At 36.7% G+C, this 68,270-nt stretch overlaps 1 protein-coding gene across 1 annotated transcript; it reads left to right on the forward strand.

Moving 5' to 3' along the window:
- Nucleotides 1-43,783: 43,783 nt before the first annotated feature.
- On the forward strand, nt 43,784-56,387 carry LOC148954689 (actin 403). The gene is made up of 7 exons (XM_089086697.1): nt 43,784-43,826; nt 45,458-45,613; nt 48,437-48,676; nt 50,554-50,692; nt 52,040-52,275; nt 54,485-54,647; nt 56,074-56,387. Exons 2-7 carry the CDS (start codon nt 45,488-45,490, stop codon nt 56,298-56,300), a joined length of 1,131 nt encoding a protein of 376 aa, XP_088942823.1. The 5' UTR covers nt 43,784-43,826; nt 45,458-45,487; the 3' UTR covers nt 56,301-56,387.
- The last annotated feature ends 11,883 nt before the right edge of the window (nt 56,388-68,270 follow it).

Here is a 68,270-nt window from a genome sequence, read left to right on the forward strand (position 1 = left end):
ATTTTGAATTTCTGTCCTTGAAATGCATGAGTTGGAATATTTAAGAAGTGTTTTGTTGTGGTTTACATTGTTACACTTACATATTCTTAATTGTTCAAATTTAATTTTGAATTTATTTCGTTGAAATGCAAGAGTTGGAATATTTCAGTAGTGTTTGGTTGTGGTTTACCTTGTCACAGTTACATTTTCTTGATTTTTCAAAGTTCATTTTGAATTTCTTTCGTTGAAATGCAAGAGTTGGAATATTTCAGTAGTGTTTGGTTGTGGTTTACCGTGTCACAGTTACATTTTCATGATTTTTCAAAATTTCATTTAGAATTTCTTTCTCTGAAATGCAAGAGTTGGAATATTTCAGTAGTGTTTGGTTGTGGTTTACCTTGTCACAGTTACATTTTCCTGATTTTTCAAAGTTCATTTTTAATTTCTTTCATTGAAATGCAAGAGTTGGAATATTTAAGTAGTGTTTGGTTGTTGTTTACCTTGTCACAGTTAAATTTTCTTGATTTTTCAAAGTTTATTTTGAATTTCTTTCGTTTAAATGCAAGAGTTGGATTATTTCAGTAGTGTTTGGTTGTGGTTTACCTTGTCAGAGTTACATTCTCTTGATTTTTCAAAGTTCATTTTGAATTTCTTTCGTTAAAATGCAAGAGTTGGAATATTTCAGTAGTGTTTGTTTGTGGTTCACATTGTCACAGTTACATTTTATTGATTTTTAAAACTTCATTTTGAACTTCTTTAGTTGAAATGCAAGAGTTGGACTATTTCAGTTGTTTTTGGTTGTGGTTTACCTTGTCATGCTTACATTTTCTCAATTTTTCAAAGTTCATTTTGAGTTTATCTCGTTTAAATGCAAGAATTTGAATATTTCAGTTGTGTTTCGTTGTGTTTTAAATTGTCAAAGTTAAATTTTATTGATTTTTCAAAGTTCATTTTGAATTTATTTCGTTGAAATTCAAGAGTTGGAATATTTAAGTAGTGTTTGGTAGTGGTTTACAATTTCACAGTTAAATTATCTTGATTTTTCAAAGTTCATATTGAATTTTTTTCGTTGAAATGCAAGAGTTGGAATATTTCAGTAGTGTTTGGTTGTGGTTTACCTTGTCACACTTACTTTTTCTTGATTTTTCAAAGTTCATTTTGAATTTCTTTCGTTGAAAAGCAAGAGTTGGAATATTTCAGTAGTGTTTGGTTGTCGTTTACCATGTCACAGTTACATTTTCCTGATTTTTCAAAGTTCATTTTGAATTTCTTTCCTTGAAATGCAAGAGTGGAAATATTTGAGTAATGGTCGTGTTTGGTTTACCTGGGCACGTTTAAATTTTTTAAATTTTTACAATCACATTTGAAGTTCAGTCGTTGAAAATCATTATTTTGAATACTTAAGGAGTGTTTGGTTATGGTTGACACGGTCTATTTTACATTTTCTTTATTTTTCAAAATTAAGTATGAATTTATTTCGTTTTAAAGACTGACTTGATCTAGTTCATTTTTGTGTTGTTCTGGTTTAACGTGTCACTGTTATATTTTATTAATTTTTCAAAGTTCATTTCGAATTTCTTTCGTTGAAATGCAAGAGTTGGAATATTTCAGTAGTGTTTGGTTGTGGTTAACCTTGTCACAGTTACATTTTCTTAATTTTTCAAAGTTCATTTTGTATATATCTAGTTGAAATGCAAGAGATGGATTATTTCAGTAGTGTTTCGTTGTGGTTTACCTTGTCACAGTTACATTTTCATGATTTTTCAAAGTTCATTTTGAATTTCTTTCATTGAAATGCAAGAGTTGGAATATTTCAGTAGTGATTGGTTATGGTTTACCTTGTCACATTTACATTCTCTTGATTTTTCAATGTTCATTTTGAATTTCCTTCGTTGAAATGCACGATATTGATTATTTCAGATATTTTTCGTTGTTGTTTACCTTGTAACATTTACTTTTTCTTGATTTTTGAATGGTAATTTTTAATTTAATTAGTTGAAAAGAAATAGTTGTAATTTTTTAGTAGTTTTTGGTAGGGGTTTACCTTGTCACAGTTACATTTTCTTGATTTTTCAAAGTTCATTTTGAATTTCTTACGTTGAAATGCAAGTGTTGGAATATTTCTGTTGTGTTTGGTTGTGGTTTACCGTGTAACAGTTACATTTTCTTGATTTTTCAAAGTTCAATTTTGAATTTCTTTCGTTGAAATGCAAGAGTTGGAATATTTCAGTAGTGTTTGGTTGTAGTTTACCTTGTCACAGTTACATTTTCATGATTTTTCAAAGTTCATTTTGAATTTCTTTCATTGAAATGCAAGAGTTGGAATATGTCAGTAGTGTTTGGTTGTGGTTTACCTTGTCACAGTTACATTTTCTTGTTTTTTCAAAGTTCATTTGAATTTCTTTCGTTGAAATGCAAGAGTTGGAATATTTTAGTAGGGTTTTGTTGTGGTTTACCCTGTCAGAGTTACATTTTCTTTATTTTTCAAAGTTCTTTTTGAATTTCTTTCGTTGAAATGCATGAGTTGGAATATTTCAGTAGTGTTTGGTTCTGGTTCACCTTGTCACAGTTACATTTTATTAATTTTTAAAAGTTCATTTTTAACTTATTTCATTGAAATGCAAGAGTTGGAGTATTTCAGTAGTGTTTGGTTGTTGTTTCCCTTGTCATGATTGTATTTTCTAAATTTTTCAAAGTTCATTTTGAATTTCTATCCTTGAAATGCAAGAGTTGGAATATATAAGTTGTGTTTCCGTGTGGTTTAACTTGTCACAGTTATATTTTCTTGATTTTTCAAAGTTAATTTTGAATTTCTTTCGTTGAAATTCATGAGTTGGAATATTTCAGTAGTGTTTGGTTGTGGTTTACCTTGTCACAGTTACATTTTCTTGATTTTTCAAAGTTCATTTTGAATTTCTTTCGTTGAAATGCAAGAGTTGGATTATTTCAGTAGTTTTTGGTTGTGGTTTACCGTGTCACAGTTACATTTTCTTGATTTTTCAAAGTTCATTTAGAATTTATTTCGTTGAAATGCAAGAGTTGGAATATTTCAGTAGTGTTTGGTTGTGGTTTACCTTGTCACAGTTACATTTTCTTGATTTTTCAAAGTTCATTTTGAATTTCTTTCATTGAAATGCAAGAGTTGGAATATTTCAGTAGTTTTTGGTTGTGGTTTACCTTGTCACAGTTACATTTTCTTGATTTTTCAAAGTTTATTTTGAATTTCTTTCGTTTAAATGCAAGAGTTGGAATATTTCAGTAGTGTTTGGTTGTGGTTTACCTTGTCAGAGTTACATTCTCTTGATTTTTCAAAGTTCATTTTGAATTTCTTTCGTTGAAATGCAAGAGTTGGAATATTTCAGTAGTGTTTGGTTGTGGTTCACATTGTCACAGTTACATTTTCTTGATTTTTCAAAGTTCACTTTGAATTTCTATCGTTGAAATGCAAGAGTTGGAATATTTCAGTAGTGTTTGGTTGTGGTTTACCTTGTCACGGTTACATTTTCTTAATTTTTCAAAGTTCATTTTGAATTTCTCTCGTTGAAATGCAAGAGTTGGAATATTTCAGTAGTGTTTGGTTGTGGTTTACATTGTCACAGTTACATTCTCTAGATTTTTCAAAGTTCATTTCGAATTTCTTTCGTTGAAATGCAAGAGTTGGAATATTTCAGAAGTGTTTGGTTGTGGTTTACCTTGTCACAGTTACATTTTCTTGATTTTTCAAAGTTCATCTTGAATTTTTTTCGTTGAAATGCAAGAGTTGGAATATTTCAGTAGTGTTTGGTTGTGGTTTACCTTGTCACACTTACTTTTTCTTGATTTTTCAAAGTTCATTTTGAATTTCTTTCGTTGAAAAGAAAGAGTTGGAATATTTCAGTAGTGTTTGGTTGTCGTTTACCATGTCACAGTTACATTTTCCTGGTTTTTCAAAGTTCATTTTGAATTTCTTTCCTTGAAATGCAAGAGTTGGAATATTTCAGTAGTGTTTGGTTGGGGTTTACCTTGTCACAGTTACATTTTCTTGATTTTTCAAAGTTCATTTTGAATTTCTTTCGTTGAAATGCAAGAGTTGGAATATTTCACTAGGGTTTGGTTGTGGTTAACCTTGTCACATTTACACACATGTATACACATGTACACACATGTGCTTATCATGAGTGCTCATGATAAGTTAACCTGACCTTTTCCGGTGAGTATGCTTAGGTTAGACTAGATTAAGTTAGGTTAGATTAGGTTAGGTTAGCATACGTACGCTTCACTTAGGTTAGCTTAGGTTAGGTGAGAGACATGCGAAAAGTTAGGTGTATGATTAGGTTAGGTTAGGTTAGATTAAGTTAGGTTAGGTTAAGTTAGGTTAGGCTAGGTTAGCCTACGTACGCGCGCGCACGTAATGTAACTGTGACAAGGTAAACTACAACAACACACTACTGAAATATTCCAACCAATTTCTTTCAACAAAAGAAATTCAAAATGAACTTTGAAAAATCAAGAAAATGTAACTGTGACAAGGTAAACCACAACGAAACACAACTGAAATATTCCAACTCTTGCATTTCAACGAAAGAAATTCAAAATGAACTTTGAAAAATTAAGAAAATGTAACCATGACAAGTTAAACCATAACCAAACACTACTGAAATATTCCAACTCTTGCATTTCAACGAAAGAAGTTCAAAATGAACTTTGAAAAATCAAAAAAATGTAACTGTGACAAGGTGAACCACAACCAAACACTACTGAAATATTCCAACTCTTGCATTTCAACGAAAGAAATTCAAAATGAACTTTGAAAAATCAAGAGAATGTAACTCTGACAAGGTAAACCACAACCAAACACTACTGAAATATTCCAACTCTTGCATTTCATCTAAATAAATTAAAAATTAAATTTTAAATATAAAGAAAATGTAAATGTGACAATTTAAACAACAACCAAACACTACTGAAATATTCCAACTCTTGCATTTCAATGAAAGAAATTCAAAATGAACTTTGAAAAATCAGGAAAATGTAAGTGTGACAAGGTAAACCACAACCAAACACTACTGATATATTCCTACTCTTGCATTTCAACGAAAGAAATTCGAAATGAACTTTGAAAAATCAAGAAAATGTAACTGTGACACGGTAAACCACAACCAAACACTACTGAAATATTCCAACTCTTGCATTTCAACGAAAGAGATTCAAAATGAACTTTGAAAAATCAAGAAAATGTAACTGTGACAAGGTAAACCACTGCCAAACACTAGTGAAATATTCCAACTCTTGCATTTCAACGAAAGAAATTCAAAATGAACTTTGAAAAATCAAGAAAATGTAACTGTGACAAAGGTAAACCACAACCAAACACAACTGAAATATTCCAACTCTTGCATTTCAACGAAAGAAATTCAAAAATGAACTTTGAAAAATCAAGATAATGTAAGTGTGACAAGGTAAAACACAACCAAACACTACTGAAATATTCCAAATCTTGAATTTCAATTAAAGAAATTCAAAATTATGTATGAAACATAAATACAAATTATATGTGACAATTTAAACCACATAGAAACACAAGTTATAAATTCAAGCTCTTGAATTGCAATAAAAGAAATTCAAAATGAACTTTGAAAAATCGTGAAAATGTAACTGTGACAAGGTAAACCACAACGAAACACTACTGAAATATTCCAACTCATGCATTTCAACGAAAGAAATTCGAAATGAACTTTGAAAAATCAAGAAAATGTAACTGTGACACGGTAAACCACAACCAAACACTACTAAAATATTCCAACTCTTGCATTTCAACGAAGGAAATTCAAAATGAACTTTGAAAAATCCAGAAAATGTAACTGTGACAAGGTAAACCACAACCAAACACTACTGAAATATTCCAACTCTTGCATTTCAACGAAAGAAATTCTAAATGAACTTTGAAAAATCAAGAAAATGTAACTGTGACAAGGTAAACCACAACCAAACACTACTGAAATATTCCAACTCTTGCATTTCAACGAATGAAATTCAAAATGAACTTTGAAAAATCAAGAAAATGTAACTGTGACTAGGTAAACCACAACCAAACACAACTGAAATATTCCAACTCTTGCATTTCAACGAAAAAAATTCAAAATGAACTTTGAAAAACCAAGAAAATGTAACTGTGACAAGGTAAACCATAACCAAACACTAGTGAAATATTCCAACTCTTGCATTTCAACGAAAAAATTCAAAATGAACTTTGAAAAATCAAGAAAATGTAACTGTGACAAGGTAAACCACAACCAGACACTACTAAAATATTCCAACTCTTGCATTTCAACGAAAGAAATTCAAAATGAACTTTGAAAAATCAAGAGAATGTAACTCTGACAAGGTAAACCACAACCAAACACTACTGAAATATTCCAACTCTCGCATTTCAACGAAAGAAATTCAAATGAACTTTGAAAAATCAATAAAATGTAAATGTGACAAGGTAAACCACAACCAAACACTACTGAAATATTCCAACTCTTACATTTCAATGAAAGAAATTCAAAATGAACTTTGAAAAATCAAGAAAATATAACTGTGACAAGGTAAACCATAACAAAACACTACTGACATATTCCAACTCTTGCATTTCAAAGAAATAAATTCAAAATGAACTTTGAAAAATTAAGAAAATGTAACTATGACAAGGTAAACCACAACCAAACACTACTGAAATATTCCAACTCTTGCATTTCCACAAAAGAAATTCAAAATGAACTTTCAAAAATCAAGAAAATGTAACTGTGACAAGGTAAACTACAACAACACACTACTTAAATATTCCAACTCTTGCATTTCAACTAATGAAATTCAAAATTAACTTTGAAAAATCAATTAAATGTAACAGTGACAAGGTAAACCACAACCAAACACTACTGAAATATTTCAACTCTTGCATTTCAATGAAAGAAATTCAAAATTAACTTTGAAAAATCAAGAAAATGTAAGTGTGACAAGGTAAACCAAACACTACTTAAAGATTCCAACTCTTGCATTTCAACGAAAGAAATTCAAAATGAACTTTGAAAAATCATGAAAATGTAACTGTGACAATGTAAACCAAACACTACTGAAATATTCCAACTCTTGCATTTCAACGAAAGAAATTCAAAATGAACTTTGAAAAATCAAGAAAATGTAATTGTGACAAGGTAAACCACAACCAAACACTACTGAAACATTCCAACTCTTGCATTTCAACGAAGGAAATTCAAAATGAACTTTGAAAAATCAGACCTTTGGAGGGGGAGGGGCCGGGGGGAGGGGGTTGTTCTGTGTCTCAATGCACAAAAAAAGTATAAAAAATGGGGGAGGGAAGGGGAGGGGAGGAGGAGGAGGAGGAGGAGGAGGAGGGAGGAGGAGGAGGGGAGGGGGAGGAGGGGAGGAGGGAGGGGGAGGAGGAGGGAGGAGATGGAGGGAGAGGGGCCCCTTTGGGGGGCTTGCGAGAATTTAGGATTGTAAGACAATGGCGGAGGGAGGGGGATATTGTTAGACCCTAATTCGAAAATAACTTGTTTCTCTACTTCCATACAGGTTGTGTAGGCATAGCTTAATTATTGCATCATTGTGTTTTAATTTTGACGGAAGAATAGTTCCGTTGAACGCGTTTGTAAACCGGAAAGGGTGATAGCTAATTATAGGCCTCACATTGGAGTCTTGTGTCAAAACAGAGCGGCATTTTCATTAAAAATTGACAGAAGTCAGTGATCGCTTTAGCTGGAAATATAGAAGGAAGGAATTTAACGAAAGGATAATTATTTCTGTTTGCGAGAATTTGGGGTTGTAAAACAGTGTGGGAGGGGGTTAGGGTAAAAAGAATATATTTTCGTTTTCATTGCAAAGTGATGTTGGTATTAGAGTGGGGGGGGGGGTTGGGGGTAAAGGAATATATTCACGTTTTAGCTGAATATACTGGAGGATGTCCAAGGAAAATTCGTTTGAAAATAAAAATGCACTTACATTGCTAATTGCGGCTGCCAAGGCCTCAAGCTCATCAATTATGTTAATTGTTTTATCCATTGTCTCACAATACTTTCTGATAATTGAATCACATTGCATGCCCGTTATATACGAAATCTCAAGGTCAAATTGTTATGTAAGCAAGCCCTCTGATTGGCTGAAAAGGAAACACGTGATCTAACTGTTTCCAGGAAACTCATAACATTTGGCTCGAGCAACAACAACAAAAAATGCTGTTTCCTATTTCTGGACACCATGACATTCGCTGAGAGCGTGCACTTGGCCAAAACAACAACAAATGCTGTTTCCTATTTCTGGACACCTTGACATTCGCTGAGAGCGTGCACTTGGCCAAAACAACAACAAATGCTGTTTCCTATTTCTGGACACCTTGACATTCGCCTCGAGCGTGCACTTACAACAACAACAACAAATAAATCGATCTTGGAAAAAGAGGTCATTGACCCCATTAACCACGTGTTCTCCCTAGGGACTCTATGCCCATATATGGAGTCCCGTCAGTATTCTATGCCCATATAAGGAGTCCCGTCACGAGTAGCACCCCCCCTTCTACTGACCGAAGGCCGCCGCCTCTGCCGGCAGCGGCGCGCCTCTGGCGTGCCGGCGGCATCACGACATTTCGGCGGCGTTCGACCGGGCCTCTCGTCGGCGGCATTCGGTCGATCCGCCGGCGCGGCGCCGGGGTCTAATTAAGATCCCTGTTTAACTGATTCATCTCGATTCAACTATCGCTCAAACAAAGTGCAACATGTCTGTACGCATAAATTTGGTAGGAGGGCCACACTTTGGGTTCTCCAGTTTTGCATAGTATAAATTATTGCATCATTGTATCTTGACAAATCTTAGCACAAGCAATTTTCTATTAAATTGAAGCCATGAATATTCTGATTTGAATAATTAATTAGTAGTCGTGGTAGGAGTAATCACGGGAGTCATTGCAAGCCACGGTATGATTTTGAGTTCAGTAAGATGTTAAATGTTCACCCTTGTGCTAAAATGCATATATGAACCAAACCCTCTGTGTTGAAATGAGCTAATTGAACAATTTGGCTCCCTTGCCCCGTGGGCTGTGACACCATATTGCCCAAGAAGACATTTTTTAAAGCTCTTCATCCAACTTTTTTTTCCCCCAATATCATTTGGTACTGCGGGCATGGCTGACGCCATCAAGGACACTGATGGATCAGTTGGGTACCCTTTGACCCGTATTATCACTTATAAAAGAGCAGTAGATTTTATACTTTTCTTTAGAAGGAGCCCTCTTCCCTCTTCCCACTTTTTAATGATCATCCATTGTATACAATGGAGAATAGCTCGAAAAGAATAGCTTTGCTCTTTTCTCTTTACTAAGTCTACACTTGTGCATAAACTTTGATAAATTTGTCATAATGTTCAGGGATAGCAACGTGGTAAATCCTCCTTTTTCCGTTATAAAAAAAATCTCTAGCTATACAGTTTTGACCATAATTCAACTGCCTCGCTATCTGCACCGACCAAATTCGAGATAAATAGTCAAAACCTCAGAAACCAAATGTAAACCACACGTTTGCCTTTTCTATGCAATAGTTTTTATCTGAAAAAAAACACGTTTTATCTTGAAACTGTATCCACATTTTGGTTGGCAACTTCGTGGGCGGGTGTAAAAAGGGAGGCTTTGAATAGATTGGGATGGAGGAGGAGCGTGCGTAGCAGTGTTGGCCTCAGGCGGCTTGTTGTTGGTTTTATCTTGAATCTGTATCCACATTTTGATCGTAAACTAGCTAAAAAATGGACAACCTTCCATCGGGATTTTTTTTTGGGGGGGAGGGGGAAGAAAATAAAAAAAAGTAGGTAAGATTAGTGAAAAACAACAAACTAAGGGAAAGTCATAAAAATTTTAACATTTTGTTAGTGGCGTGGGCCGGGCTGAAGGGCCTCTGTGTTCTGCTGCGTGTTTAAGCTTGATATTATCAACAAAACAGGACTCAAAATAATAGTACTGTTGCACCTGATCCGAGGGGGGCTACCCCTAAAATCCCCTCTCCTAAACTTCGAACAATCACAGAAATCACTCCTTCAGGCAATTAGTGTTTTGACCATTTATTGGCTAAAGAAAAAGTGGCAAAAAAAACCTTTCCATAGTTACAATCCCCCCCCCCCGAATTCATGTTATTAATCTGGTGAAAATAGAAACATTAGAATAGTCACACTTGAAACACATATGTCATCACCAAGTTGTACTTTATCCTATGAAATTTAAGCAAACTGCTTTTAATTACTTTAACATTGCGCGAGTGATGGGTTTGGAAGCCACGCCATTCTTGCACAAGGAAACGTTTGTTTTGTTTTATCATTTTTTTTATTATTGTGACAAAAACTGATTTTTTACTTATATTTCCTTCTTAACTTTTCCCGTCACTAGGATTTATTTCACTGGAACTTCTTCCTGGAAGCAGGAATAATTGTGACAAATATTTTATTTAGTTAGTTAAATTTTCATCATGAAATATAATAGGGAATATTTATTGTACAATAAAGAGACATATGAAATAGTCTTCCCTTATAAAATACTAATTTATTCAAATATGATTGACAAATAAAAAAGATAACATGCATCTGACACATTGATCCATCTTCACGTTAGAAAAACCTACTTAATAAGACCAGTAAAATAAGCGTGTAGCCGGCCACTTAGCTCCAGCACTAAAGATGGCACCTCATCCTAAAACCGCACTGATCTTCTCTTAAAACTTTGTCTACAGCAACTCTAAGTCTAAACAGTATCATTGTACTAAGTAATTTGCTATCTACAAATCTAGGATAATGCCTCTATAATTACCACACTCACTCACTCTTACCACCTTTTTTATAAAGGGGTTTAATTAGGAATCACTAGCCACTTCCCCTTTTTCAAAAATCCTACTCATAATCTTCAGTACTACTACTACAACTAACAAATCACCGCAGCACAAGTTACCTGAGGCCAACACAGCTACACATGCTCCTCCTCCATCCCAATCTATATAAAGCTTCCCTTTTTACACCCTCCCAGGAAGTTCCCATTTCTTTTATTTTCCCATTTCATTTATTTCCCATTTCTTTATGAGGAGTTCCCACCCCAAACGAGGATGACCGGCTTTCCGTTTAGCCCAAGACGGTTAGCCAACAGTGACCATCTTAGGTATTTTGTCATCCGTCATCTGCACAATGTGTGCTAGCCACCTCAATCATTCTTTCATTATAGCCCTAGAAAGTGGGATTGAACAACATTTTTCGCAGAGCCTACTGCTTGGAATGCGGTCAGTCAGCCGGGTACCCAGAACAATCCGTAGGCAATTTCTCTGGAAAACATCTAGCAAATCTTCATCCGCTTTTCGGAGGGCCCATGCTTCAGAGCCATATTTGACCACTGTCATCACTGTAGCTTCTAATTAAATTCTAATCATGGTTTGCAGACTTATCTTCTTATTCTTCCAAACTTTTTTCAACTGTGAAAAAGCACCCTGAGCCTTGGCTATTCTACTTTTAACATCTTCACTGCTCCCACCGTCTTTACTAATAATAAAATGAAAAAAACAAGCTTTTTCAACTGAAAGTAAGGAGCAACATCAAAATTTAAAACAAATAGAAATTATTAGGTATATGAGGGGGTTTGCCCCCTTATCAATACCGCGCTCTTTATGCTAAAGTTCGAATTTTGTTCCGATTCTTTAAGAATGACCCTTGAATAACAAAGGCTGTTTGATTAGAATAGGTAGCTCTTCTGAAAGTACTAAAAACAATTTAGCATAAAGACCGAGGTATTGACGAGGAGACGGACCCCTTCTTATACGTATTATTTTTTGTTCGTTTTAAGTCTTAATGCTGCTCCCTAGTGTCAGTTGAAAAAACTTGTTTTTTATTTAATTTCCGATCGTTTTTTAAATAATGCTGGGAAATCCGGCGCCCCCTTCATAGAAATTTCCCTTTCCCCATAAAAGTCTCCATTGAAAGATCCTCCCACATAATCCCCTCCTCCCGACCCCAACCCACTAGAAAAAATCCCTCCTGGAAACGTCTGTATACTTCTCAATAACCAATACTATATGTAAACAATGGGCAAAGCTCATAACTTGTAGCCCTTCCCCGGGAACTGTGGGGGATTAAGTCATCTTCAAAGACATAGTTATTAAATTTTCGACTATGCTGAACAAAATGGCTATCTCAAAATCTTTATCGGGTGACTTGAGAAAAAAATGAGCGTGGGAGGGGTCTTGTTGCCCTCCCATTTTGTTGGTCACTTAAAAAGAGCACTAGAACTTTTAATTTCCGTTCGAATGAGCCCTCATGCGATATTCTAGGACCATTGGATCGATTTTTTTTCACCCTTAGGAAAAAAACAAATCACCACGCATCCGTGATCTTTCTTCTGGCAAAAAATACAAAATTCCACATTTTTGCAGATAGGAGCTTGAAATCTCTATAGCAAGGTTTTCTGATACGCTGAATCTGATGGTGTGATTTTAATTAAGATTCTATCACTTTTAGGTGGTATTTCCCCCTTTTTTTCGAAAATAGGGGAAATGTTTCCAGGCACGTAACTTTTGATGGACAAGACTAAACTTGATGAAACTTATATATTTGAAATCAGCATAAAAATCCAATTCTTTTGATATATCTATTGGTATCAAAATTCCGTTTTTTAGAGTTTCGGCTACTTTGAGCCGGGTCGCTCCTTACTTACAGTTCGTTACCACGAAATGTTTGATACTACCAAGGTAAGTGAAGCTGCCCACCTGATCAATATTTTCGTTACCCAACGTGACCTTTTCATCTTCACTTATTCATAGCTCCTTCCATTATAATAACGATAATAATATATAATAAAATAACAAATAATATGATAAATATATATATAACATATTATAGAAAATTCCGTTTAAAATTAATTAAAATTAACGTAAAATTTAGTATAAATAAAAAACAAATGTATAAAAAATAGGTAAAAACTAATGTTCAGCAAAATTGCAAAGTAACACTCCCTTACTTAAAGGGGTTTGGGCCACTTTTATTTTTGGCTTGAATGGAATTCCTATTTCGGATGTAGGCAAAAATCAGTGGAAAACCAGTTTGAAAATCTCGCCCGAAAAAGGCAAAACCTTCAAACACCGTGTGCGTGATATAACTCTCAATGGGCGAAAATATAATTATGCCCAAACTAGGTAAAACGGACTATGCTTCTATATACAAGATTAAATTAAAAACTTTTTCATAAAATACGTTTTTCAAAAAAATATTATTTGCACTTATCTGAAAACAATCCTTATTACGAGCTGAATTCTATTTCTATAAGAAAAAAAAAAAAAAAAAAAAAAAAAAAAAAAACGTTTTTTTTAAAATACTTTTTCATAAAATACGTTTTTCAAAAAAATATTATTTGCACTTATCTGAAGACAATCCTTATTACGAGCTGAATTCTATTTCTATAAAAAAAAAAAAAAAAAAAAAAAAAAAAAAAAAAAAAAAAAAAAAAACCTGTATAACCAACTTTATGGAAAAAACAACAAATGAATGTGTATTGACAGTTTTAATACATATAGACTGATACTTATTCCCTAAAGTTTTAGTAATGTTGGATTTACCAAAGATTAATTTTTAAAAAAAAGTTTTTCACAAGATAAGCTTTTCATAGAAATGTAAAGAAGTCCATAAAACCAAAAATGAGGAAAAATCAAATAATCTGCCATGCGTAAAACTACCATAAATCAGGATCCATAAATAAATAGAACCCAAAACGAAAAGAAATCAAACAGTTCGTGCTAACGAACTGGAAGTAAGGACTGACCCGGCTCAATAGTAACTGAAACTCTAAGAAACGGCATTTTGATACCAATAGATTATAGGCAGCGCGCTAACGCTGCCTAAGTAAAGAACGATGTGGGCACAATGTTTTTTTTTGTTTTTTTCTCCATACCCGGGCACTTCGTATCGAAGGAGTTGTCGTAGAAACTTCGAATAGGGCTCATTCGATTGGAAATTGGAGTGGCTAGTGCCATTTTTAATAATCAAAAGTGATGAGAGGGCAACTAGCCCCCCCCCACGTCCCGGCGTCCTCCCAATCTATCCCATCAAAATGGTGGATTAACCATGTTGTTTAGCGTAGCTGATTTTCAGATAGAAAATATGCTTTTGAGGAGGACACTCCCCCACAACCCTCGGGGCAAGAGTATTAAGTTATGCCCTGAGGGCATATAAGAACGATGTTGGCACAATGTACTATTTGTTATTTTTTCGTTTAGAGCAGGGCACTTCATATAGAAGGGGTCGTCGTAGAAACTTCAAAACGAGCTCATTCGATTGGAAATTGAAAGTTCTAGTGCCCTTTTTAATAGTCGAAAGTGATTGAGGGGCAACTAGCCCCACCCCACGCCCATCATTCCCCACAACACATCCAATCAAAATTTTGAGATAGCCGTTTTGTTCAGCGTAGTAGATTTCAAGATAGAAAATATGTTTTTGAGGAGGACATTACCCCACAACCCTCGGGGCAAGGGCTTTACGTTATGCCCTAAGGGCATATAAGAACGATGTTGGCACAATGTACTATTTATTATTTTTTCGTTTAGAGCAGGGCACTTCACGTGGAAGGGGTCGTCGCAGAAACTTCAAAACGGGCTCATTCAATTGGAAATTGAGAGTTCTAGTGCCTTTTTTAATAGTCGAAAGTGATTGAAGGGCAACTAGCCTCCCCCAAGCCTATCATTCCCCCAAACACATCCAATCAAAATTTTGAGATAGCCATTTTGTTCAGCCTAGGCTAGTTGATTTTCAGATAGAAAATATGTTTTTGAGGAGGACACTCCCCCACAACCCTCAGGGCAAGGGTTTTTAGTTATACCCTGGGGGCATATAAGGTTTTTACGGAAGGCGTTGTCGTAGAAACTTCAAAACAGGCTCATTCGATTGGAAATTCGAAGGGTTAGTACCCTTTCTAATAGTCAAAAGTTATTGGAGGGCAACTAGCCCCCCTCCCCACGCCCATAATTTCCCCAAACACATCCAATCAAAATTTTGAGATAGCCATTTTGTTCAGCGTAGTTGATTTCCAGATTGAAAATATGTTTTTGAGGAGGACACTCCCCCACAACCCTCAGGGCAGGGGTTTTAAGTTAATGCCTGGGGGACTATAAGGTTTTTATAGAAGGCGTCGTCGTAGGAACTTCAAACAAGGCTCATTCGATTGGAAATTCAGAGGGCTAGTGCGCTTTTTAATAGTCGAAAGTAATTGGAGGGCAACTAGCCCCCCCCCCCACGCCCATCATTCCCCCAAACACATTCAATAAAAATTTTGAGATAGCCATTTTGTTCAGCGTAGTTGATTTCCATATAGGAAATATGTTTTTGAGGAGGACACTCCCCCACAACCCTCAGGGCAAGGGTTATAAGCTATGCCCTGGGGGCATATAAGGTTTTTATTGAAATCTTTGTCGTAGAAACTTCAAAAAGGGCTCATTCGATTGGAAATTCAATTTGAAAGTGATTTGAGGGCAACTAACCCCCCTCTCACGCCCACCTTTTCCCCAAATACATCCAATCAATATTTTTTTATAGGCATTTTATTCAGTAGTTGAAAGATTTGGAAATTAGGTCTTTTAGGATGGAAACCCCCTCAGAGCCCTCAGTGCAAGGGTTGTAAGTTATGCCCTGGGGGCATATAAAGCTTTTATTGAAAGCGTTGTCGTAGAAACTTCAAAAGGACTCATTCAATGGGGAATTGAAAGGGCTAGTACCTTTTTTAATAGTTGAAAGTGATTGGATAGTCCGATCAAAATTTTGAGATAACCATTTTGTTCAGCATAGTTGAAAGGCCCAATAAATATGCCTTTGGGTATAACATGACTCCCCTACCTCATACAGCCCCAGGGGAAAGGTCTTTAAGTTATAAAATCTGCCCGTTGTTTGCACATAGTATTCGTTGTTGGGATGTAGGTATACATTTTCGGCAAATTTTCGGCTGGGGGCTTTTCCACGGGGAATTTTCTATGGGGAGGGAGGTTTCTAGGGATTGAACTTGACAGGGGAATTTATACACTGGGGCAATTTTCCAGAATTCTTATATAAAATTCTTTTTGTAAGCTTGCTTTCTCTTTTCCGTCTCAATTTTACGCGCAGAGTGGTTAAGAGCAATTGTCCGTGGTAAATTTTCCCGGGATTGAATTGTCTAGAGGATATTTCCGTGGGGAGGGGTTTTTTCGTGGAGGTGAGGCCAGATTTCCAGGCATTATTTAAAAAACGATCAGAAATTACATACAAAAATAAGTTTTTTCAACTGAAAGGAAGGAGCAACATTAAAACTTAAAACGAAAAAAAATTATTATGTATATAAAGGAGGTTGCCCCCTCTTCAACCCCTCGCTCTTTACACCAAAGTTTAGAATTTTGTCTAAATTCCTTACTCCTGAAACACAAGTGCCCTTTAATTAGAACGATAAGACGCTTTTTTAAAAGTACTAAAAAACTTTAGCGTAAAAATCGAGGTGTTGAGGAAGGGGCAGCCCCCTTTATATGCGTAATAAATTCTGTTTTTGTTTTGAAGTTTTAATGTTGATCCTTACTTTCAGTTGAAAAAACTTTTTTTTTATTTAATTACAATAAATAACCAAATCTAACTCAAAACGAGCAGAAATTAACAAGAGTAGGGCTCACAACACTGCCTTCTCAAGGCCAGAACTTAATTTGCACTCTGCTGAAAAAAACACATTTTGGATGTTTTCAGTTTTTTCACTATAATAAATCAAAATTATTAATACTTTAAGGAATAAATATCGGCATATACATATTAAACTGACAATGCACATTCATTTGTATTTGTTTCAGTAAAGTGCAAATTACGTTCTGGCCTTGAGAAGCCGTAGAGGTTTTGAGCCCTACTCATGTTTTTTTCTGTAAGAATGTATAGCTTTGCCTGCTATTTGTATGCTGGAGAAACTTTTTCAACAATTTTTATTGGCATACACCCTTTTGAAAATCTTGACACAAATGACTTGACTTACTTGACTTATGTCCCATCCGTCCTTGAAGGTTGTTTTGGGCCTCTTCTTTGACCAGTTCATTGATATGCCTCCTGTAGGTGCTTCTGTTGTCGGCCAGGCGGCAGAGTTGTGGCAGGTTGTAGGGTGAGAAGTTTTCTTTCCATCTCTTCGGAGGGCGACTTCTGGGGGCGAGAACCGTGTACTCGTCCATCGAAGGTCATCTTCGGGAGACGAGTGCTAGCCATGCATTGGGTATATCCAAGCCATTTGAGTTGTTGTAGTTTTATTTTGTCCAGTATTGTAAATATGAGTTTCAGATTATGGAGAAGCTTGGAGTTGGAGATTCTGTCGTGGTAGGTGATACCAGCGATGCGTCGTAGGGATTTGGTTTCAAAGGCAGCTAGGCGGCATTGATCGTCTGTTTTAAGCGTCCAAGATTCACAGGCATAGATGGCGATCGAAATAATGAGGGAGTAGAAGAGTCTCGTTTTGAGAGTTGTTGTTAAGTTCATATTCCTCCAGATGGACATCAGAGCTTTAAAACTGGAGTTCGCAAGTGTCAGACGTCTCTTGATGTCTTTGAGTTGGTTGTTATCAGAAGTTAGTAAGCTCCCAAGGTAGGTGAAGCCTTCCACCCACTCAATGGTATCTCCACCAAGCTGAAGGCTGATTACTTGTGAATCGACACAAATAGTATTGTTTAATTAAGTTTTGTACCTTCTCTAGTTGACCTGAAAAATAAAACTTAATTCCATTCCTAAAAAAAACGTTTTCGCTCTTTGATAGCCTGGATACACTTACACTATTTACATGTAGTTAAATTTTAAGAGCAGAAGTAGTAATAGAAGTAGCCCCGAAAGTATGAATTTGATACCCTCAGTGATTCTTGGATTATTGCTGAGATGTCTTATTGGCAACCAGCGTACACACAATGCGTTTTGATTTAATTTTAAAGCAACATTTAGGTTTTAAGAATAATGGGCAATTTGCATACCTGTGGGTGGTTGACTTGCCCAACAGCTCGAGAGACATAGTTACTGAACCATTTAGCCATGCTGAACAAAATGGCTGTCTCAAAATTTTGATTGGAAATGGTTTGAAAATTGTGGGCTAAATAGGAGGGCGATTACACTCCAATCAGTTTTGAATCTTAAAAAGGGCACTAAAACTGCTAATTTCCAGTCGAATCAGCTCCTTTAAAAATTCCATGATATTACTAGCTATGATAAAGCAGCGCTGCTTATGATATTGCTTATATGCCCTTTTACTACCTGCGCGCACATAGATTCTTCGTTTAATTGAAACTCTCCCTCAACGTTCCCTAAAATTTTCAACTTAATGCCATTAGTGTCGTTAGATACAGTAACCATAGAAGTAGTATTAAAAGTATATACTAGTTCAAAATCCGCCGCAGCTTACCCTAAAAGGTCTAACTTAATAATGTAAGTCGTTTTTGTGATATTGCTCTGTCACCCTTTTGACAATCTACATGATCATAGTTCGTTTTGATTTAGTTCGACATCCGCCTAAATATTCCTTGAATGCTTCACCTTAATACCCTTAGCTTTTGTAGTAGCAATAGTTGTAATAGCAGTAGTAGCATTAGTAGCAGTATACATATAGCACCTTTGGTTTTCTTCAACACCCCTTCAGCACACGATGAAAGTTTCAAATTAATACCATCAACCGTTCTTGAAGCATTGCTGATACATCCTCTTGACAACCTATATAGACATAGTATGTTTCAATATAGTTCAATACAGTTTCGATAATGCCCAAAATTTTCGCATTAATATCCTTAGTTTTAGTAGCAGCAATAGTAGCACAAGTAGTTATAGTAGTAGCACTAGTAGTAGTAGCAGTAGAATTGATAGTAGTGGTTTTAACTTTTGTAGCAGTGGTTTTAGTAGCAGTAATAATGATAGTAGTAGTAGTAGTTGTTGTTGTAGGAGTGGAAGCAGTAGTATTATGATGCAAATATTGTCTTTTGCTTAGTTCAATATCCCCCACAACAAACCTTGTAAGTTTTAACTTCAGGCACATAACTGTTCCTAAGATATTGCTGATATGCCCTTTCGACAACTTACATACAGATAACGTGCTGTGATTCAGTTTACCTTCCCCCCTAAAAATTCTCTGAAAGTTTTAATTTCGTACCCTTAGGCATAGTTGTAATAGTAGTCACAGTAGTAGTATTAGTACTCAACTTAATACAATTAGACATTGCTATGACCTTGTAGATATATTCTTTTGATAACCTGTATATCCATATACTTCTAGAAATTTTCATCTTAATGCTCTTAGCCTTACAAGTAGTTGTATAGAAGTAGCAGTTGGACTAATAGTAGTAGTAGAACTAGTGAATTTAGCTGTGGTAGTAGTATTAGTAGTGACAATCACATATTGCATATTGGTCAGTTGATCTTCCCCTGTAAGCATTCTCTAGGACTTCCAACTCTCAGAATCAAGTCTCAAGATACGCTCTTTTAACAATCTAAATGCACATAGTGTCTTTTCTTAGTTCGAATTTGCCATCAATATTGTCTCAAATTTTACACTTAGACACTAAGCCTTAATAGAACTAGAATGACAGTAGTTGTGGTCGTAGTAGGAGAATTAGTTGCAGCGTTTGTGTTGTACATCTTGCCATGCCACAGAAGTTTCACCTTAACGAGGTAAGCCGTTCCGAATATATTGCTGATGTGCCCTTCTGACCCCTTATTGACGCTCTTTATATCTTAACATTCTAAGCATTACAAGTTGTTGCGATTGAAGAAGTAGTTGAAGTAGTTTACTAGCAGCAGTAGTATTAGCAAAAGTAGCCGACCAGGTTTGACCAGGTTTCATAAGGTTTGACCAATAACAAATTGATAAAGTAATACTTTCTTCAGTATCCAGACAAAAAAAATCGCTGAACAACATATGCAAAATCGCCATCTCTAACTCGTCATCTCGAACTTGTTTTTTTTGCCGTTTTTGTTAATTAATTTTTTATTTTTTTGGAAAGAAATGAAATATCACGAAACTGGTGTTTGATATGTCTTTCTGTATCAGATTCAAAAGCTGAAACGATAACTGATGTTAGTTTCTCCAAAATGTCAAAAAAAAAAATCAGAAATACTCTGTTTTTGAACAAAAATGAACAAATTTTAGCGTTTTAGGTAAAAAAAGCTTCTAGATCAGTTTTGAGTTGACAAACTAGGTTTTCTGAGATACTTCAAGATCTTTTTAATACTCATCCTCCCCACCCTTCCCCAAAAACCTTGCTCTTCGCAGGCATTTGAGATCAAAATCCATTCACCTTCATCCCTATAAAAAACGATGTGGTAAAAATTATTTGTAATAAAACATAAAAAAATTGCACATCTGATTGATCAAAGGAACAAAAATCACAGGGAAAATTAAATCCAAGGCTTAAAGCTAATCCTCAGAAAATTCCTCTTCTTGACACTTCGCGTTGTTGCACGAAACTCCTCTACATACTCGACAAGCTATGGTGCATTCCAGGCCATTTTTCTTGCTGAAGCGTCTCTCACTGTCGCAACCATCAGCTCGGCAAGAACACTTCACTGTCTTTAGAAGATGAGGAGGAGCAGCGGGGGGATCCGTCATTTTTGGCTCTAAAACTTCGTTGCCTTGAAGATTCCATCCCCGGCTTAGGGGATCAACCGTGTTTCCTAGCCAAATCTGAACCTGGCTGTAGACTCGGAACGAATGATACTTCGCTGCCATCATAGTCGGAGGCAGCTCTTGTGGGTGTCCGAATGAGCTGCCAATATTGATTTTCCTCTGTGAGACTTGGGTCCTGGCAGCGTCAAGACTCGGAAGGTCCTGGTAGTTATAGATCATCAACAAAACTTTCTCCCCATCTACAGTTATCTCGTCATGAGATATAGATTGTTTTGTCAACAGGGTACCGGCGTCTGTAAAAATCGAGCTGGATAACAATAACTTCTAAGCTTTTTCTTTTCTGATGCGACAAATTTGTAATGATGTGTTGCAATTCAGTAATCCGTCATAGAACAGAATTACCTGGCAAACTTCTGATCCTAGCTTGTCTTTTATATGACAAATATCCCAAGCTGAGCATTCAATTCCGAATTTCGCTCCCGGCGAGATGTAAACTCGGTTTGAACTCGTGTCTACATGACAGATGAGGAGGACGAGAACATCCGTGTCATCAGCAACCACAATGGTGTCGCTATGGAGTGCAGTTTCTGTACCCTTCTTCACTATGTCTAGATCAGCATCTCCTTCAGAGTGGTATACATCGTAACCGCTGGCTACCAGAGCGTTTCCAAGAGTCTTCAGAATACGCGATTTGTTCTCCTTGCGCGAAAGAAACTCCTCTTTCTTCATGCAAAGATTCATGTCTTCGGTAAAAAACACTTCACGGCCGACATATTCAGGTCGACGCAAATGGGTGGCATCGTTCATTGACGGACCGCCGTCGTATCCTTCGAAGACGACAACTGCACGGGGATACTTTTTTTCGACGTAATGAATGTACAAAGACATGATAGCTTTGTATGTTGAAGCGACTTTCAACGGGATCTGATGGAGAAGGGCAGCCCCGTCTAAGACGAAGCTGGTAATTCTCACCGGTCTTGGGGACTGAGCATCAAACCCACCTGACTGATAGACTGCTTCTACTAGCTCGGGCTCGTTGTCCATTCGCATGAATCCGTTTCTTTCGAAAAGAGCAGGAGGAATGGTACAGAGCTCAAACTTGAAATAATCTTCCTTGAAACTAGACCTCTGGGCAACGATAATGAACCTCTGAAAAAGTAGACGTGTTTTAACGATGTGTTCCTTCAAGATCTTTTCTGACATCTTGTCTAAGATTTTCTTCCCAGCTGATTCAGCTTCGCCAACATTCACGCCTGGAGATGAAGTTACTCCATTTGCAATGTTTCTCAGTTGTACATTGCCTTTGAATGGGGATGACACTTCGAAGAAATCTACCAACTTCGCGATATCTTCACAGTCACGGTTTTGTCTGTTCAGACTCAAGTCACGATGCTGCTCGCTTGTAGAGTAGCCTATATTCGTCAGGTTCTGCATCAACAGGTTGACCTCAAGACACGCCGGCCTCGATAGGACCCACATCGCTCTCTGTTCTTCAGTCATGCCACCACCACCAGTGAGTCCTCCCGATGTCTTTAGGCTTCGCACGCACTCTTGTTCAATAACTGAGTCTGCTGAAAGGCCGGCCCAGCGCCGATCTGATCTTCTAATCGTGTGTCCTTGCTCACTGAACATCTGAAACATTTTTGGGTGACGACTGGGAAGTTTAATCATCTCTTGGATGTACAACCAGACAGATTTCACGTAAAGGTTATGCCCAGATGCGGATAATTAGGGAAGCATTTCTGCTGCAACCTGCAAATGTAGGTCCCATAGGCCCAGTCTTTCGGTAGGTATAAACTTGAGAAGCTTTTCAACCATGTCAAGGTACTGCTGCCAGAGCTTTGCTGTTTAGTGATCTCGTAGGTCTTCAATCTTCTGTTTGATAATACTTTCCAGTATTCCCAGCTCTGGTGCTTCGTCAAGGTCCCTGGGAGACTTTTTCCCTCAAGGGTGTCGTTGAAGAGTTTCTCAAGGCCGAAAGTATCCAAAGCTCCCACATCTTGTCCTAAAAGATGAGCGTAGAGAGCCGAGCTCACGATGATGTGAGCTCTAATAGCTCTAGAAATCACTTTACCAGAGAGTATATGAGGTACCGTTGCCGGTGTGTATACTATTTCCAAGATTTCTTTGAGCCCACTGTCGTGCATCAGGTGTCCTATGCATCCAACAAAGCTCATCATCAAGTGAAAGCCTCCAAGTTTGATGATAACGTTGTCCAGCTCATTTGACACGTCGGACTTGATAATCTTCATTGCCTTCCACCAAAGTGGCTGATAGAATGTGACGACTGGCGTAAATCCGTATTTCCTCTCCTGACAAGGAATGAAGCACAGGGTTGAGTATAAGCATGACTCATTGCTAGAAGGCAGATCGATCATGAGCAAAAAAATAATACTTGCCTTGTCGCAAGGGGTTTGTGCATCTTCGTCCAGCGGGTGTGGGAAAACCGATTGCATAAAACCATTCCAATGAGGTCTTGGGCTCTACAAAAACCACGATGACAACCAGAGCTGGTCAAGGAATGTGAATGGATCATTCACAATGGTCTGTGATATTTTCTCGTACCAAATCTGAGAAAGCACCGCTTCACTTATCCGAAAAGGGTAAATAGGGACTCGACCTTTGAGTGCCACGGCGTCTAGAGAAACACTACCTCTTGGGATTGGTGCCACTCTTTTTTTCAGAGGGGGAGTGATAGATGCTAGAATGGCACTTTCCATACCGTGGAAAGTGCCCTTTCCGTCAATCGTGCACATATCGTGATCTGCATTAATGGAAAAAAAAAACACAAAAATAATAAATTGAGGTTGTCACTTAGTTTTTTTGCCAAAATTGCGAAATTTTGCTATTTTTCTTATTACAAACGGATTTTTTCCTCTTAAATGACTTATATAAGAAAAACTAACTTCAGTAACGGCTTGTTCTCTCAATTTTGATACAGATAGACGTATCAACCACTCATTTCGTGACACTTCATTTTTTCATGAAAAATAAAAATTAATGTAACAAAAATAGCAAAAAAAAAAACAAATTTTGCAACGGGTTAGAGATGGAGATTTTGAATATGTTGTTCAGCGCTTTTTTCTGGTCCGGATGGCGAAGAAAGCATTACTTTATCAATTTGTTCCTGGTTCGGGCATATTTTTTTTTCCGTATTATTACTGAACTAATATTACCTTTTTGTCAATTGATCTTCCCCTTTTAGTGTTCTCTGAAAGTTTCAACTTAATACCCAAATCCATTCTTGATATACGCCCTTTTGACAATCTGCGTGCACATATTGTGTTTTATTTAGTTCAAATTTCCCCTCAATATTTTCTCAAATTTTCACCTTCATACACGTAGTTTTATAATTTTACTAGTATCACAGTAGTAGTGGTAGTACTAGGAACAGTAGTAGCAGTAACAGTTTATTATCTGTAGTAGTGGTAACAGTAGTAGCAGCAGTATTAATAGCAGTAGTAGCAGATACATTTTGTCTTTTGGTCAGTTTATTCATTGGCGTATCCAGGGGGTGGCCCCCCAACATTTTTCTGGTGCCATCTTATCCGTTTTTTCTTCTTTTTTTACTCTATTTTTTAGAACAAATTTGTCAATTCATGGTCAATTATTTGCACCTTTGTTACATTGGGCCTCCCCAATATTTTGCTCATTGGTGCTCTTGTCACATTGGCCCTCCCCCAAGATTTTGCTCTACATCCGCCCATGAGTTGAATGGTTGAATCAATTGATCAAACCCTTTTTGATCAATTGATCATCTCCCTTATCATTTTCTGATGGTACCAAATTAATATACTCAGTCATTCCTGAGCTACACCCTTTTCACAGTCCATATACATATAAAGTGTTTTGATTTAGTTCAACTTTCCCTGAAAGGCTCACCTGAATGCCCTTCGTATTTTGGGAAAGTAGAAATCAAACATGCATACCTTTCTCAATAACATATACTATACGTAAACAATGAACGAATTGCCTAACTTACAGCCCCGAGCCCTGTGGACTCTGGGAGGAGGGGGGGATATCCCCAAACGTATAATTACTGAATCTTTCAATAATGCAGAAAAAAAGATGTCTCAAAATTTTGCTTCGATGTTTGTTTTGGGAAATAATGAGTGGGGGGGGGGAGGGGGCTGGTTACCCTCAAATCACTTTTGATAGTCAAAAAGGGCACTATAACTTCCGATTTCAAATCAAACGAGCCCTATCTGAAGTTTATACAACCGCCCATTCCATAAAAACCTTACATGTCCCCAGGGCATAACTCACAACGCTTGCCCCAGGGACCTGGGGGGTGGTGTCAACCCTGGAGGCATTTTTATGTGTTCTTAGGACTATTTTGAATCTCTATCTCACAATTTCAATCAAATGCGTTTAGTGAAAAGATGGGTAGTTTGGGGGGGGCTATTTGCCCTCTATCACTTTTGACTCTTAAAAGGGAACTAGAACTTTTAATTTTCAACCAAATGAGCCTACTCTAAAAAATTATAGAGCCATCCCTTCCATAAAAAAAAATCTTAAATGCCCCCAGGGCATGGCTTACAACTCTTGCCCCCAGGTTCTGGGTGTTTGTTTCGACCCCAACAGCCTTGTTATATGGTCCTTGGAGTATTTTGAATAATGTGGCTATTTCAAAATTTCCATTAGTTGCATTTTGGGAAAATACAACGTGTGGGGGAAAGGGGTAGCTGCCCTCCAATCACTTTGACTCTTAAAAAGGCTACTAAAATTTTTGAATATATATATATATATATATATATATATATATATATATATATATATATATATATATATATATATATATATATATATATATATATATATATATATATATATATATATATATATATATATATATATATATATATATATATATATATATATATATATATATATATATATATATATATATATTATATATATATATATATATATATATATATATATATATATATTTTTATATATATATATATATATATATATATATATATATATATATATATATATATATATATATATATATATATATATATATATATATATATAGGTTTATTTCATCAAATAAACAAAAATCAAGCCATATAATTAGAAAACAGTACGCTTGGGAAAAACAATAATTTTTGCTAACGCGTAGCGATTACATACATAACTCATGCTAAATCAACCTAAATTAATAAATCAATTCCACAAACAAAAATGAGGAAAAAAACTAAGCCAATCCCCTTCACTCACACACTCTCAGAGCAATAGTCACCATCAAATACAACTCCCAGCCTCCCACCAGCCCATTCACCCACTCCTCTCCCCCCTGCCCAAAAAAAACTTCAACAACAAGTAAAAACAATAAATAACTAATTACCCAAAAAATACTCATTTAATCTATTTTTAAATTGAGGAAGATGCTTAGCCGCCCTAACGGTCACAGGAAGTGAATTCCAAACAGCAGGACCAAGATACTTTAAAGTAAAACCTGATCTCACACTATTTTTAAGCTCCATAACCAAATTATCACAGCTTCTCCTATCATAATCATGAAAATCATTGTTGAAACGGTAGAACTCCTTAAAAATTTGCGGGACTAGATTATTCACACAATTATCAACAAATATGACAGCTTTGTACTCTCTTGTCAACCCAACAAGCACCCTTACATATTTAAAACACGCACTGATGTCTTTCACATTTTGTGTATCCTTCACAATCATTTTTGCTGCTTTATTCTGTAACACTTGCACACGCTTTCAGTTTACATAAAAGTTGCTGCTCACACGACACATCCATATGATTGCATAATATATCATACGAAGAGTACTCTGCGGCAGAACATGCTTCCCTCTTCTAAGTATTCCTACTCCACGTGCAACTTTTGCTGAAATAGTATCGCTGTGAAGTTTCCACGTCAGATCAGAATCAATGAAGAAACCAAGATACCGTAGTGAATTTACTTGAACAACAGGCTTTCCACGCAACTCGACTTTACCGGTTACATCAACAGACTCACCCACTCTATAGAATGTCAAAAAAAAGGTCTTATTCACGTTAATACATTGAAAAGTTAAACTCACATGCAGCTCCAGTCATTCCAGGTTATTATTAGCTTTTTCTATTAAATCACTGAGCTTGCAAATACTGTTAGCGCAGTGTCATCAGCAAAGGAAGTAATACATACATCTGACAGATAAAAGCGCATTTTATCCACATAACTTGGATAAAGTAAGGGGCCCAGCACAGAGCCCTGTGGCACACCACACTTCAAAGGAAAAGAAGATGATACTACATCATTTAACACAACTTTGAGGGACCTACCATAAAGATAACTCTCAAACCATCTTAGACAAATTCCTTTGATTCCAAGACTTCTCATTCGGTGAAGCAACACTTTGAAATCAACCATGTCAATGAAAATAGACATAGGTATGACACCTGAGTCTAATGAATAGTTTACACTTTGAACCAGGTGCTGCAAGGCGGTGGTTCGTGGAATGACCCTTACAAAACCCAAAGTGTTTCTGGCTCAACAGACTATTAGTCTGAAGGAAATCATTGAGTCGCTTATGCACCACTTTCTCAAGTATATTTGAAAAGATGGGTAGAATTGATAGGGATCTCCAGTTTTCAATTTCTGCTTTGCGACCGCCTTTGTGTAGGGGAATAACCTTCGCCACCTTAAGCTGTTCCGGGAAACTTTCCTTTTCTATAGAAAGGTTGATGATAAACACTAGAGAGGGGGGCTATATATGAGCCCCCTCCAAAGTTTTTACAACCACCCTTTATATAAAAACGTTATGTGCCCCCAGGCCATAACTTACAACCCTTGCACTGAAGGCTGTGGGGGAGGGGGTTGTCATCCTCAAAGAGATAATTTTAGGACCCTTCAACTACGCTGAGTAAAACGGCTATCTCAAAATTTCGACTGGATGTGTTTGGGGAAATAATGGGCACGGAGGAGGGGGGCTTATTGCCCTCCAGTCACTTTGGACTATCAAAAAGAGCACTAGTTCTTTCAATTTCCAATCAAATAACCTCCTTTCGAAGTTTCTACGACAACTCTTTCTATTTTTTTATTATAATGAAAAAACATTGTGCCATCATCGTTCTTTACTTAGGCTGCGCTATTGCGCTGCCTATGATAAAAAAGTTAAAACATTTAAAATTTATTTTGTTTTCAGTAAAGTGCAAAGAATGTACTGGCCTTCAGAAGGCGTGGGGTGGGTGTGTCAGCCCTAGTCATCTTAGTTTCTGCTCGTTTCGAGCATGACTGGGTCATTTATTGTAATTTTTTTCGTTTTGGGTTTGACTTATTTATTGATGGTGATTTTCTGTATTTCTAACGCTTGGAAAATTATTTACTTTATCTCTGCTCATTTTTGGTTTAATGTAGCTCTTCACTTTTCTTTGAAAAACTTATTTTGTGAAAAAAAAAAATTAAAACTCCCCTTCCAACCCCCACAGTGAGTGAAAACTAAAAAACGTGTTTAAAAAAACTGCTAAGAAAAAAATATTTAAATGTGATTCAGAAATAATAACTGTTATTTAATTTTATTTTAACAGTAAAAGTTAATTTCGACAACAATTTTATGGGATTCTCAGAGAGTGTGAAATGACTTTATATCTCCTTTTGTTTTTATTTCACCGGAACTAGCGGGGCACTGAAATCTCGCCGAGTGGTGTTTACGAGCTAAAGAGCTCATTTCAAAGCAACTGCTTACGTTTACGTCCTTAGTTCAGAGTTGCTAGATGGGGCGCATTTGCGCCATTTTGCAGCTTTTTTGAGGTGGTTACGCATTGAATTTTTATAATCGACGCATTTTTTTGGGAGGGGGGGTTGTGAAATCGTTCATTCGACGCATTTTCACTAGAAAAATGGAGCTTTCGGGGCATTTTCACTTTTAGGCGGTGCAACTTTAGACCAAGCAACTGGCAACACTGGCTCAGTTTAGATTTGTTTCGACAACGCCATTGTGAAGTGGCATATAACGTTAAAATTCTGTGCCGTAGTGGTGCACCATTGAAATCTCCATAGTTGAAAATCCTTGATCAGGTGCTTAAAAACCCCTCATGAACACTCCTCTCAAGGTTTCATAGTACTTGAAAACACTTCTTATATGAACCAATAGATGCTGAAATGTTTAGAAAAATGTGAGCTAAATACGGTTAAGGTCAGGTGAATTTACAGATATTGAATTACAAAAAAAAATTGAAATAATGAAATGTTTCGTGAAAGTCTTTATGTTTCTAGAGAATCTGAATGGAAGACCTCCCCTTCATCTGATTTCCAGAGGCGCGAAATTACGAAAATGTAGGGCGGCAAGATTTTTTTAGTTTTTAAGTAAAGAATTTTTTTTTCAAAATCGAGATTGTTTTTTTTTTCTTAAATCTATGGCACATACACCCCCGATTGGTGCTGCTAACTCTGGTGCTATTATCCAGCGTTTTCATTGCTGCAGCGGGATCTTTAGATCGGTAGTAGAGACTGAACCATGGCCCGTAGTAACTGAAAAATAAAGATCGCGTTTCGGAACAAATTGTCTAATGAAACAGAATACCCATTCAAAAATGATTCAGAAATGATAACTAGCCCAAGAAATTAGACTAAATTAAAATAACATTGGAAGTTTTCACCCCCCACTCAAAGGCCGCATCCAGGAAACGTCTTCAATAGGGCGAGGGGGGTACAAAAAACCTCATAAAATGTAACAAATGGGATTCTGTTACTTTTTTATGAGTTGAACAAACATTTCAGAGGGGAGGGGAACAAATAGGTCCCCTAGGATACTTCCAACTACACCCTACCTGCAAAACTCGAAAAAGTCATATTCTAAAGTTAGGTAACACTAATAAGTCCCCTTTTTTCTCCAGCAGTATCAAGTCACTGGATTGTCGCCGGATGAGGATTGAAGGCTCATTTGATAGCCAAGGCTTACATAAAATTATCTTTTTTATAAATTTGCATCAACAGCACTAGAGTAAAGTACCATATTGCAGAAAACCGGTCCTTCATGCACCAAATCCGTCGTTTTTATATACGGGCATATAGGAGCCCATATATGCCGCGTGTGCAATCACCCTAGTCATTAAATCACGTGCACCGATGAGGCACTGACTTCCCGCCACCTTGTGTACATTACGGAACGCCACCTATGCCACACGGTTCCACCAAACTTGGCACAGTCCCTAACGGTACATTTATACATTGCGGAAATCCGTCCGTATCTTTTCGAACGATGACCCAGAAACCGCTACTTTCTAAGGCCAAAGTTTTAAAATAAATTCATCAGCGTGACCTAAGTTTTGAAAATGAGGACAAGTTCTAAAAGATTAATGTCGGCTAATTTGACTCTCACTTCAGTCCTTATGCTACGAAGGAGGCACAGAAAACAAAGAGAGAAAGAAATTCAAAAGAGAAAGAAATTTTAAAACCTTGCCAAGAATCCGTCCTTATTTGACCAAATCGTTGCGGAAAGCTAGAGTTTTTCAAGCACGAAAACGGACGGAATATCCGCACGGATCGCTAAATCCGGACGGATTTCCGCAATGTGTAAATGCACCATAAAACGCTTGACACAGTTCTGCCACAGTTGGCACACGTCATCTGGTGTATATCATGTCTGAGAGAGAATGACCCCTCGATGTGTACCATGTTCCGTTTGCGAATTATCTTTTTACATTTAGATCCTCTATACAGGTGTAAAGTCTCTTAATAGTTTAACCTAGCTGTCAATATTTTTGTTACAACTTCCGCTTGTCACGGAACCCAAAGGATTTCCTTGAATATGTGTTTAACCAGAATGATGTGAAAAGTGATTAGATTCCTAGAAATTATTCATAAACCTGTAGAAAGACAAGTATATATTTGTGTGTTTAACCCTTAGATAGAGTCAGTCGAACGTATGCATTGTACGTGATAAGTATCTATGGCTTTGATATAAATAAAGACTGTTTATTTGAAACATCTATGGACTTGAATATCTAGCTCTGCAAAATGGTATATTAGTTTGTAAGCACCATTGGATGGACTCGCCCAACTCTTTAACATTAAAGAAAAAGCTTACAACATGGTGTCAGAAGTGCTGTAATTTTTTGAGCCCAGTCCATCCACAGCAGAGCCAGTCCGATGCCATACTGGCCAGTCATATTGTTACACAGGGTCGTCTCAACTTCGAAATGTTTCTCAACCACCGCAGTTTTTTTTTATCAACCGAAGGTGACCGAAGCTTACCAATCTACGCACATCTCCTGTCGTGAAATCTCCAGCCATCGAAGAAGAACCCTTGGAGGGATCGGCATCCAGTGAAAAACATAAAGAGTAAGTGTGAGCCCCAAAGTTTTGTGCGCATAGGAAAAAGTTAGGAGTGCTTAGGCTAGCTATTTTCTAGTATCAATTTTTAGTTTTTTTTTTAACCATGAATATCCCAGAATTAAATCCTGAAAATGATAATTTTGATGAAGTAAAAGCGAAAGCCTTCCTTGCACAGCAAGAATTACAAAACATAGAAATACCCCCTACCTTTGACCCAAGTAGCGATGATTATGACGTAGAAATAGTCACTAAGTTTTATTCTGATATAAGTCTCTGGGAAGCAGCGGCAATGGCCCATTATCTACAAATTTCATCTAACCCCAAAAGTAAAAATTCACAGCAACCGCATCCAACAAATAATCCACCGTCGAGTGATAACCTTTCAATCAGAGCAACAACAGATTTAGCTTCCTTAATAGCACCATTAACAGAAGTCTCACAAATAAATTAATTTATTAGCCAACTAAAAATAATTAAGGGTACCTTATCTTGGTCGGACAAGCAAGTTTTTGCCACATCAGGGATTTTAATGAAAGGGTTATTTTAATTTTTTTTTCATTATTTAAATAAGGTGAATTTAACACTTGATAAATTACGAAAAAATCTGTTGAAGGCTTTTGTTCCTCAACGCAGCCCCGGGAAAATCTTACAGGATATTGTGGGATGTAAACAATTTCCGGATGAAACAGTATATCAGTTCTTAAAACGAGTTGAAAGAGCCGCTAAGTCTTACGCGAATTCAATGGGCTATTGGGATGGGCTAAGAAACCCGGCAGTTCAACCATTGGCACTAAACACTTTTAGGGAAGGTGCATGCATAACTTTTAAAAGGGTACTGACGGAACAAGAGGATCAAATAACTAACCTAGAAGATGCTTTTAAAATTGCGACCAAGTATGAAAAAATTGAAATTGCGACAAAACCGGCGGATGAGTTTTTTTCGGCTGCCGTGTCGATTGAAAATAGGTTCCGCCTCCCCAGAGAAAGACATGCTACGTTTGCGGTAACCGAAACCACGATAGTTCCGAATGCTGGTATAGAAAAGACCCAGACTCTGAACAAGTATCGGAAAACTAAATAGCCAGTCTAGACAGAGGGCTACGACTGGTACAGAAAAAGAAACCCCTCAATCTTAAACTAAGTATATTAGCATTAACAGCAACATGGGAGAAGATAGAGTATCATTAATACGAAAAGACAGGGATGAGATGCCTGGTGAAAATTTGAAAGTGCTGGATATTTCTATGAGATACCACACAAAGTGTACCTGTGTTGAAGAGGCATCTACAGAATTAGCCTCTCGTGATGGTAAGTGGGCCAGGTACGGAGGTGCCCAGCAGTTCGTTCCGCGAAGCGCAATGAGATCTGCTAATCCGGGGGACGTAGCTCGGTTTTATGTGGAACGGTTAAAGGAATACAGGGACGGGGCGATAGACGGGGCCTTGGAAGTTGCATGTATATGTAAATATATATTACGTAAAGAAGTGTGTGATGATGAGAAATTGGAATACAACATTCCTGTTTTTAATAGATATTCTATTTTTTACAAAGGCGAGTTTGAGGAGTTGGTGGGGATTGACGAACACGAGATATCTGTGTTGCAGGATTACTTTCGTACCAACACGCGCCCTAGTAGCGGGCGTAAAACGGCTGAGACGGGTCGGATAGGAGCGACAGGACTTGCGCCAACCAAGGGGAAGGCCCCATCAAAGAAACCTAAAGAGACAGTCCCTCAGATGTCTGAAGAGGAGAGGAAGCAGCGTGTTGCAAAACGGAAAGCAGCTATACGCAGGATTAAAGAGAAGTTAGCTAAAACCGCTAACTCATATGGGTTATTACCTGCATCGGGTTTTTTCCTGCAACAACCTTCATCGTCGATAGTTAACCAGATAATGGAAAAAACGTGTACTGCGTCCGCTCGAGCTTTGGATGCTCACTCTTCTAGTCTGTTGGACTGGTTGTTGTATTGTCGTAGGGTGGGGTTATCGAAAAAACGGGCATTGTGGGGAACATTGCATTATATCATAGCGGACGTGGACTTATCCGCATTACCCGACAGCTGCTGGGTGAGATGCCTAGTGGACGACGGAGACGTAGAGTCTAACCCTGGGCCTATATGCAAGTCTATGGATGATGTTCGTTCGGCTTTGCCGAAAAGGATCAATCCCTCCATTTTGGAATCTTTCAGCAGGGATTGAAAATGACTAATATAAATACATACTTATGAAGTAAAAAAAATTCATATATTAAAATATTTTAAGTTTAAGCCGTGTGTATAAATATTTTACTAATTATTAAATGTTTTTTTTTTTTAAAAATCCCCTAAAAATAGTGAATTAATTTAATTAATGGAAATTATATATATATGGATAAAATTGCTGCTGTTACCAAGATTTTTCTATCAATAAGGATAGTAATCATAATAAAATTATGTTTAATTTTATAGCAGATTTTTTTTAATGAAAATTGGAATTATGTCCAATCCTCATTTCTAATTTTTCTTTTTTTTTCTCGCAAAGATAGGCTTTCGCTACATTAAAACGCGATAAGATTTATTGATAAGTATATGTGTATATGTTTACGTGTAGGGACAATTGTAGGCGACTGCGCACCTAGTGAACAAAAAGGCTTTCACTTATAAACAGTGTCAACATTGCCAGTTTTGTGGCCGAGAAGGGAAGCACAGTTTAAAGACTTATCCTGCCAAAGTGATTCCCCGTCAAAACAGAACACTTTTATTTTCAGTGTATGTTTTTAAGTGCACACTTTAATTTAGTATTTGCTGTTTGTTCTTTTATTTTTTTTGTTTAATTTTTATTTTTGTTTTATGGATATTCTGCTTTGTAATACTAGGAAATTTTTTTTAAATAACTCAAAAATCTGAAGGGAAATAATAAGAACTTTGGTTCTCTTTAAGAGGGGGGTGGATTGTAAAGTCTCTTAATAGTTTAACCTAGCTGTCAATATTTTTGTTACAACTTCCGCTTGTCACGGAACCCAAAGGATTTCCTTGAATATGTGTTTAACCAGAATGATGTGAAAAGTGATTAGATTCCTAGAAATTATTCATAAACCTGTAGAAAGACAAGTATATATTTGTGTGTTTAAACCTTAGATAGAGTCAGTCGAACGTATGCATTGTACGTGATAAGTATCTATGGCTTTGATATAAATAAAGACTGTTTATTTGAAACATCTATGGACTTGAATATCTAGCTCTGCAAAATGGTATATTAGTTTGTAAGCACCATTGGATGGACTCGCCCAACTCTTTAACATCAAAGATAAAGCTTACACAGGAGCATGTTTTACTTAATTTGGGCATAATTAAATTATCAAGATCACGAAGTTTAAAATTTCAGTCTTTTTCGGGTATGGTTTTTAAAACCGGTTTTCAACTGAGTATTGCTTACATCCGAATTAGGAATTCTTTTCAAGACAAGCCAATGTATGCCCTAAACGGTTGAATAATTAAGTACTAGATTAAGAAATAGGAAATTACGTCACTGATAAGATGGAAAGAATTCTTTTGATGTTGATTCTGTAAAAATATGACAGACCTAGTAACAATTTACAATGTCTTGTTAATGATTTAAATAAGTATACTTGTGTAACTTACCAAATAATTACATGACTCATTCAAGTTGATAATTTGACATAGTTGGGGGATAGATTACTAAATAAAATAACTAATAAAAAGTAAATGATAATTTATAAATTGATAAGAAATAAAAGGTGCTTTCCCATTATATGGGCCTCTCTAAAAAGTCAAGTTTGCTTAATGCTAATGAAATAAAATAAAATAGGATGAATATATAATAGTTTATAAACATTTGGGCTATATATATGCACATTAGGGGGGGGGGTACAGCATAGCATATATTAAATACGTAAAATAACCTAACCTAGGTACCTTCCTTCCCCTCCCCCCCCCCCCAAAAAAAAAGAAAACAACAGTTTAATATCGTATACGCAATGATAACCACGATATCATTGCCTACTCTAAAGCGGTTAACCCTAGAGGCTCATATAATGGGAAAGTACCAAATAAAAAAGCAATAGTATAGCAATTATTATATTGCTAAGTGATAAATAAATATTTACTACTACTATTACTAACAACTTACTGCAGCCACAAGCCACCTGAGACCACCACAGTCTTGTACGTTCCTTTTCCACCCCAATCTATTCTCCAATTTTCTAAAAATCCATCCCGTTGACCTTATTCCCCCCTTTCGAGGATGACCAGCTTTTTGTTTTGCCCCAGGTGGATAGCTAGAAAATCTTTGGCAACCTGGCATTCATACTTCATCTGTAAAACTTGAGCTAGCTATCTCAACCAGTGACCTCGATAAAATTTAGGGGGAATTTATTTTCAGTATGCTGGGCGAGAAATTGTTTTTTTTTTCAATTTTACAATGGAAACGCAAAAAAAATGTATTTCTTAATGAAAATACTCCCGAAAAAAGGTAGTTTCAATACCTAGGAGCAAGGCCGTATCCAGGGGGGGAGGGTTACCCGGTTTGAACCCCCCCCCCCCCCGAAATTTTTTGACCGACTCGAAAATAAGTCGAAAATTAGTAAAACCTAGGTAAAAATCAGTAAAATTAGTCAAAATCTGAGTCAAAAATTAGTAAACCCCCCCCCCCCCGAAAAAAAAGTAAACAATTAGTAAAACCCCCCCTGAACAAAAATCCTGGATACGGCCCTGCCTAGGAGGGTCAAAAAATTTAGCTTCCTCCTGGATTGACGTAACCAACCTTAACCTTTCTTTCATTATAACTCTATTCGTGAATTTCGGGAAATTGATGCTACTGATAATCAGGACCATATAAATACGCTGAGATTCTTATAAATTAGGAGAAAGCTTATTGGACATATTTCCTTTTGAATTATAGAACTCCAAAATTATTAACAGCCTTTCTTATCATATCTTAGTTACCAATAGCTTTTATAACATTTTCTGGTATATTTTGCTGAGCAAAATCAAACTTTGCAGAAATATAAAAACATTTAGGGACTACAGTCTTATAATGTATCCCTAAAAAAAGGATAAAAACATACATTTTGCAAACAATATGTGTGTGCGGATTGAAATTCTGCAGTGGGAAAGTTGCTATTTTGGGAAGCGGTGCAAACTAAAAAAAAATGCTGCAAATATAAGAAATCACAGACATAATGGTAAATCTTACATCAGGATTTGACGGACGGGACTCGGCCCAAAAGCCCCCTATTAGCGAACCAGCTGTACTATATACCCGTTATTTCCAACGTGGGGCGCAGGCCCCACCACTGGGACATGATAATATTTTGGCAGATCATGGGCAAGACGTGCACCCATCGGCCGACAGAGCCTTAATTTTGAAAAAAATTCAGAGCTCTAATTTTGAAGAAAAAAATTAATGTGAATGACGTTATATTCATATGCATTTAAAAATCAAAAAGGTACATGATAGTATTGCAAGGATAGTATGCAAGGATAGTATTGCAAGGATGATAGTATTGCAAGGATAGTGTTGCAAGGATGATAGTATTGCAAGGATAGTGTTGCATTCAGACACTATTTTTCACTAGTATAAATATGCCTAGAGGACGACTCGAAAGAAGATTAAATAAAAAAACGAGTCTTTTTTAACTGAAAGTAAAGAGCGACATTAAAACTTAAAACGAACAGAAATTATTCCGTATATGAAATGAGCTGTCCTCTCCTTAACGCCTCGCTCTTTACGGTAAAGTTTTTTATTGTTTTAAAAAACAGAGTTGTGAGAAATAGTCAAACTTTAGCGTAAAGAGTGAGGCGTTGAGGAGGGGATATCCCCTTTTTTATACGGAATAATTTCTGTTTGTCTTAAGTTTTAATGTCGCTCCTTACTTTAAGTTAAAAAAAAAACTGTTTTTTTATTTAGTTTCTGAACGTTTTTAAATTAATGCAGGTTTTGATTTTGGCTCAACGTACATGAATAATTAAAACGAAATTTGCATATTAATTTTACTTTTTTTTGGCTAAATAACATTCTCGAAAGTTGTTTAATTTTATTTACGAACGTTTTTATTAGTAATAAATATACGTAGCTTATGAATTAACTTACGTAACGAACTTTTATAATCGCAAATTTTTATTACGTATATTAGGGGGGGGTTCACCCCCTAGTCAATACCTCGCTCTTTACACTAAAGTTCGAATTTTTTTTTAAATTCTTTAAGAATGAACCCTTAAAAACAAAGGAAGTTAATGAATATAAATAGATATTATGAAATTACTAAAAAAAACTTTAGTGTAAAGAGCGATGTATTGACTAGGGGGCAAACCCAATCATATACGTAGTAGTTTCTGTTCGTTTTAAGTTTTGGTGTTGAAAAGTTTTCATTTGAAAACTTGCTTTTTTTTTTTAATTTAATTTCTGATAGTTTTTTTAAAATAATGATGGGACATCCGGCGCCCCCTTCATAGCAATGTCCCTTCCCCCATGGAAAGATCCTCACACGTAAACCCCGATCCCCCCTACTACCATAAAAAATCCTCCTGAAAACGTCTGTATACTTCCCAAGAACCAATACTATATGTAAACATTGGGCAAAGTTCACAACTTTCAGCCCTATCCCCGGGGACTGTGGGGGATTAAATTCATCGTCAAAGACATAGTTTTTATTTTTTTTTTTTACCATTCTGAAGAAAATGGCTATCTCAAAATTTTGATCAGGTGAGTTTGGGAAATAAATGAGCGTGGGAGAGGGGCTTGTTTCCCTCCATTTTTTTGGTCACTTAAAAAGGGAACTAGAACTTTTAGTTTCCGTTTGAATGAGCCCTCCCGTGATATTCTAGGATCACTGGGTTGATAAGATCACCCCTGAAAAAAAAACAAAAATATAAAACAAAAAACAAATAAACACGCATCCGTAATCTTTCTTCATACAAAAAATGCAAAATTCCACATTTTTGCAAATAGAAGCTTGAGACTTCTACAGTATGGTTCTCTAATACGCTGAATCAGATGGAGTGACTTTCACTAAGGTTCCATAACTTTTAGGGGGTTTTTCCGCCTTTTTTCGAAAATAAGGCAAATTTTCCCGGGCACGTAACTTTTGATGGGTAATACTAAACTTGATGAAACTTAAATATTTGAAATCAGAGTAAAAATTTGATTCTTTTGATGTATCTACTGATATCAAAATTCCTTTTTTTTAGTTTTGGTTACTATTGAGCCGGGTTGCTCCTTACTTACAGTTCGTTACCACGAACTGTTTGATACCGAGTTAATTGCCTTTTAAGCTTCCTTCATATGAATAGACGTAAAATTTTGAATAAAAAATTGATATTGTGAGGGGTATCAGGATTTTAGGAATCCCTAGGTGGGGCGCGGTCTGAAATCAGCTGTGTATTTCTGCTATATACTAAGCACATTTGCAGGAACTTTTCTGAGAGGAGCTTATCTTGAGAACAGCAAAGAAGGAAAGATTGTAGCGGAATTGTATACTGGACAAAATACAGTCCTGAAGCCCCCCCCCCCCGTCTGTGCACATGCTACAGTATATCCGGTAAAAACGCAATACCGAAGCACAAACCACCTCTAAATATCAACCCAACGCCTTTACCACGTGACTGTACTAATGACATGCCAAAAGAATAGGATCTAGGGTCAGGCATTGGGTCACTTTATGAACACAAGCGGTACTGATGACGAACAGGTGGCAGGTTTATAGGCAAAAAAGAATGCCAAAAGCAAAATTTAGGCACTCATCCGACAGATGTTTTGTTACCCCTTGATTATGGCAAATCTTTTTAGCTAGCTCAAGACTGGACTTCAAATTTAAACAATTTTAGATGATTTCGAGTTTCTCGGTCAATGCTACATGGCTCTACCACAGATAATCGTGAGGGGCACCCACTTTTCGCTACCTTGTGTAAAGCTCGGAACACCGTGTGCTACACAGTGCCACCACGCTTGGCACAGTTTCCGCCGCGATTCTGCCCCACTTGGCACAGTTTCCGCCGCGATTCTGCCCCACTTGGCACACTTCCACCACACTTGGCACACGTCACCCGTTGTGCGTGATTTCAGAAAATGGGTCCCCCGTTGGACAATCATATTGGGGGGAGGGCTTCCCTCAAAGCCTCATTATTCTTACTATTTGTTCTGTAAATTTAATCTCAGAGAATAAGACAAAAATAATCTACGTGTTCAAACGACCGCTTGGAAAATTATCGGATTGAGGATCTGTATTCCTTTTGATACAAAGCCCTTATGTCATATTTAGGGTCTAAAATTTTGGCCCTGGGTCCATTTTAATGATGGGCTCCAAGATCTCAGATGACACCCTATGCCGGTTGCCGTCTTTGCTGGCCCTGGGTCCCTTTCTACGGTAGACTGAACTAAAGATCTCCGGTAAAACCGCCCTATCGGTGGCTCTGGGCACTGACGCATTTATTAAAAGGCAAACAAAAAACCAGTTCAAGGTTAGTTATTTCTCGAATTTCACAGAAGTAAGCATGGACATAAATCTGGGGACTCAGAAGCGTTTGAAAGGATGGATCCAGCCCCCTCTAGCAAAACTATAGTTCAGAAGCAAACTTATATGACATTATGTGGCATTATTATGTGTCCTTATGTGACATTATGGGTCACACATGAACCGTGTGGAATGAATCAAATGCTAAACTTCCGGTGACTTCCAGGGAAACAAGTAACAGTGGTGCCAATTAACAAAATGTGGTGAGAGAGGATAAGGACTTTTAAGTTTTTTTCCGAAAATACAAAAAGTGATTTTACTAAATTTATTTTGAGGCTTTCCTGATGTTTTAGGATTTTTTATTGAAGACACAAGAAACGGTATTTTTTTTCAAAGTACAGCGGGGCACCTCCCCCCCCCCCTCTTCACCACTGATAAGTGAGTTCTCTTAGGATAGGACATTCAAGCCTGAAGGGTGGATGTTAATTTCGTGTGTTTCCTATGTTTTCAGTATAGTCTGTAATCAATTACAACATGGAAGAAAAATTTTAAGCACGGCAGGCCTATTCTTACTTTAGAAACGGTTTGCACGTTTTAAGTTTAAATATTACTGTTTACTTCAGCCGAAAAAAAGAATATTTTTCTTCTACATATTTTAAAGCCAGAATCAAAGTACTCTCATGTGTTCTGAGCAAGGGCGTATCCAGGATTTTTATTCGGAATAGGGGTGAAAAATGGGCTACGCAACTTCAAAAAACGCTTCAAAATTTGTTTATTACATCTATGTTACGTTTTATGAGTCATTTTTTTGGGGGGGATGCTCAATCCCTTTAACCACCCTCCCCTGGATACGGCCTTGGTTCTGTCGCACCTTCCGGGGAGTGCATTTCCGGCTTTTGAATATTTTCTTCATCAAAGGGAAACAAAATTGTTTGTAAGAATAAAACAGCAAACCTCACAAGTTTTCCGAAGGGGGATGGGGAAGACTTAACAAAAAAATGTTTTCTTTTTTTTCTCGCTAGAAAACTGCTGTTTTCTCGTTGATATTAAAACAAATGCGTTTTTTTTACACATTGTTCGTCTTTGTAGAATGTGGATGGATATTATTGTTTATTACTCACCTGTGTGGCAGCCTATATTCTCTCACCTGTGTGGCAGCGATTCTAATAAGCCGTATAAATCCTTCTATTTATACTTCTTTTTTTGCATGGCCCCTAGGGGGCTTTGTATCCGCTTCTCCCGCCAACATCTCTAGTTACATATGTTTGTTGTTTTTTTTTCAATTCCCTACATTTCCGATGTACTTCACCTTTTTTTTAGTTATTTTTCCACTTAGCCCCCTCCCAAATATTGGGCACCCATATCTGCCCTTAAGCACATTCTTAAAGCAATATTTGTTCTTTCGCATTACAGCAATAAATTATGGAATTTTTTGTAACAATAAATTTACGTTTTGTCATTTTGAGAGAAGAAAACTGTATAAAATTTACTTTGCAAATTGTTAATTTCGTTTGCAAAATTGAATTTAATTTGGGAGAGTCTCAAAAAAGTTTTCCTTAGGGAAAAAAATAATTTAGCTTTTAGACAAAGACACGATTTAATGTTCACAAAATACATGTGCCGATAACAAAATTGACGCAAAGCATAATTTAGAATTAAATAAATAATTGTGTAAAAAAGGTTAGGAGTTGAAATAGAAATTACACTAAACAATATCCAGTGGCGTCAATTCACGAGAATTTATAGCGGGGGTGAGGGGAAGGGGGGCAAAATGTTTTTTAATCTAGGGGGATTGTCGTTGTTCAATTTTTTTGAACAGAAATACCAGAAAAGACATTTTCAACGAAATTATCCTAAAAAAAAGTTTTAAAACTCTAGGGGGGTCTAAAAATCTAAGGGGCAAATGCCCTTTCCTCTACCTCCAATGGGCACCGCTGGTTCGAGTGTTTTATATAATAGACAAGTACCTAATTCTAACACGAAGTGAGGGATTTTATTATCGGAGCCAATAGAGAGCATGTTGCTCAATATAGAGGCGGTTTCGTGGGAGGAGAGGTGGCACTTGCCTCGGGTGTAGGAACTTATGAGGTGCAAAATGTCACTTAAATAATCTAACGGTTATAATTATTTTGTAAATTTAGAAATTTTTAATTTTTATTAAAATAAAGTAGAGAGCGCAGTTGGGAGTAAGTAAAACAAATTGAATCCGAAATTTTCATTTTTTTTCCATGTTTTTATCACCATTCCTGAAAATAAAAGTAAGCAGACCGAATTTAAGCAATTTTAAATTAAATTCCAAGCAAAAGGTATGTAGATCCTATTAAAGAATTAGAAGCAATCATTTTGGACTAGGTAATTAATAATTTTGTACAGTAAGAAAAGTAAGTAAGAATAGTAAGTAAGAGTAAAGTAAGAAAAGTCATATTTAAATAAATGGAAATTTTTGTTAAGAATTTTTGGTAATTTTTGAAGGCATGAAAATTTTTGAGAGACAGAGGGGGCGGCGCTGATCAAGATTTTACACCTGGCGCAAGAGAGGCCGGGACCGACACTGGCTCTGAATAACTTGTTGTTTCGCTAATCTAGGAGCTTCCAAATTTTATAAGAAAATTCGGTACTTGTGTCTTATAGCCACCACACTCAAGTTCTGTTGGGAAGTGAAGTTTGGTTAATGCTATGAAATAAAACCAAATACGATGAAAATATAATACTTTATCAACAAAATATGAAAAAAACAACAAAGAATTATTGGAGAGGGGCCGTCCAGACCGCATTATATTAAATACACAACCTAACCAAATACCAACTAAATATTTAATTAAAATATAGCTACAATGTAGTTTCCCACCGAGCCGAAGCTAATATTGTCTGGTATAAAGACCATGAAAACCGGTTATTTTCTCATGTTCACAATACAAGATCTTGAGTGTGGTACCGACAAAAGTACCGAAATTCTATATGTGGGTCATTGCCCTACGCCTTCGTCCCTGTCAGCGTAGGTAGCTAGCCAAAACGTCTAAAGTAGGACTTTGTCCTTCGACAGAGCCTCAATTGCTCAACTATTTATTTTCCGTTGGATTTCAACTGCTTATGGTTCATGGGACTGATGCTATTCAACCTGGAGTTTAGGTACCCTAGAGAAAGGGCCATGGCCCAGGCGGGTGAGCAGGATTGTTGGGGGGGGGGAATCAAATGCGTCCAAGATGGCAAGTTACAAGAAACATACCATGAAAAATACGAGAATCTGGAGGGGCCACCCATTTTAGCTTGCTATCCTGTCGGTTCAAATTAGGGTGACCAGATTTTCTCAGACCCAATGCGGGACATACCAAAATTTGAAGAGCGCTGGAAGGAGTAGGAAGTGTGTGTGGTTTCATAAAAACACTCAACATGTTCCTTAAACTTTTATCGTCTTATGTCATTATATTTTTATTTTAATCATATTTGGCTGATGAATGCACCTTTTTTAGAAATACAACATTGTTTTCGATTTCCTTTTTAAACTCTTAAAATTGATGATTTATTTCAGTTACAGTTGCTTACTTACTAAGGCAAAATATTTGTCCTGGGAATTTTTATTCGAAAGAAAATGGTAAATTTAGTAATTAACTCACAAATAAGGTCACTTAGGAATAGGCATACTTTTAGAACAAGAATTTCATAGCCTTCTGATTCCAAATAGCCTATAACATTCTTTTGTGTCAGAAAAGAACTTTGAACCCCCCCCCACCCTAGAGTGTAAATTTATATAGCCTACTTTGAATTCAGAGCCATTCAAGGGCAGGGAGGGCAACCAGGGAAAGCTGCCCCAAGCATCTTGGCTAGGGGTTTACCTTATAGTACAATAAATCCCACTTAATAGCAATAGGGCAAATCCTGTGTCTGCTCTTATCAAAACATTTTCATTGAGATTAAAAATTTTTTATGAATATATGGGAAAAAACATTAAACTTATTAAAGCAATTCTATTTTTTTTAATCTAAAAATGTTTTAATCTTTTTGAATCTTTTTAAAAAAGCAGGACATTTTGCGGGTCGTTTTCGAATGCAGGGCAAGGTTTCGGAATCCGGGACTGTCCCGCACAATGCGGGACGTCTGGCCACCCTGGTTCAAATACATTTCCTAAAACACGTGGCAAAAAAAAATCAATTTGACAAGGGTTTAAAATACGGTTTTACCAAGTTTTCTCCCCTTTCATCAATCAAATATGTTTAGGTCTTACTTCTAACCTTAGCAAAACAGCATCCTGCACCTTGTACCCCCACCCAGTTGTGGCAATGCTAAACATGTGAAACATGTAACATGGTGTTAGGATAAACTATTGAATTTTGAAGTGTCTGACGCCTAGCAACGACTTTACAAAACATGACCATATATGGGCATATTCGACTGAGTAGGAACGACGATTGATAAGCAACCGCCGTACGGAAAAAGAAATCAGTCAGCTTTCAGCTTTAGTGGAATACAGTTCTTTTACTCGTAAGTATACAGGATGTGTTTTCCAAAAAATTGTGACAAATAGTGTAAATGGATCGACTAGTTTGGAGTATTTTCAGATTATGGCATAGTGTGGTTGAAACCATATATTTTAAGACCCTGAATTTGCGCCAGGAACTAGCCTAGGATCAGTTATGTCCACTGGGCGTGGCCCCTGGATTAAAGAAAAACTAGAGGCTATTTTTGGTAGACTTAGGCCTAGATCTAAAGTTGAAAAACAAATTGCCCCAACCCTTTTGTTCTCATGATTGATGCTGCTACTTAGCCTAGGATTCTACTAGCCTTAGGCTAACCTAGATAATGGGCAGAGGGATAGGCCTATTCATAAGCTTAGCGGTAGCCTACCAATGCTACAATGGGAAGTGACCTAGCTCATGGGCGTAGGCAGCATATTGTCTAGGGGGGGGGGGTCGATAGTGTGATGGAGTTTTATCAACTGCTTTTTCCAAACCATCTGTATTATATTTTAAGGATATATTTTAGGATAGGCTAGCCTATTCCTTGGGCTGGTAATAGGCTTAAATTTATATCTGATGCAAATGAGAGTAAAGTTGAAAGTGTACCCCCCCCCTCTTAATGTGTAAACATATAGGGCCTACCCTGAATTGGTATATATAGGGGCGGGGGTAAAACTCATTTAAGTGGTATGTTAACTTTATTCGTAAGTCTAATAGGCTATGAACTGCTAAAAATTTACCCATGTTGTCTGCATATTATGAAGTAGCCTAAGAATTCTTTTCTTAACATGTTTCCTACTCAATATTCCCAAGTGTAGGTTTATACCAATGCCTTTCATGAGCACTGAATAGGCTAAATTGAAAAAAAATGTCCTGAATTTTGAATAATACCTCACTCATCTAAACATTTTTTGAATCATCACCCAATAGATCTGTCCACGGAATTTTCTATGCCTTAGAAATATAAAAGCGGGTACAGATAACCTTTTTTATGCTCTTTACGAATTTAATAGGCCTAATCCTTTTTGTCGGAAATATTTTTTACCCCCACCCATATATATACCAATTCAGGGTAGGCCTATATAATTACACATTGGGGATGGAGGGTAAAGTTTAAACTTACCTCTCATTTGCATTAGAAAAAAAACTATCCCCACCCCCTAATGTGCAAATATATAGCCTACCCTGAGTTGGTATATAGGGATGGGGGTAAAATTCATTTCCAACAAAAATGATTGTTATATTTGGAAAGAGCATAAAAAAGGCATCGAGTAGTATGTTTACTTTATTCGAAAATAGGTCTACTGCCAAGTCAATAAAATGAACTGCCAAAAATTTACCCAGATAGGAGCTTGAAAACAAGTTACTGGCCATACTGGGGGTTATCTAGGCTATAAGCTCCTTTCTGAAAGTCTCACTGCATCAACTAAACTATTTGCCAAGAGCAAGAAAGCTTCTTGTTTGGAATTTGATCCAAATCGTTTCGTGTCTAAGAAGTGGCAACTTATTCTAGGCCGAAGCCTACAGTATTAAGAGTAGGCTATTTAATTCTCAAGTCTATATACATTAACATTGATTTCTTCTCTCCCCCTCTTACAGCAAGAATACTTCCTTTAACTCATCCTTTTATAGGCTGTAACTATATTTTTTTTTCAGGTTAGTTCAGTTTTAATTTTATAATTCACAATGTGTGACGACGAAGTTGCTGCATTGGTTGTCGACAATGGATCCGGAATGTGCAAAGCCGGTTTTGCTGGTGATGACGCTCCCCGTGCCGTCTTCCCTTCCATTGTTGGTCGCCCAAGACATCAGGTAAGCCCCTCCTTTCCAGCTACTTCTAATTACGGTATTTGCCTATTGTATAAAACACTCGAGAAGTGAAGTTTAATGAATGCTAATGAAATAAAACAAAAAAAATACAAGTTCTCCAGTGTTTTGTATTTTAGACAAAGACCCTAATTACTCCAGGTCTTGCAAAGACCCTTGTTAGGACTTGAAGACCCATAAAATCCTAACTAAATTTTTCAATTCCTTATAATATGGCAAATTTTGAGGGGACTTAGAGGGGGTCCTAAATTGAGGGATTTTAACTATTCTTAGTCAAAATTGGGTTTTTTCTCCTGCTGCATTTTATGTTTCCTTACTTGAAGAAAACCTGCGTGTTCCAGTCCAAACAATTTTAATTTTTTTAGGCTATCTTTTGCAAAAGTATATTAAAACAACCGGTAGCCTAGTGTATTGAGCCCGTAGGCCCGTGATTCACAACGTGGAACATGACAATATTTTGGCGAGTCATAAGCAGGACGTTGAACCCTTTGGGCTGACTGAGAGCCTTAGTTTTGAAAAAAAATAATTCCCATGTAAATGATGTTGCATTCAAATGCATCTCAAGAGCAAAAAAGACGTGATAGCATTGCAACAACGTTATACACTATAAAAAGTGTTGTATTCAGATAATAATTATTCATTATTATAAATTATACATGGAGGACGACCCAAAAAATTTAATGGCCTTTTATTTACATGTAGGTCTATTCATCTTTAGATGAATAAGCTAAATGTAAAATTTTGAACAACTAAATTTAAACAACACTAGGGGGCCACCTAGGATTTTAGAAATAGACTAGCCTTTATTACAGGCACGCCAATCGAGGGAAGGGCAATTGTTTCATTCTTGCAGCGGGAGCTGTAAATTAGTAGACTAAACCCCGGCCCGTAGTAACTGAAAAATAAAAAACGTGTTTCGAAATAAATTGTCCAATGAAACTATTGTATTACAGTTGAAGCAGCCTGTCTAGCATCTTGGCTGCACGCTAACAAAACTGTTATTTTTTCTGTTAGCCTTTTCATAGTTGCAGCGTTTATAATTAGTAACAATTAGGGGCGTTTTTTTCACTCCCATCAATGTGCTAAGATCTTACATCTTTTGTCAGAAAACGCTTAGAAGTGAAATATTTGAACAAAGATCTTCCATCTTTTGTCGTTTTTGAGCAAACGTCTCATCATTCTGCTCTGATCAGCGGTCTGAGAACAATGATGAGTAGATCATCAAAGTTCTCTCATCATTGTTCCAAATGGCAGAACAGTGGCGGTCTTCACACTTTTTGCTAACATCAGTGAGCTGTAAGATCTTAGAACAATGATGAGTTAAAAAACGATAATCTTTACAGAAAGATGTAAGATCTTAGTGCTAAAAAACGGGCCTAATTATTTTTCTCTTTTGAGACTGAAGAAACCTAAACCCAATCGGTTTTCCAAATAGGAAATTATGCGAAAGTAGGGGGGTTTGGGCACAACGATATTTTGGCTACGTTTTGTGTAATATATATTTTAGGTACTTGGCGGTTATTGGAAACACAACCATATAAGTGAAGTTAGGTTAATCCTAATGAAAAGTAACAAAACATGAAGATAAAATAATACTTTAGAAACAAAATTATGGAAACTTAACCCTCACCCCTAATGTGCAAATATATAGCCCAGATTTTACACAAGTCCAATGGATATCATCCATCACCTGTTTTTGTAGCTATGAAACCGGTTTACTGAGATGTAACCGAGGTACAATTCTTGAATGTGTTTCCAATAACCGACAAGTACCATAGGTACTCATTAGCTGGACTCTGTTATATAGTGCTAGTTTGGTTAATGCTAATGAAAGAAAATAAAATAGGATGACTATATAATAGTTTAGAAACAAATTTGGGCTATATATTTGCACATTAGGGGGGGGGGGCCCAAAAACATAGCATATATTAAATACGTAACCTAATCTAACCTAGGTACCTCTTCGCCCTCCCCCCCCCACCCAAAAAAAACAACACTTTAAATATCGTATACGCAATTAAATCAGGCTATACACTACAGTTAATTAAATCACGCTATAATATATTATATTATAGTTGTATATTATATATATATTATAGTATATTATATTATTATATTATATTATAGTATATTATATTATATTATAGTTGTCTTGTATCGTCCTTTTGAAAAACGGGTTTTTCAACGCGCCCGAGTTTGAGATATAAAAAGTCCAGCTAATGGAAGAGTACCGTACCATATTCTATTTTAATCATAATTCACCTTCGAAGTTACCCTCCCCCCCCCCTGTCGAAAGTTAGATTTGAAAATGCACTCTTGCGTAATCTTAAGGAAATCTATTGTCAAAATTACAACAAACTGTAAATTAAAGATTGTAGTTACGACACTTCCAATAAAGAATGCTTTTATTATGTTTAATTGTCACTATGCCGAAAAGAAGAGTTGATTATAAGGAAAGATGAAGTTGCATCACAAAATGTTACATAAGCTCCGTTTTCTTTTTTTTTTGCTTCATCAGTGCTAAGCTCATTGCTCTTTGCAAAATCAAATATTTCCGCCAAACAGTGCATTGAAGAGAGAACCTAGGTTACGAATTCACCCAAGTCCTTAGAAAGGGAGTCCTTACACCCCGTCCCTCAAAATATTCTTGTGAATTGGTGCCACTGCAAGAAGTCCCCTTAACTCTTCTGTATTATAAGTTGTTCAGTAGGCTGCAGTTAGTGCTGTAACTATGATAATTTCTGGAACGAAATGTTTTGACGCAGTTCTGATAGTGTCGCGATTCGTAACCTTTGAAACAAATTCTAGGGTGTTATGGTTGGCATGGGCCAAAAGGATAGCTACGTAGGAGATGAAGCCCAGTCCAAAAGAGGTATCCTGACACTGAAATACCCCATTGAACATGGAATTGTGACCAATTGGGACGATATGGAGAAAATCTGGCATCATACTTTTTACAATGAACTCCGTGTAGCGCCAGAGGAACACCCTGTGCTGTTGACTGAAGCCCCGCTTAACCCAAAAGCCAACCGAGAAAAGATGACTCAGGTAATGCCCATTTCCTTTATTTTTGTCCTGTTTCTCTATCGTTTCTTGTACTAGTTATTAAAGTCCCATTTAAGCCAATCAAGGGAATTCGACTTGTTTTAATACCCTATTTTCTCATTTTGCTCTGTTCTTGTTTACCATATCTTTTACTAAAGCTCCGCTTAACTCTTAAACCAACCAAGAAACTGTTACTCGGATACTTTAATTGACCTTGGTGATGTCCCGTTTCCCCATTTCCACCATTTCGATTAATAGTGTTATTGTTTGGAGAGGGGCACAGTTTAGGGAAGGAACAGGGGCAAATCTCCAGCACTTATGGGGGGGGGAGAGGGGTCCATATCCGGATAGTCATTTTTTTCAAATCTGTTGCACATTATTATTTTTTTTTCACATCTATAATGTTTTTTTCTTGTCCTTTTTAAGGAGTTTGATGACTTCTTGATTTTGTGGTAATCTTTTTCATTATTGGTTTAATGGTTATGTGGGTGTTATAATTACAGCCACCATCACCTGTCAGTATATTTGTCTTCTAATAGGCTGCAGCTTCTAATAGTTGTAATTTTTGTTTTTGAACCGATCAAATTAATCAATGATTTCTACGCTTGCTCGTTTCATAAAAAAGCTTCTTTTGTTTGTTGAGGGCATTTGAGAAATAAATATCCAACATGTTTCAAAAACTACATAAATTTTGAGCTTGTACCAATAATATAATAACGGCCTTCCCTTTCTTAAAATCTAAAACAAAAGAGATAGATATATACATGGAATATATATAAAAAGATTTCAGCGCGTTATGATATTTTAGCTATGTAGAAGATTTATATCTTACCTGAAAGTATTTTCACACTGAGATATAAATAAATCAGTCCTTTAAAGTTGCCTTATTTTATCTTTTTCCTATCCTTTCCGTGCTCTGATTTTTTATCTGTTTCTTATCTTGTCTTCGCTCTTAATTAAAAATTCACCATATAAAACAATTCTTTGTCATTTTTCGTTCTCTGTATATCGTCGCTTCTGCGGAAAGGTCGTATCTGAGTTTTTCTAACTTTCGAAATAATTGCCAAAAACCATTTGTGCTGCATTCAAAGCAAGAATCAGATGAGCATCACGTTTATTCCATCACGCTTCAATCCTGGTCTGCATTACCTTACTGTTCCTCCCTTTTGACAAAAGTTTGGTTTTTGGCAATTATTTCAGACGTTTGAAAATGTCATACGATTTTTGGCGCAACAGAGCCGATATCATCTTCTTATAGCTATTCATTTTCTTATATTGTTTCACTATCATTTCATGTTTATTTTTGCTTTATCTTATTTTTTCGAATTTATTTTGGTATTCGAGAGCGATAGTTTGTTGTAGCGCCTAGTTTATAAAAAGGCGGAGTCAAACCAAAATTCCTACTAATATTTGCGAAATCACACTTACCTCATCTCCAAAATATTTTTAGATTGCTATAGTCTAGAATTTGGGTTGATTCAAAAAAGTTTTACTGTAAACCCTACTTTAGGGGGTAATAAGGCTAAAGCCAAGAGCTAATTTAGATCTTCTTTATATTTTTTGGAGTATAAATTACAAAACTAATTTTAATTATTAGCTAATTTCGTTTCTTCAGCATTAAAATAGGTATTCTCCACTATTCTTCAAATCTATTAAGGATAAGACACTAACTTGCTTTAATGTTCGGATAAAACACGACAATGCTTTCTTTCCGATGGACAAATAAAAAGGCAAACAATTTTTTTGTTTTAGACCTTCTTTTTTCGAAGCTACGGCAACGCTGCAAAAATAACTAAGGCGCCGCTTCTTCCTTTCCCACAAGCGTAGCACCAGCTATAGTAAAAAATTCAACAGTATTTTGATTGCCCCTTTTTAATTAGATTATGTTCGAGACATTTAACACTCCAGCCATGTATGTTGCCATTCAAGCTGTCCTATCTCTTTACGCCTCTGGTAGAACTACTGGTATTGTGTTGGATTCTGGTGATGGCGTCTCTCACACTGTACCTATCTACGAAGGTAATTTTTTCAATATTTCAACCCCCTCTCCCCTTCTGTGAAGGTATGATAACATGGGTGTTTTTAGCAATAGTAGTCCTATTTTTGTAAGCAGTGGGAGGAGTGTGTTAGTCCTGGAGATTTTGAAAAAAACAACTAACAATTATATATAGGAAGACAGGAATCTCGAAAAATTGCTGATAGAAACACGGCGAATCTGGCAACCCCTCACTCCCACCCCTGTGTGAATCATATCTCTGAACAGCTAGTTACAATCGCTTCTGTTATGACTAGGATCATTGAATAGTTGATGAATACTGTTGTATTTGAATATTGAATATTAAATAAAGTTGAATATTACATGCTTTGGGTGTTTAATTTAGTTGGTACATTGAAGTAGCCAGATAAATATACTATTTTTTATTTATTGAACATCTATCATTCGCGTAACATAATAAGACTGAGTATAGAAAGACAAAATGAATAAAAACCCACCAATGGGAAACATGATTATTAGAAAACAATTCAGACCCCTTGAGAAACTACTATTCAGACCCCTTTATGGGGGGGGAGGACAACCGGGACATGTTGGCTCGAATGCCGCGGGGGGGGGGGTTGGTGGGAAGCCGCGGGTGGTTTTTTTATTTATGTTTTGAGTCGGGAGGGACAACGTAATCAGTTTTGGCCCGGGTTTCACCAACCCGAGGAACGGCCCTGTAACTAATTTGATTTTTCGCGTGTATTTCTCTTGATTCGTGAAGAACAACCTATTTGTTTACATTAACAGATGTAAACAATAGAACCATTTTACTTCATCACAGGGGAGAACAAATGTTCCTAAATTGTTGACAGATGTCAGAATCCTTTTGTTACTTAAATTAGGCATTCTGAGAGACAGATGTTCTAAGAAGAAAAATAATCGCGGACAAGTGTAAAAGGCTGGAATGTTCCAAATTGTGTAAAAATATATTTTATAATATTTGCAGTTCTGCTTTGGTTCATATTTTTGAGTAAGACTTTTTTTTTTATTGTGGAGAGGGACTAATCAACAATATTTTTTAAAAGAGGAGGATGGAAATTAAAAAATTGCAAGAAAAAGGATAGAAATTTGCCAATATTAAAGTTTTTTTTTTCTTAGTGTATGATCGCAGATTTGCCAACTCACGACTACTTTTAGAGGGGCAAGGGTTTTTAGCCTAGGGAGAAGGGGAATAAACTAAAATTATTTTTCAAAATATTGGGGAAGTGGGGATTCCCCTCGCAGTTACCGCACACATTGCGTAAAGTAAACGTTTTATTGATTTTGTCACTTGCTGCAGTTCTTATCTCGTTTCGGTACAATTGTTTAAATACTATATTAAATCCTAGGTTATGCTCTTCCTCATGCCATCTTGCGTTTGGACTTGGCTGGTCGTGACCTGACTGACTATCTCATGAAAATTCTGACCGAAAGAGGCTACTCCTTCACCACCACCGCTGAAAGAGAAATTGTCCGCGATATCAAAGAAAAACTCTGTTACGTAGCTCTTGACTTCGAACAAGAAATGGCCACAGCCGCCAGCTCCACATCTTTGGAGAAGAGCTATGAGCTTCCGGATGGACAGGTTAGTTTATTTACTATATTATATTTTACGTTATTTATATTATATTTGATTATATGTGTATACTTGTATTATATTTATTACTTTATCTAGGTGTACCAAAACTGGATGTTTTTTTTAAGTTACTGAACTAGTTTTAGTTCTCGGACTATGGTGAATTTCACACTTTAATTTTCATTCATATGGGTAATTTGGTTATTATTTTCGGTCCTAGTGGCTATCACACTATTATTAGCAATTTGTATCAGGCATAAATGTTACCCTTTTTATGCATTGTAAGAATTTAGTGTTAAATTAAACTGGTATTGTCAGCTGTAAATAATTATAAGTAATCAATGATAATTGGGTTCTGGAACAAAAATTTTGGTATTTAAACATGATATCTGATTGGCTGGTTATTTTTTAGTTGACCAATCGTAGACCATCTTACAGACTATGAAATCGGGCCAGCATTAATTTTCCCTGATCTGTATTGTCCTAAAAATAAAAATCGTTATGGAAGGGCTTTGTGATCAATTTTGATTATTTTTGGCGTCTTAAGATGAATTCCATAACGCGAATTTTCTTTTTGTATCTAGTATCCTATCTAATTTCCCATCCAAATTCCAGTTCCATGTTGTGACCTTTTACAGTAAAGTTACTATAGTGTTAGATGCTCCTATCTTTGAGAAGTTCTTATGTATATAGAAAACAAGTTACCAAAGTTTCATTACAATGAATCCTACTTATACCATTTATTTCAGTATCTGTAATTTCATTTTTGAAGTTGCACGCTATTTAAATTTAATAACATGGCTGTAAGTAAAAATAGAGAAACAAGGGTTGCTGTAACTTCTCGTATACTATAAAATGCAGTAAGACATTAAAACATTATCATGTCATAATCAAGACTGAAAAATCACTTAAGATGGTAAATGTGAGCAAAATTAAAATAAGAATTTAATAACTGAGTTTTTCTATCCAAGTTGTTCATTGTGACTTTTTACATTAAATCTTTTTATAGTATTTAGTAAATCCTTTTGGTAAGTTCTTGTGTACAATTTTTTTTTATTGTAAACAGAAAAAATAATTTTAGTAGCAAAGTATGAAAAAGTACTTACGCCTGATTTTAAGGAAAAGAGTGGCTAGTGTATGCTGGTTGCTTGCCGTATTTCTGTAAGAAATGATATGAAATCAACCATCACTATAGTGGCAGTGTTTATGAATTATACATCAACAAACGAAAATCGGTTTTAAAATGATTATTTTCCGAAATGCCGCTAATGTTCATGGCGTCTCTTCGCTTAAATGTTTAAATAGAAAGTAAATATTGTATTTTATACGTAGAAATTAATTTAATTTCTGCTCCTCAAATGGAACCATCGTCCTCTAAGAATGTAATCCTCCTCCCACGATGAATTTGGGATACAGAATAAGTATCCTGAAAAATTTCTACGTATTTCAATGTGCGAGACGAAATTTAGTTGGGGGGAGGATGACTTTCTCAGCTTGCTTTGACAGATAAAAAGTCTAAATTTAATTCATTTCTAAATTCACAATTCAATTCATTTTGCTAGATAAAACTGGTCCAAACTTCAAAAACTTCTTTTCTTCTTGTTGTATAGGAATAAGAAGACCTTGGAATAATTCATTTCATGGAATTATTCTTATTGAAGGTGACGTAGATAGGTAGTTGCGAGAAGTCAGCAATGTCCATCAAATTGTACAATCCAATGGTAATCAAGGCTATCGTACTTGAAATAACTGGGCAGGCAATATCATTCAATAAATTTCTCCCAAAAGCTTACTTTCTCCCTATTTCCATTCATGAATATTAGAACACAAGCAAAAAATAATCATAAGATAAAATATAATTATTACTCCAAGAAATGTTTTTGATCATTTTTATATTTATTATTATAAAAATTAATATATTAATTAAAAAAATATATTAATATTTAATATAATTAATATATTTATTTTATTAATATATTAATATAAAAAAGAGGGGGGCAGGTAATTTTCGTTACTGTTAGGGCTAGAATTAAAGGCGCGTTATGAAAAGACAGAAATACGTTTGTTTTAGAAAGACGACAATAACGAGCATTTTTAGATTTCTTTATTTTTGTTGATTATAGGGAAATTATGAAAAGACAAATAAAATCGTAAGTAATAGTTTAAAGTAGATAGCTTCGTGTTGGATAAATGTTTTAAAATATGTATATTATTGTAGGTGATCACAATTGGAAATGAGCGCTTCAGATGTCCCGAAGCTCTATTCCAGCCATCTTTCCTTGGAATGGAATCCTGTGGCATCCATGAGACAACTTACAATAGTATTATGAAGTGTGACGTAGATATCAGGAAGGACCTCTATGCAAATACTGTTCTTTCTGGTAAGTTTACTTGTTATGGAAAAAAAGCTTGCATCTTTTTCTGTCTCTTCTTTTATTTTCTTTTGTTTATTTTCTCTTTTCTTTTTTAATCGTGGTTGTTTAGATTAAACACAATTTTTATTGAATACGCAAATGTTTAATACACTTTAGTTAAGAGGCTCACAATTGGAACAGTCATAACTTCTTTGTAGTGTTTGGAAGAGGGTTGTAACATCGGAACACTCGAAAACTTCTGCGGTTTTGGGAAGAAGGGGCATAGCCTGAAAAACCATGAAAAATTGTTGTCAAACCTAGGGTATAAAAATAAAATCACTTTATCTCCTGGACCTATCTAAGTTCTTTTCCTACCTGAATGGCGGGATTTCCGTAGGTTTTTCTTTTCGGTGTTTCAAAATTTCGAAGTTTTTAAGACAGTATCAGACTTCAGTCATTGTTGCCATGTAGATCACTGAAATAACAGTGAAACTAATTCTTTGAACTTGACAATACCATTCGTCCATAGGAATCGAATATTAACAATGTCCTGATTTCCAAAGACAGCTACACCTTCAAAGGGAAGCTACATTTTAAAAATCTTCATGGGTGTAAAGTGTTTTTAGCTTATACTCATTCACAGTTGCCCTCAAAAAGCCTTCACTCTATAAAAGTGGGGATAAACATATTTAGCTTTATTCAAAAAAAAAAAAAAAACTGCGAAGCATTTATGCTAAACTAGTTGGAAAAGGGGAATTATCTCTAGTGGCATTAATTCACCTAAATATATGAGGGAAGGATTTTTTTTCAAATCTGTGCGAGCTAGTTGTTCTTTTCCGTTTTTATATAAAAAATACCAGAATAAAGGTATTTTCAAAATCTTCGCAGGACGGCAAATACTTTGAGGGGGTTCCTTCCAATTGGTGCCACTGATTAATATCCTGGAAAGATCCAAAGAAAATACAAAGCTGCAAAGAATATTTAATAAGTGAAGATTTGTGATTTTTAGCGTTCAATATGCAATTCCAATTTTTGAATTGCGTTCCAACGTGCTTAATGAGAACCTGTTAATTATTGTCCTGCAGATCTGAATAAGCTGCAATTCATTCTGTTGTAGATAACAAAAAAAAATCTCGGCGTATTTATCAGGATAAATAAGAAATCTTCCTGTAAAAACCTTTCTTAAAAGGTGCTACATAGCTGTAGTTCCTACAGACAATTAATTCAAATCTCCAAGCAGCGTTTAATAGAGCATAATAATTAGGCATTATCAATAAGTAATCGCAATTAATAATAATAAGCTTTATTGAATGCGAGGTTTATTTGGCCGACTTCGCCTAGAAGCCATAATTAAGGCAGGACTTCAGTGTCGATTTCAACTTTTTTTTATCGGTATTATTTTAGGAATTTTTCTTTTTTGTACAACTACTTTAATGATTTCTTTTTATTTAAGGTGGAACTACTATGTATCCAGGTATTGCTGATAGAATGCAGAAAGAAATTACAGCTCTAGCACCATCTACAATGAAAATCAAGATTATTGCTCCCCCTGAGCGCAAGTACTCTGTCTGGATCGGTGGCTCCATCCTCGCCTCCCTCTCCACTTTCCAACAGATGTGGATCTCCAAGCAAGAGTATGATGAATCTGGTCCATCTATTGTCCACCGCAAGTGCTTTTAAGTGTGCTTTATTGCCTGTGATTTTTTTTATGTCATGCTCATTAATATTTTTTCTTATTAATTCGGAATAAATCTATTAATAATTTCACGTTTTTAGTGTTTTATTTCAAATGAACAAAGACGGTGTAACAATAAAACAATTAAGTTGGGAATTCGTTCTGGGTAATTTTGGTTTTATCTGCCGGCCAATGTAAGCTAAATCTGTAGATATGACATTACTTCATGACTTTCTTCTTGACTTAAGGCTCCTGCTGGTGGTCCAGCGTAGAGAGATGTGACTCTTCATGCCCCCATTCCGAACGGTCCGGCGCAAGCGTGACTGCTTCTTGGAGATCAGTACCGATCATGGAGAAGTACCGGGTAAGGCTGTCCCCCCATGTGAACCGGGGTCTTCAACGGGGTCGCTTCCTGCCATGTTGAGGGGGATCAACATTGAAAAGTATGCTGGTATGCGAATTAAGTGGCAAAACCACCGTAGAGTTCTTATGGTGAGCTGACGAGAGTTGGGGGTCTGATCCGTTAGTGTCAGCAGCCGGGTGTTTGAGACGAAGTCGTACCACTTGGTCCCTTAGATTCGTCTTAGGGAGTTTGTTTGGGCCACATCTATGGCATCACGAACGAAGCATCTGCCGGCCTAGTTTCAGCACCGTAGAGAAACATTACTTATTCATTTACCACATTCGGGCTACGCTAGCAGAATCATCAAAACCAGTACTGACAACTAAGACTGAACTATTCAAGCTCGTGTATTATGAGAGGCCTAGGAAGCCATGAGATCCCTACGACTGCACAGCTAATACTCTTAAGAGGGGGACTGAGACCCAGAATAATTTGCATTGCGAGGTAAGTAAAATAATAGGACATTATTCTTAAAGTGGGTAGGAAAGTTGCTATAGTTCATCTGATCTGATATTTGTTACTAGCAAAAAGCTGTCATTTGTGAGACAAGATTTGGTTACAGGGTAATAGGTGATGTTCTACTGTCTAGCAGTTTCTACTACTATATTCACATTATACACTCGTATCATTAATAAAAATAAAATCTTACAATTTGAATATTCCCAACTTTGTCAAAAATTCCAAACTTGAAATTTCTGGTATCCCTATGAGACTACGCTGTAACTACTGAGGGAAAACGCTTGAGGAGTTGAAGTTGGCGTCATTTCTAGCAATCAAACTCGAGCCGACTGAATGTCTTGGCTTTGGAAGACAAGATAGATGGCAAGGAAGTATAAATTTGTTCATCAAAATGGGGGGCTAAACAGCTAATATAGCATGGGTTACACCTTAAATACGTTGGATTCGGAAATCGGAAGGTAATATTGATGGCGGAATAATAAAATTGATGCCCGTCTATAGGGGTGAGAAGGTAGTGTAAATTGTGTGGTAGATATGTTGAATTTGGAAGGAAAATAGATGACAGATTAATCCGAATGGCGCCAATCAAAAAGGGGTATTTAAACAATAGGGGTTACATGTTAGATTTGGAAGTCAAAGAGATGGCGGGATATTAAAATCGATGTTCATCAATAAGCGGTGTTAATAGTGTAGACTGTATGTTCGATATGGAATGCAAGATAGATGACTGGCCAATTCAAATGGTACACATCACGAAGGGGAACTTACATAGTATGGGTTACATGCTAGACTTGGGCGATATAAGGCTAAAGTTATATTTACAGGCACTGGGATTGAAGCGATTTTGACAAAAAGTGTTTTCAGGTTCTCCATGTTTAACCAAATAAACTTTAAAGCGTTTTCATTCTACGAATTCCAAGCGTGTGGGCACGGATTCTTCAAAATTGTAGCGCGCCAGAATAGTATAGTTCAACGTGGGTTCTGATAGACCCAAACCCGTGTTGAATACGGCACTCAAAACGATTATCTGCAGAACCCGTGTCGAACTCAATGTTGGATGTGGATGGATTGAAAACGAAGCTTAAGATTCATGAATGATACGAGGTTTTCCTTGATTTTAACTTCACATCTGAATAGCAGAAGCTGAAAATTGAAGTGAAAAGAAATTTTTCTGAAAAGCCTTATCGATACTGATCTGTTTCCACCTATTCCTACTAATATTGTTCCTTGGAATCTTGCTAGATTCATCTTACACATACAGCCAGCTTCCATGTTTTCTAGTTTAAAAAAAAGTATACCTTCGATCTTAAGCATGATTGGTTATTCAGAAATTGTACGTTTAAAAGTTGAACAGTGTTCAACTGCATGAATTAGGAACGGTTTACGTCATTGACGCTGTAGTCATATTAATTTGCTTTTATCAACAAGTGTGACTAAAATTCGGTTCGGGTATTAATCCAAAAAGTTTACTTAAGTCTATATTAAACTGATAATTAAGCGATCGAGAAGCCAATAAGAACGTAGGCCTAATTAATAAGTTATGAATATACAATGTATTTGGACTCATTAGAAAAGAATCAGAACCTTTTAATTGAGGTAGCTGGGAGACTGGGTTGATATTGAAGACATTTCTGATTATAAGCGAAAATAATGTCATGATAATCATCTACTAATCGGGGCTTCAATTATTTTCTTCTGATCGGCAACTTGCTGGGTATTGAGGGCCACATTTGATTTAGCATTACGAAGTTCAAGGGATACCGACTTCCCGCCATCTGGTGTTCATCTCGGAGCGCCAAGTGTGCCGAACAGTTCCACCACGCTTGCCACAGTCCCCACAATCGGCATAGCCCCCAAAACACTTTGCACACTCCCCAAAACGCTTGACTCAGTTCCGCCACAATCAGTACAGCCCCAAAATACTTGGCATACTCTCCTAGACACTTGACACAGTTCCGCCACAATCGGCACAGCCCTAAAATACTTGCTACACTTCCCAAGACGCTTGACTCAGTTCCGCCACAATCAGTACAGGCCCAAAATACTTGGCATACTCCCCAAGACGCTTGACACAGTTCTGCCATAATAAGCACAGCCCCCAAAATACTTGACACAATCTCCAAAACGCTTGACAGAATCCCACGACGGTTGTCACGCGTCACCTGGTATTCGTATATTTTTAATAAAGGAACTTGGGCTTGATTTTACTTTCTCTTCTCCAAGCATAAGATTCAGGCGCATAAAACGAATATTGTCGTTTCATATATAAGTACGTTTTTCTTTTTAATTTATTTGTGTTTTTGTAGGGTTTGTTATTTTTATGTTCTGTTTTTTTCCTATGACCCGATGGCTTTTTTTGGAAATACATACATACATACAAACACTTATCGGATAACTTGTCAACTGAAACACTATTGGCAACTAGGTGAATAACAACATCAATCACGTATACTCCGCTGCAAATATAGCTTATTTACAAATCCCTGAAGGTGTGCCACATTTCACAATTATTGTCCATTTTTGTTCTCTGCATAAAATTTAACATATTTTTCATTTTTGAAAAGATTGAGTTCTATGTTTATATTTCCCGTCCTTTATCCCCAGTTACCCCGCCCGCACTTTTCAGGATTGGCAGGTGTAACTTATCTAACAATAGATCCAGAACGTTTTAATATGTGGTGCATATTATATAATTATAGTAAATAAATAAATATAATATAAAAATATATAATATAATTTAAATAATGAAATAAAAATAATAGTAGAGTTTAGTATAATAGTATATATAAAGTCTTTAGTATTAAGTACCTTGGTATCAAATTATACGCTAATCTGTCATTTAAAGTCAGAGGTTAAATAGGTAATATGAAGCTAAGCTGAAGTCGTAACGCTAGTATGCTACATCGCCTGAAATTTCTCCTAGCTTATCATGCCGTGTCTTCAGTGTGTTTTCCCTGTTCGTCCTTACTTATTCTCACCCCTATTCGAATGCGTTTGAGGGTCGTCTAGCTCCTCTCCTAAAACTTCGACTGCGTTCGAGCGTCTCTTATCCGCTTAAAATTAAGTTCCCTGGATGTAAATCCGTAAAAGACATCAACAAACACTTATTCAGCAACTTGTCAATTGAACGCTGGAGGCAACTATAGGTATAGGCAACTAGTACACATTAATCACGTATAGTCCACTGTAACCATAGGCTTTTTACAGATCCCTATAGATCTGACACTTTTCATTATTGCTGTCCTTTTTATTCTCTGCATGCATTTCCATATGCTTCTTAAATTTTCGAAATTATTGAACCGTTTGTTCACATATGCCTCACTTATTCTCACTTATCAAAAGCTTTTTGAGGTTAGCAAGTGTAGCTTATCCAACAACTTTTAGTTTAATTTCGTTGAAAATCTAGTGCTAAAGAAAAATTTTCTATGAAAATGGCCCCTTTTAAAAGATAGTAACAAAAAGACAAATAAATAAAAAAAAAGATTCAGAAACTTATAAGGTCAGTGATTGAACACCAAAAAATAGGGTTTAAAAACTATTTGCGGCACTGACAATATAGGGTTTGGAGGTTTCATTAAAAAAGGCAGAACATTTAAAATATATTGCAATGTTATATAAAATTGCAAAATTTTTATATAGGTAATAATTAATAAGCATTTTTTGGTTTTTCAAAAATTATTATAGACTACTGATCTAGGCTACACAAAGCAGGCCTAGGTTAGCTTGGGAAATTCTTTGCAGGATACAGGGGCGGATCCGAGATTTTTTTTAGGGGAGGCGCAAAATAGGTTGATCCGAAAACTTGCGTTAGGAGCAAGTTTAATTAACGCAAACTTGCGTTAATTAAGTAAATTACGTTACTTTAGACGACGTTAGGGGGGGGCGCCCCCTCGCCCTCCCCCTGGATCCGCCACTGGGAGGGTATTAGGCTCTTTGATATGCTGGAATCCTTGTTGGACATATTGGTATAGAATCCTGTCTATATTTCATTCTCGCATACATTTTAAAGTACCTGCAAAAATAAGTGCTTAAGAGTTTAGGTTCGGTAGGCTAAAAGAGTAAAAATAATTACATATTAGATGGCGTTCGTTCTATTTATGAGACATACCAGCAGTTTGTCCGTAAGCTCTGCGTTCGTGTTTTATCCTGGATATGTTGTTGGATTTTTCATTCGGACTAGGATAGTCGGTGGATAATCTGACGAATTTAGCTAACCAAAAATCCAATGAAAGTATAGGATTTTGTGCTGAATTTTTAAAAGAAAAGAAATTACTTGATATACTTGTGACTTATTGCTTGGGCGTGTCCGAAAGATGCTGTAAGTGAAAATCCAAGATTCAGCAAGATATCCAACGTTATTGTCCGAAAGCTAAATGTGCTGCTTCTTCTGCAAAAAATACATAGACATCGATTTGCATATTTAGAGTTAGCGTTAAAACGTATTTTAAGTGGTGTGTTCTAGTTTGGCCAAGCGAAATAACTAATAAATTGTGAACTTACCTACTTGACTGTGCCCCAGCTATTCCTTAAAGCTAACTTTGGTATTATTTGCCATTATGTATTATTCCAAATTTGCAAATCAATGTGTTTGTAACTGTTTGCAGAAAAAGTAGCACGTTTTGCACATTATCTTTCTGGCAATGACGTTGCATATCTCACTGGACATTGTTTTTGTTCTTAGAATTTTAGAAGAGAAGAAACAGTTAATTTATAATAAATATTGCTATATTTTTGTTGACTTGATCCGTACTTAAAATAAGACACGAAAAAGTATATTTTTTTTTAATTACCCACCCCTTTCTCCTGCAAAAGGTAATGAAGAAATTTGGTTGTATTTAATTGAAACTGGCAGAAGTTGACTGAATCGTAAAAAAAGTGTATAAAAAATAAAAATTACAGAAGTAAATATGAGTTTAATAGAAAATAGTAAAACAATGTTCAGTTGGCTTTGAAAATGCTGGCATTTATTTCCAACAATGAAAAAAATGTGTTCTTGTGAAAATTATTGTTGGTCCACAATTGCTGGTAAACAAATCTGTTCTCGCGATGGGTGACCCGCATTGTTTATCAACAATATGTTCACCAGAAAAGGCCTTAAAGGGCTCGGCACATGTAGTTGATTTCGGGAACTGATTTCAGAATCAGTGGACAAACGATAGCGGTAAGAAAAATTTGTTGAAAGAAAAATTTATTGCGCGAGATTTTCAAAACAAAGAATCATGGACACAAATAGTCAACTGGAGTTTATTAATAGTCACTCAGATGGCGTTGTGGTGCATCATAAAAACAACTCTGAATCTAATTTTCTATTTAATTTGCCTTAGATGCGTTCAGTGCTGCTAGAAAACTGAGTTGAGACTATTCTGTAACCATCCTTCAATATTTGTAAAGTAATTGTAATTGGCCCCCTCCCCAAGCCTCCCCGCCACAGATTTCGAAAAATGCCTTTCTTTTTATGGTATTTTTAAGCTTTCTATGAGAAATGAAAAAAGAGGCAAAATTAACCTCCTCTTGATTTTGAAAAATGTGTTTTATCCTTCTCCTCTAATTTCCGTGAAATTGACCCCACTGGCTTTCCTTTACAACCTAGCCAAATAACATTTATTAAAGGCATGAATGAACTGTTCAACCAGTAAGTCCTGCAATTAATTTGTTCTTCTTCCTGGTGTTAACTACTGTGTTTGCAACAGAGGGGAGGAGATGTCAGTGCGCTGGTGGATCCAATGAGGTGGACAGACCTGGTGTTCCCTCATTCCGTATTTTTTTTTCGTTTTTTCACTTTTTATTTTAAACAAATTCGTCGATTTGGTCAATTATTGGCACCCTTGTCACATTTAACCCCTCCCCCCCGCCAAGATTTTGGCTTAAATTCGTCTTTGCGTCTGTGCTTAGGACTAGCAATGAAAAACTGCCTGAAGCACATTGCAGTAATGCCATTTGATGGCTTGTTAGGAGAGTAGAGGGGGAGGCGCTTCTCGTGACCCTCACCCCTGCTGTCCTCTACAATTTAGTTTAATGCTGACGGGACATAATTTATTCAAGGATTATCGATCGAGTCTAATGGGTGGGTGTGTCAAGGTCAATCGATCTGTTGTTGTTTGGCCACGTGCGACTGACACGAGGTATGATTTACATAATCGATGGGGGAATTATTGATTCACGAGCGTGGGGATGACGGGACATAATTTATTCAAGGATTATCGATCGAGTCTAATGTGGGTGTGTCTTGGTCTTTCTATGTTTTGTTGTTGGGCCAGGTGCTAATTAATTTAGGGTGATTTTCATCCTCGATGGAGGATTTATTGATTCACGAGCGAGGGGATGACGTGACATAATTTATTCAAGGATTATCGATCGAGTCTAATGTGTGTGTGTCAAGGTCAATCGATCTGTTGTTGTTTGACCACGTGAGAATGACATGAGGGTGATTTACATAATCAAGGTGGGGGAATTATTGATTCACGAGCGTGGGGAATTATGAAACAATATGGTCATAGAGTCCCTAGGGGGAAAGATTACGTAATCGCTCAATGACCTCTTTTTCCAAGATCGATATATTTGTTGTTTCTATGTGTAATAGCTCGAGGGGCGAAGGTTACACCTGTGCATTGAGTTCTAACGGGAGCAATGTTATTGATCTATGACTCGAACGGGAAGTAATGTCCGTGGATTTACATAATCGCTAGGGGAAATTATTGATTCACGAAGGGGGGAATTAAGAAATTATTGATTCACAAAGGTGAGAATTCAGAAACCTTTAGGATTAATTTATCTTAGGTATGATGATGTGGTGAAATAATACAAAAAACGTGCGTCTGGGTTTTTTGGTTATCTTACCATGATAACTAGCTCCTGTGAACTGGATTTACATACTCGATCGGGGACCTTATTGATTAACGAAGGGGAGAATTAAGAAAAATTAAGGCTTCTTTATTCTTAGGTCTGAGGGATAAACATTCTTTAGGACAGAGAGAAAAATTAATATTTTATTTTTAAATAGGGCTTCATTGATCTTTAGTGTCAGGAATTATAATTGACATCACATGTTATCTTGGAATTATGCGGGAGTCTAAAGAGATAGAAATTCTATTTTTAAATACGGCTTCACGGAGCTTTAAGTCGGAGAGATAAATTGATATTCTAACGAAACCCTAATAGTTTAGCTAGGAAAACTTATGAGATGAAGAGATTAACGTAGGAAAGGGTTTCCTAGAAATTTGAAATACGTTAGCGCAGAGATACCAAACAAAAGGAACACGCTGAAATTACGTTTAGGGATTATTTGGGTGAAACCGTTTTATCCATTTTATGGGATTATTTTGGCGAAACAGTTTGAGCCATTTGAAAGAAGATTTTAAGAAAGGTTTTAGAAGAGAATTTGAGGGTGAAACTCTGTGATCGTTATAATACACAAGTTCCATTTGAACAGTGTTGTGAGGTCCTCTACCCCAACTCCAAAGGGTTCCGATCCCCCACCCCAACCCCGAAGGAAGCCCCCGGTACTCAAAGGTCCCCCAAGCTCCCAAAGAGCCCCAGCCCCCCAAACGCCCTCCTCAGACCCTCAAAGGCTCTCCTCTGGTCCTCAAAGGGCCCCCGGACCCCCAAAGGGCCCCCGGACCACAGAGGCCCTCCCCCGGTCCTCAAAGGTCCCCCCCCGGGCTCCCAAAGAGCCACCAGCGCCCCCACAGGCCCACCCAGACCCCCAAAGGCCATCCCCGGGCTCCCCAAAGGACCATCGAGCTCCCAAAAGACCAACGGGGTCCCAAAGGCCCTACACCGGCCCCAAAGGTCTCCCAAGGTCCCATAGAGCCCCAGCCCCCCAAACGCCCTCCTCAGACCCTCAAAGGACATCCCCGGGCCCCCTTCCCCCAAAGGCCCATCGAGCTCCCAAAGGACCAACGGGGTCCCAAAGGCCCTCCACCGGTCCCCAAATGTCCCCCAGGCACCCAAAGGCCCTCCCTGTCCCCCAAAGGCCCCCCACGCTCCCAAAGGGCCACCGGCGCCCCCAAAGGCCCACCCAGACCCCCAAATGTCCCTCCGGACCCCCAAAGGCCCTCGCGGTGCCCCAAAGGCCCACCGGTCCCCAAATGTCCCTCCGGACCCCCAACGGCCCGCCCTGGGCCCCCCCCCCGTGCACCCGGCGTTCGGTGATGGGTGGTGTATGAAACCGAGGTTGTGGGATGTGTAGGTTTCAAATTCAGGCTTTTCGGAGCTAAGGTTTACTAGTATTTCCTAGGTGACTGGTGTCTGAAACCAATAGTTTGGGATGTGTAGTTTGCTATTTTTGACTTTTCTGAGCTAGGTTTCTTAGTCTTTCATTGGTGTATGTTGACTGAAACCGATGATTTGGGATATGTAGTTTGCTATTTTTGACTTTTCTGAGCTAGGTTTCTTAGACGTTCATAGGTGAGTGTTGTCTGAAACCTATGATTTGGGAGGTGTGGATTGCTACTTTTGACTTTTCTGAGCTGGATTTCTTAGCCTTTCATAGGTGTTTGGTGTCTGAAACATATAGTTTGGGATGACTAGTTTGCTATTTTTGACTTTTCTGAGCTTGGTTTCTTAGCCTTTCATAGGTGAGTGTTGTCTGAAAACTATGATTTGTGATATGTAATTTTCTATTTAATACTTTTAATAAACGTTTTTATTAGTCTTTCGTAGGTGTGTGGTGTCTGAAAACTATGATTTATGATGTGTGGGTTGCTATTTTATGAAATTTCTGAGCTGGATTTCTTAGCCATTCGTAGGTGTGTGTTGACTGAAACCTACGATTTGGGATGGTTAATTTTCTATTTTTGACATTTCTGAGCTGGATTTCTTAGCCATTCGTAGGTGTGTGTTGACTGAAGCCTATGATTTGGGAGGTTTATTTTGCTTTTTGGACTTTTCAGAGCTAGGATTCTTAGTCACTCATAGGTGTTTGTTGTCTGAAACTTCGAGTTTGGGATGAGTAGTTGGCTATTTGAGACTTTTCTGAGCTAAGGTTTCTTAGTATTTCGTAGGTGAATGCTGTCTGAAACCTATAGTTTGGGATATGTAAATTATTATTTCTGGCTTTTTTGAGTTGGATTTCTTAGTTTTTAATAGGCGTGTGGTGTCTGAAACATATGATTTGGGAATGTGTAATTAGCTATTTTTGACTTTCCTTAGCTGGGTTTCTTAGCCTTACATAGGTATGTGTTGTCAGAAAAATATGATTTGTGATGTGTAGTTTGCTATTTCAGACTTTTCTGAGCTAAGGTTTTCTAGTATTTCGTAGGTGAATGTTGTCTGAAAACAATAGTTTGGGATGAGTAGTTTGCTATTTTAACTTTTCTGAGCTAGGTTTCATAGTCTTTCGTTGGTGTGTGTTGACTGAAACCTATGATTTGGGATATGTAGTTTGCTATTTTTTACTTTTATGAGCTGTATTTATTAGTCTTTCATAGGTGTGTGTTGTCTGAAACCTATGATTTGGGATGGGTTGATTGCTACTTTTGACTTTTCTGAGCTGGATTTATTAGACTTTAATAGGTGTTTGTTGTCTGAAACCTATAGTTTGGGATGACTAGTTTGCTATTTTTGACTTTTCTGAGCTAGGTTTCTTAGCCGTTCACAGGTGAGTGTTGTCTGAAACCTATGATTTGGGTTATGTAATATGCTATTTTTGACCTTTCATAACCGGATTTCTTAGTCTTTCATAGGTGTGTGGTGTCTGAAACCTATGATTTGGGATGAGTGTGTTGCTATTTTTTTACTTTTCTGAGCAGGATTTCTTAGCCATTAGTAGGTGTGTGTTGACTGAAACCTATGATTTGGGATGGTTAATTTGCTATTTTTGACTTTTCTGAGCTAGATTTCTTAGCCTTTCATAGGTGTGTCGTTTCAGAAAATTATGATTTGGGAGATATAGTTTGCTTTTTGGACTTTTCAGAGCTAGGATTCATAGACACTCATAGGTGTTTGTTGTCTGAAACTTCGAGTTTGGGATGAGTACTTGGCTATTTCAGACTTTTGTAACCTAAGGTTTCTTTGTATTTCGTAGGTGAATACTGTCTGAAACTTATGATTTGAGAATATATAAATTACTATTTCGGGCTTATCTGAGTTGGATTTCTTAGTCTTTCATAGGTGTGTGTTGTCTTAAACATTTGAGTTGGGGTGGCTTGTTTGCCACTTTTGTCTTTTATTATTTGAATTTCTTAGCCTTTCATAGGTGTTTGTTGTCTGAAACCTATAGTTTGGGATGACTAGTTTGCTATTTTTGACTTTTCTGAGCTAGGTTTCTTAGCCGTTCATAGGTGTGTGATTTCTGAAACCTATGATTTGGGATATTTGAATTACTATTTTGGTCTTTTCTTAGTTAGATTTCTTAGTCTATCTTTGGTTTGTGTTGTCTGAAACCTATGATTTGGGATGGCTGGATTACTATTTTTGACTTTTTTGAGCTGGATTTCTGAGCCATTCATAGGTGTGTGTTGTCTGAAACCTATAGTTTGGGATGACTAGTTTGCTATTTTTGACTTTTCTGAGCTAGATTTCTTAGCCTTTCATAGGTGTGTCCTTTCAGAAACCTATGATTTGGATTATGTAGTTTGCTATTTTTGACTTTTCTGGGCTGGATTTATTAGCCTTTCATAGGTGTGTGTTGACTGAAACCTATGATTGAGATGAGTGGTTTGCTATTTTTGTATTTTCTGAGCTAGTTTTCTTCACACAAAAACTTACACACACACACACACACACACACACACACGAACACAAACAAACACACACACAACACAAAACAAACACACACAAAAGCTAAGACACACACACACACACACACAAACACAAACAAAAACTATCACACACACTGAAAAACTTACATCGACACTCACAAACTAACAATAACACAAAAACTAAAATCTAAAATCAAACTTACACACACACACAAAAACTAAAACGCACAAACAAAAACTAAAGAAAAAACACACACACAAACACACACACACGAAAACTTATTCACACACACACACACACACACACACACACACACACTACACACAAAAAACTTACACATGCACACGAAAACTTACATGCACATAAAATCTTACATGCACACAAAAACTTACACACACACAAAATCTTACAC

The sequence above is a fragment of the Artemia sp. Qi Xiang Cuo genome, chromosome 3 (genome assembly GCF_049724085.1).
Source record: "Artemia sp. Qi Xiang Cuo chromosome 3, ASM4972408v1, whole genome shotgun sequence".
Lineage (NCBI taxonomy): Eukaryota > Metazoa > Arthropoda > Branchiopoda > Anostraca > Artemiidae > Artemia > Artemia sp. Qi Xiang Cuo.

Coding starts and splice junctions, on each gene's coding strand:
- LOC148954689 (XM_089086697.1), top strand. CDS start 45,488: ATGTGTGACGACGAAGTTGCTGCATTGGTTGTCGACAATGGATCCGGA. Junction 48,677..50,553: donor ACCGAGAAAAGATGACTCAG/GTAATGCCCATT, acceptor CTTTTTAATTAG/ATTATGTTCGAGACATTTAA. Junction 52,276..54,484: donor ATGAGCTTCCGGATGGACAG/GTTAGTTTATTT, acceptor ATATTATTGTAG/GTGATCACAATTGGAAATGA.